The sequence below is a fragment of the Phasianus colchicus genome, chromosome 1 (genome assembly GCF_987193195.1).
Source record: "Phasianus colchicus chromosome 1, bPhaCol1.hap1.1, whole genome shotgun sequence".
Classification (NCBI taxonomy): Eukaryota; Metazoa; Chordata; class Aves; order Galliformes; family Phasianidae; genus Phasianus; species Phasianus colchicus.
This window is the reverse complement of record NC_143436.1, coordinates 130,247,667-130,319,108: the sequence shown is the minus strand read 5'-3', so window position 1 is coordinate 130,319,108 and position 71,442 is coordinate 130,247,667. Positions and strand designations below refer to the sequence as shown.

At 41.3% G+C, this 71,442-nt stretch overlaps 2 protein-coding genes across 4 annotated transcripts; both read left to right on the top strand.

Moving 5' to 3' along the window:
- Positions 1 to 33,139: 33,139 nt before the first annotated feature.
- AKAP17A (A-kinase anchoring protein 17A) lies at positions 33,140 to 43,121 on the top strand. Of its 3 annotated transcripts, XM_090126258.1 has the most exons (6): positions 33,140 to 33,273; positions 33,402 to 33,629; positions 33,873 to 34,615; positions 36,760 to 36,908; positions 37,984 to 38,224; positions 39,305 to 43,120. In XM_090126258.1, exons 3-6 carry the CDS (start codon positions 33,941 to 33,943, stop codon positions 40,211 to 40,213), a joined length of 1,974 nt encoding a protein of 657 aa, XP_089982384.1. In that variant the 5' UTR covers positions 33,140 to 33,273; positions 33,402 to 33,629; positions 33,873 to 33,940; the 3' UTR covers positions 40,214 to 43,120. The 3 variants fall into 3 exon arrangements, with proteins under 3 accessions (XP_089982384.1, XP_031452002.2, XP_089982377.1); XM_031596142.2 differs by having other exon boundaries at positions 33,402 to 34,615; positions 39,305 to 43,121; XM_090126251.1 differs by lacking the exon at positions 33,140 to 33,273 and having other exon boundaries at positions 33,297 to 34,615; positions 39,305 to 43,121.
- Positions 43,122 to 44,594: 1,473 nt separating this feature from the next.
- On the top strand, positions 44,595 to 56,381 carry ASMT (acetylserotonin O-methyltransferase). Its single transcript, XM_031596143.2, has 8 exons — positions 44,595 to 48,902; positions 50,814 to 50,988; positions 52,191 to 52,320; positions 52,933 to 53,001; positions 53,499 to 53,617; positions 54,339 to 54,479; positions 55,411 to 55,533; positions 55,791 to 56,381. The coding sequence occupies exons 1-8, from the start codon at positions 48,831 to 48,833 to the stop codon at positions 56,000 to 56,002; spliced, it is 1,041 nt and encodes a 346-aa protein (XP_031452003.2). The 5' UTR covers positions 44,595 to 48,830; the 3' UTR covers positions 56,003 to 56,381.
- The last annotated feature ends 15,061 nt before the right edge of the window (positions 56,382 to 71,442 follow it).

The window sequence follows — 71,442 nt, the reverse complement described above, 5'->3', positions numbered from 1 at the left end:
TTACACAAAAATAGAGCAAAAAGAAATATTGGCGGGGCTGCACTAAGGCTAAATGTGTTTATTTATTCCCAGAGCAACAAATGTACAGTATTTTGCATCCCCCTGACAGACACAGCCTGGTAGTCAACATTAAGAGAGGGAGACCTGACGACTAGAGCATGTAGCAGGATGCTAGCTGTGATATCAACAAATAAGAGAAAGGCAAACTGACACCACATTCTTCCTGAAGGCCTAGTTCTAGAAACCTGTGACACAGTTGCCTTCACTAAGACCTAGTGGGATGATTCCCCTGGCTGGAGTGTAGTTATTGACAGCTACAAGTGGTTCGGGGAGCTAGATAACAAAACTCCCTGGGAAATTACCCTCAAGGACAAGGGAGGGAGCAGAGTTGGCAGATGTTTAAGTGAACTTTCTTTAGGGAACAAGGGCTCTACATTCCCAGGTGTAGGAAGTCAGGAAAGGAAGGCAAGAGGGCAGCATGACTGCACTGCAACCCGCTGGTCAAACTGGAGAACAAGAAGAAAATGCACAGGCAGTGGAAACAGGGACAGTATAGCAATGCTCCTGGTCTGAAACTGGGCTTGGCAAAGGGTGCAAAGAATAACAAGAAGGGATTCCACAAGTATATAAACTAGAAAAGGAAAATCCAGGAGGATTTACCCTGCCTCAAGTGAATAATACAGGCAATCTGGTAACAATGGACAAGGAGAAGGGGTCTGTACTGGAACAAAAGCTGTTGAATATCTTCATCAGTGACATTGATAGTGGGATTGAGTGCACCCTCAGCAAGTTTGTGAATGACACCAAGCTGCGTGGTGTGGTGTGGTCAACATGCCTGAGGGACAGCATGCCATCCAGACGGACCTAGTCCAGTTCCATTTGTGCCTTGTCTTTCCTGACCCCATCTCTACACAGCATAGCAACTGTCTCCTATGAGGGGCTGTTAAGCTTGGAGAAAAGAAGGCTCCAGGGAGATTTGATAGTGACCTTTCAGTAGGGGGCTTTAAGTAAGAAGGGGACATACTCTTTAGCAGGTTCTGTTATGACAGGACGAGGACAAATGGTTCCAAATTCACAGAATCACAGGATCACAGAATCGTAGGGGTTGGAAGGGACCTCCAGAGATCATCGAGTCCAACCCCCCTGCCAAAGCAGGATCCCTACACCAGGTCACACAAGTAGGCGTCCAGGCGGGTCTTGAATATCTCCAGAGAAGGAGACTCCACAACCTCCCTGGGCAGCCTGTTCCAGTGCTCCGTCACCCTCACCGTAAAGAAGTTCTTGCGCACATTGGTGCGGAACTTCCTATGCTCCAGCTTCTGGCCATTTCCCCTTGTCCTGTCTCCACACACTGCTGAAAAGAGTCTGGCCTCGCCACTCTGCCCCCCACACCTTAGATATTTATAGACCTGGATCAGGTCCCCTCTCAGTCTTCTCTTCTCAAGGCTAAACAGACCCAGGTCACTTAGCCTTTCTTCATAGGGGAGATGCTCCAGGCCCTTCACCATCTTTGTGGCTCTCCGCTGGACTCTTTCCAAGAGATCCCTGACTTTTTTGTACTGAGGAGCCCAGAACTGGACACAGTACTCCAGATGAGGCCTTACCAGGGCAGAGTAGAGGGGGAGGATCACCTCCCTCGACCTGCTGGCCACGCTCCTTTTAATGCACCCCAGAATGCCATTGGCCTTTTTGGCCACTTTTTGGCCACTAATTGAAAAAGGGGAGATACAGACTGCATACAAGAAAGAAGTTTTTTACAATAAGTTGAGGAGTCAGTGGAACAGGTTGTTCAGAGAGGTTGTGAGTGGCCCATTCCTGAAGACATTTAAGGTCAGGTCAGACAAGGCTTTGAGCAACCTGATCTAGCTGTGGATGTCTCTGTTCATTGCAGAGGATTTGAATTAAATGAACTTTTAGGATCCCTTCCAACTCAAACAATTGTAGAATTCAATGATACCATGATTCTACATGTATTAGGAGGCAGAGAGGGTTCAGGTGGGATGGGCATGTGTGGGGCCAGGTCTGTAAGCACAGCAGTGTGGGAGTGTGAACAGTGTGGTGGAGGATGAGCTACCTGGAGGAGGAAGTCCTGTGCACTGGGAGTGAGACAAAGGGAAGGTAAATCTGTACTGAAAGAAGGAGCTGGGAGGGATGGAGGAGTGACAGAAGGTGGCAAGAGTGAGTGAAGCTGACATAAGAAGTCCCAGAACTATATGAGAACAGCAAACAGAACAGAAAGGATGAAAGAGGATCTGAAAAGAAGGAGAACGATGTTTTTGGTAGTTTTACTTCTTTGTTATCCACCACTAGGAGGTCTGGGCAAGCTGCCAGAACTCGGACACTTTGTCTATACTAGTTAGGCAAGATTGCCATAGCATGAAGTGTTCCGTTGCGAGGTAAGTTCTTCAAGGAGATGGAGGGATGGTAGGTGACCCCAGTCAAGAGAAAGGAGGCATCTCCTCCATCCTTGTGTCTCCACGCTCCCTAGCACCCACCCACCTCCAGAGTTCATAACTGAGACGTGATGACCTGCAGTGAGAAAGGCAGAATACATTATTTCTGCCTTCATCTTCCCAGTGACTTTTTTTGCCCATGCTATTGAGCTGGCTGTGCTATTGTACCCTTACGCATTTGATGGAACTCCAGATCTCAGCTATGACTGGCCACCATTTTACTGCTATTGTGCCACTGTATATGGAGCTATCCAGAAAGAAGAAACTAACTCTCCATGAGATAAGTGGACAGTCTTGACCAATTATTTCTAAAGCTGGATTCAGCATCCAGATGTACTAGGTACATGATGGGATGGAATGATGGGAGATAGAACCTGTTTAACACTTTGTTTGGGAGAGGCCATATGAGCTGCCTCCATATCCAACTGTAAGACTTTCACAGGGTCAAAACGTTTCAACTTCTTGTTATTCATTCTCCAAGCTGAAGGTTCATGTAATTCTGCCCAAGGGAAAATAAAAGGTGAAAAACCCTCAAAGATAAAATGACTCATTTCAGTGCTTTCAAACTGACTTTTTTTTTTTTAGCAAAAAAAATGTCTGTCATAGGAAGTGAGTACTGCCCAATTTAGTAGCAAGAGTAATAGTATATAATATAAGTCTTTGCTTGAAAAGACTGTTGCATTTCTTCATGGTGCTTTTTAGGCACTGTATTGCAATGTAGTTTAGGGCCAGGATCTCTCCCACTACATCTGTTCTACCACATCTAGTGATATTACTTGCTTCTTACACTGAGATGAGTGTTCTGGCTACACCCAGAAGTGAACTTTGAGACCCATAACCTTTACTCCAGGCACACTAGTGCATGTCCCTTGGTCTCAATGCAAAGATGGAGACATTCTCTAAATGAGACTCTTGCTATACATTTTTTCTTGCAGCTTGAGCAAGATTTCCTTTGCTTTGTGGAAGGCGAATGGGGAGGAGTGAGATTACTGCAAGCGAGAGATGTGAAGAAAACTGCAGTAGAGAGGGACAGTGATAACAGATGGCAAAGGGGAGTGAATAGTCTATGATGTGCAAGGGAGAGGACAAAGCAGAAGACCAAGTAAAAGAAGAAAGAGCTGTTTGGTAGGAATAGACAGGAGGCACAGCTTGTAAATCAGGAATGACAGAAAAACAGAGCTGGGGACCAAGGCTCATCAGAAGCACTGTGGAATGCATGAAATAACAAGTTCAGCTGTATAATATGCCTTTCCTGCTATATATGGTGTAAAACTTTAATGAATCTGCAGCCTGGTGACTGTTCGTGGGAGGCAAATGATGCTTCGACTGAGTAGCAACAGGTACTCCAGTTCCTTGCAGCTGAAATTGATCCATCAGACCTCTGCTGCCAGTTCTGTGTCTGCCATCTCACAGCACCCGTATGAGTCTAGCACCAAGTGCTTTGAAAAAAAAATGGGAATAAAAAGATGCATTTGAGCTGAAAATAAAGTTTTCATCAGCTCAAAATAAAATGCTTGATTTGCTGAAAATTCTTGAAATGTTTATCTCTGGCTCTTTAGCTTACAGAAGGATTTTAAGCCCTTTGACAGCCCTTTCCACAACTGGATGGGTTTGGCATTCTTAAGATTTAAGCTTCTCCCTGCTCTGCTGATGGCCTCACAGCATGCATCTAATGCATGATGAATCCATGGCCTTGATTCACAGAAATCTCACAGTGGCACAACCAGCTACAGCACAGTCAGCACACGAAATCTTGCATAAGGATCCCTCTGACTTCACAGAGATCACATTTTCGGCTCATGTTTTTCTGCTCTGTCTCCTTGCCATGGACAACTCTATGACTTCTCTATGACTTGAAGAGCGTCTGGTACAACCAAATCACATTGTGGTGTTGGAGGTACCACAGTACGCTCTGTGAGAATATAAGATGAAATCATAGAGAAATTTATTCTGGTGAAAGGTTTCCCTTGCAACAGTATGATCAGCGGAGTTGCACAGGAATGCCTCCACTGCAGACAGCTATGAAGTGTAACAGTACTGACTGTGAAGAAAACCACCTGCGTAGCACAAATTACAGCCTTAGCTTTAATTTACTCATCTTCAGGAAAACTAATAAGTACTTTTGAAATCATTTAGAAAACTGCTGACTAATTGCTGGCCTGACTAACCCCCCACTAGGCAGATTTCAGTTTGATAATCCTGACAGTAACACTAAAGCAACTTCCTCTTCCTATCTTTGCTATTTTAGGGTATGATTCCCATATGTCTCTCCCTTTTCTCTGGCAGAGTAAAGGAGCCACTGAGCACGCTAAATAGAAAAGAGGTGGGGAGGGAACAGAAAAAGCAGGGATAAGAATTCCTTCCTTTTTATTCAATGATTGGAAGTATTTTCCCATCAGCCATATAAAATAATGTAATTTTTTGTCATTTTTCTTTATAAAGATATATTCAAATTCCAGCCTAAGGACTGGACCTCACAGGTTATTTCTGTAGGAAGAGAGCTGAGAAGAGGTAGGATGCTGACTTCAATTCATAGGGTTGCTTTATTATGTTGAGACAGGGGCAAGCAGAATCATTAGTAGCTCAGCTGCTTTGGATTGGAAGATAATGTACTCACTTGTTGCCATTTTCCAGGCACCTGTTCGAACCAGACCTTCAAGTTTAGATAGATGGGATGCTCTCTGATTAAGCAGTCATCTATCCATTTCTCTGAATCCCTCCCAAAGAGTGTGTCAGCTTGAGAGAGAGGTTTCTGTGGTTCTGTAGAAGGCAGCGGTCTGGTGGTCTTTCTACACTCTTACAGCTGAGACCATTGAGTGTTGCCACAAAACTGGGCTTTGTCTTGGTCTTCTACACCACAGTTTCCAGGCAAAGCCACTAAGATCACTTCAGCTGAGGTTTTCCCAGTTGGGTATATTCCTGGATCTCAATTTCAGGGAGCACTACTGGAGATCTCTAAGGACAAACCAACAGCAAGGCTGTAGTAAAAAACTATGTTATTAGACACGTGCAGTTTCTAGAAAAGCTTCTGCTGGTGGTCATCAAGAGAGTTTGGCTGCCCTAACCACAAACAAGTCTTGTTTCTTTCCTCACCTTAAGCAACCCAGGCAGCTGACTGAGAGACTGACAGACTGGAAGGAAAACAATGCTTCCTACCAGCCTGTTTGTTGATTAAGGTGCTAGATATATAAAGGAAGAACAAGTGGGAAGAACTTTCCTCAGGCTGCCCATCTTCTTAATTCCTTGTAACCACAAATTCTTGGACAAAACAGATAGGAAATGGCCATTTCCTGGGAAGGTTCCCATATACACCTTACAGAAGCAACACATTTTATTGTGGTTAAAAAACAGGGTTTTAATGCTTTGAATTTGTTTGTTTTGTTTTTGTTTTTAACAACTGACATGTTTCAGTTGTGTTTTACACGTTTGGAGGTCATTTTTCTTGGTCCTTGCTGCCCAGATATAGGATGTGACAAATGGAATACGCTGAGTAGATAATTTGGAGCACCCAGCATCTCCAGAGCAGAGTGTTCTGAAACAAGAGGTGGCTTATACAGAGTATTAGGATACCTTTTGTTTTTTGTTTCTTTCTGTTTGCTTTTTGCACCACATAGATACTGGGAAAATAGATTCTGCTGTGTCTACATGAGCAGATGCTTTCAAGTCTTTACTGCCACCAAAGCCCTTCCAATGAAATGTTGACTTATAGTCTCAACACTGGGTGTGATTAGTGTGCAAGAAAGAAGCCTGCCTTCTGAGCAAGGGAAAGTCAAAAGAAGAATTGCTGAAGCAGGGATACAGACACACAGGCATTTAAAAAGACTCAGGATTCTCCCTTGGTGGGAGAACCTCTGCTTTTTAATGCAGAAAGTTTGTTTTTCAGACATTAAGTAAGATGTCCTACTTGTTTCTCACTTCTCACTGATCGTAAACGGATAACAGGAAGGAAGCACTCCACCCAGTTTCTTAATTTATCATGCACCGTTGCTTAAAGGTGTTATCACTGTCTCAACAGAAAACCGTTATTTTTTTCTTTTTAAGAAAAAAAGAAAAGGTGAAAAAATAGAACAAATGATCTTACACCTTATTAAATTTTAATTGTATGGCATTTACAGCCAGAAAAGCTTTTGCTTTTTCCAGCCACATATTTGCTAAGAAATCCTTTTAGCAAGATACAGAAAGATTCAGAATGAGAGAGCAAGCAAGGTTACGTGGTGTGTATTTCCAAAAGGCTTGATATTGCAGCACAAATCAGAAATCTGGATTCCAGTTCTACAACATAAGCATCACTCAAAACCTGTAATCTAATAATCATTCCTGCAGACCACTGTATAAAAAAGTGAGGGTTAAATGCTGTTCCTAGTTTAGCCATGGCAGGAGTAGTGTTGTCACAGCTGCCAAGGTTCTGAGGGAGCTGGGCTTGTTCAGCCTGGAGAAAAGAAGACTGCGGGGTGACCTCACTGCAGCCTTTCAGTGCCTAAAGGGAGCCTACAAACAGGAGGGGAATCAACTCTTTGAAAGGGTAGATAACAGCAGGACGAGGGGAAATGGTTTTAAGTTGAGGGAGAGAAGATTTGGGTTGGATATCAGAGGGAAATTCTTTACTATGAGAGTGGTGAGGTGCTGGAACAGGCTGCCCAGAGAGGTTGTGGATGCCCCATTCCTGGAGGTGTTCAAGGCCAGATTGGATGGGGCCCTGGGCAGCCTAGTCTAGTATTAAATGGGGAGGCTGGTGGCCCTGCATGTGGCAGGAGGGCTGGAGATTCATAATCCTTGAGGTCCCTTCCCATCCTGGCCATTCTGTGATTCTGTGATTCTTTCACATGGCTCTTTCCATGTGGCTACAGCTTCATTCATGAAGTTCACATTGCTTTTACTTGCAGGGTTGATCTTGCAAAACTCTCCTACTCAGTGCTTGGAAGGTTCTTGGAGAGAGTTTGAGGAAGAGCTCAGATGGTGCATTGGTTCTCCTCAAGCAGGTCATGGCGGGGGAGAGGAAGGGACAGAGGTCATGGAGCAGCACCTGGTTCTAGAGGGCAGGCCATGCCATGCGTGCTGTGGAGCCACCTCTCCACAGGCCAGAGCCACTGTTGAATGTCTGTGCAGGAGGCCTGGCATTGCAGCACGCTCTGTGGGGAGGGGAAAGAAGTGAGGAAGGAAGCAGGACCGCCAGGAAGCCATTACATTAGTGACGGACAGCTGGGGGAGGAGAACTATGCAGGCCACTTGCCTGGCCAGGTGTCCTCTCAGCTGCAGCTCTCCAGAGGAGCAGCAGCCTCAAGTGAAAGCCTGCTGGCTCACATGCTGCAACCGTGGCAACTCTCAGGTCCCAACGAGCACAGCTGCTGTCACAGCCAGCTCACTCAGCAGCAGGGAGAGACCAGGGCCAAGCTGTGGGCAGCTAGTGGGGCTGCCATGCCAGTGCTAGAGGGAGAGGAGCACCAGGACCCTGCCAGGCTGGTTGTTGGCTGTGCTGAGCTCTGCTGTGTGTTTCAGACATTAGGAGCCATTTTACGTGATGCCCATAAATGGACAACAAAAGCTGTGACACTATAAGAAAATGTACATATAATGTGTCAACACTGCATGTACCAACAATGCAAAAATTAAACGCAAAGAGGAAACTGAGCTTACGTAGACAGACTAAAGCTAATCTGAGTCTTCTTGCCATTCATTTAACTGCAGACTCTGTCAATTCATGAGCACTTTACCCTTGACCTAAGTAACACTGAACACTGATCTCAGTCCAGATATTCCTTTGCTGTATCACTGAATGTTTATTGTATTGTCTTCTGCCATTTCCTTTAATGGTGCAAACAGGAAAGAAGCTTTAGAAGAATTTCTTTAAGTTCAAAAGATGTGGTCCAGCAGGGTGCAGGGCCCCTGCAGTAATGTGCAACTCACATTTTTAACTTGGGCCCGTTCCTATACTACAACGTTCTGATTCCCTGTCTGATCAGCCCCTTTCTTGCTTTTCACATTGTGCTGCATCTAGTGCCAAAAAGTGTCTCCCAAAAAAGTTGCAGTCATGTTATGACTGACAGCAGCATGTGCTTTTTTGTGTTTCTATTTTGTTTTGTTTTGTTTTGTTTTTTCAGTCTGAACTCTAACACAGCAGTATTTTCAAGTCCCAAATAAAACTTTAATACATGTCTATTACAAATTAAATGCATTTTCAATTCTGAAATTCCCTCTCAGGAAGTTCTTGGCATATCTTCATTTCCACTGCATACCTCAGGAGTATATCTGCAGGTCTTCATTTGTGCCCTTTGTTGAAACTCTTTGCAACACAATAATAACAGCAGGATCAAATCCACAGCAGAGACCATTTGATACCAGCAAAAGCTTCAATTTGGCAGTGTATGCCAGCTGGATTACTGTTAGTACTATATTGAGAATACAACACTTCATAAAAATCTTACACAAAATTGATTTGAAACTCTATTGCACTGCTTGGTTTCACCAGTGAAGGAGCATAGTAAGAAGTTTTTAGTAACAAGTGTTTGAATAATTGTGATGCCATTGACAGTGAGGAAAAAGCACAAAGAAGACCTGTAAGTTGCAGCAATGTCACCCTAAAATGCTATCACACCACAGTGTTGTCACCCCATAATGTTGTCACCCACAACTCTGTCTCTAAGGCAAGCAGTGTTTCTCAAGAAACACTAGGGCAACACAACAAAGCCAGGTACTGCTGGGCATTCTTGCACCAAAAAATGATGTTCATCCTTATAAGTGGAAGCCAACATTTGAAGACGTGCCTCAGCAGAGTTGTACTATGCATCTCATAGGATTGTCACAAACAGTGGTGAGCTCTGGCACAATGTTCAAGGCTACTGCCGTCAGCCTGAAATGGAGCACTGCCAGTTTCCACAGAAGACAGCAGCCACAGGGTGAGAGAGTGGGGCCAAGAAGGCAGCCATTTCCTGGACTCAGATGACAATGTGAAAAGGGAGGCTTGTGCTGTGCGGGTTATTTTCTGCAGTGTTTAGTATGTCTTCCAGTTGTAATAGCAAATAGGTATTTCTATATAATGCAATAGCAAAAGGTGCTCTCTCAGTTTTTCAGCATAGCTGTTGCAATGAATAAATATTTCCATTAGCGTATATTTTTACCCCCCCTCAATTATTAGTCCTCTCTCTTACCCCAGGCACATCTTCTCTTGTCAGCCCTGCATTAAGTCCAGTTCTTGCTAACAAGATTCTGTTTACAGAGTGCTTTACATATTTAGATTGCATCGCTGTTTTTAGGCCACCCAGCCTAATGCCCAGCTCTTGTTTCTGGAGGGTGGCTCTGCCTTGCTGCTTTATGTGGCCAGCCTGAAGGTGTGGATGACTACTTGCAAGCAGAAAGGAAGAGTTAGAGGAGCTGAGGGGAGGAAATGCACCTTCCCCAAGACAAAGCAGTGAATGTCCTGCCCTTCCTCCCTGGGCTTCCTCCTTGTGAGTAATGTGGGATTTCCCCTTTTTCTCCCTCATCCTCTGCCTGAAGGACCCACTCAGCACCTCAGAAGGTCTGGTTTCACACCTGCTGCACCTCCTGCTATTGCCAAACCAGCGAGGTGTGAAGCATTGTGAGCGCTATAGGAGGGTTTGGGAGGGTGGAGGTAACAGTGAGTTCTGCTGACTTCTGCAGTAATGTGAAGCACCTGAAGTGAAAAATGCAGATGATCTCAAGCGGTTGATTGTCACTGAAACTCCAACAGTTTGTGTGCTGTTAGATACAAATATTACAGACCTCAAGAGAGCAGCCAGATGCTAAGGGCTGCTCTGAATGTAATGCCTTCTGTTTTATTATGTCAATCCATGATGTCAGAGGCAGATGTTGGTGGTATGGCAGTAGGTTGAACCTTCCCATCAACATTCTGTTATGTTATATTGCCGTGCAACAGATGGTAATTTGTTCTATCAAATAGTGGTATTGTGTTCTTTGTATCAGTTGCAGTTTCCTTAAAGGAGGCATTACTTTCAGAGCAACCTATGTAGCTTGAGTCTTTGCCCCTTCCACTGAAGTCAGTGAAGCAGGACAGTAATGTACAGCCAGGTGTGAGCATATGAATCTGAAGACTTTCTGGGGGATATCTCAATGTATTTGTGTGGCAGTGATAGAGACACTGAGAACACAAATAGCCCTTCCAGTTGAGTGGGACAGCCTGCTGGATCTCTCTGACCTGCTACTTCTCCTACATGACTTGGCCTATCTTTAAAGAGACTGAATCCAGTGGCAGAGATACACCGAGCCTATCTGGCTGACAGGGAGTAAAAATTCAGTCCAAAAACATCAGCAGCAGCATTTTCCTTGGACCTTAATGATCAGTATAGTTCTGAAGAAACTCCTAAGAATCAGATAGCAGCGAAACGAAAAAAGGCAAATTAAACAAGCAAGTAAGCAAACAAATGAACAAAAAATGAACCCCATGCATTGATTTGCAGGAGTTCTTTGTTTCCTATTTAGTCCAGTCCTATGACTTCATAGAAAGAAAAGGCCTCCACTAGGACTTGAAGCAAACTTTTCTGTTTTTCTCCCTGAGCTGATTTTGAAGTATATTTAATCTTAAGGCCTAGGTGTGAAATTTATGGACTTTAATGTTTGAATTTATGGTGGCAGCAAGATGGCAGGTGGATTTTGAAGTGTTTGAGCACATGTCAGCCTCCAGAATATCAAAATACTTTGTGCTTCCCTGGTTCCCACAGCATGACCTGATTTACACCAGACTTCCTGTCCTGCAGATTGTTCCTGATTCACCTCAGTTACGGGGAATGTTATTCACCTTCCTTTTTTGACTCCCACATACATAGATGAGGAGCAATCTCATGTGCAGTGACTTGTTTGTAATTTCTGATCATGGAAATATAGCTGCAAATGTGAGATGCTGAGTCTTTAATGAGTCTGTGGCTGGAAATGATAAGAGATTCTTCCTGTAGGTTTCAGCTTCATGTATTGTGTTTTGTAACAATAGGGAAAAACGAAATGTGTTTTCTAAATCAGTAGTTTTATGACACAGTTAGTTTGCATTCCCTACTGAGGAGAATTAGGGAATACCAAAACATAAAAATGAGAAAGAATTCAAGCAAACAGGATAAAAATTAACAGCAATGCATCAGAAATTGTAGCTCATTGAGTTCATTGAATGCATTTGAATTTAATTCTGTGGTAGGCTGATTTTCTTAGTTGCACATCTAGAAGCCTTGATTTACATACAACACTTTCCTTTTGAGTATAAGGGCATCACTTCCATGAGCCTGAAACGCCAAAATCTTAGTCTCACATGCAAGCGGGATTCTCCTTACCTGCAAATGTTCCCAGATCTCCCAGTTTTGCAATGATCTGTGATGTTCCTTCCCAAAAGCTAAAGCTTGCATCAAAAACATTCTCCTTCTCCTGCTAAAACCAGACAGTTTCTGTCTCACAAAGGGAAGAGAAGCAGCAGGAGAGCCAGGCTGACCAGGCTCTCTTTCCAAGAACCAGTAGAGCTTCTCTGTTGTTGTAAGTTGTGCCAAGCTTGGATACTTCTGCAAAATGTCAGATGAGCAGTGAACAACTTCTCTTAGTTGCAGCTGCAGACAGTGGCTACCTCCACTTATTGTTAGCTAAAATGTCTTTTCATCTTCTTTTACCCTGTCAGGCCAGATAAGGCTGAGTTTAAAGCTCAAGTGATAATCAACTACCACTAGAACAGCTTTGTGGATGAGAATCTCCTTACCTATTTTGAAGTTGCTGAACCTTGTTGGCTAGATTTGTGTTACTGAGAGTCACAGCCATCCCACCTCTCTGTTGTAGGGTACAATGGAATCTTTTTCTAGAAGTGTTAATTTCTCTCTGATTTACAAAATTAGTCCAGACACTGCATTTTAGATGCTTAATACATATGAGCTGAATCCCATCCTCTGTGACTTACTTTGGAAAGGTATAGTCTCACTTACTGGTATTTTGATGCATTAAATGTATTACTATAATTGCTGAGCCTGTATTCTGCATGCAGCTTCCTAAAGCTGTCTTTGGTGTACTTACAATCTGAAACTAAATTATTTCAGAGTGAAGCTGAGATGAAACCTGATAACATCAAGAGGAAAAAGCTTTTTCCATTTCTCATAAAGAGAAATAACTCTTTCATTTCCATAGGTGTACAGATTAGATAAGCTGAAAACTTGAGTGCAAGATAGTAGTACTTGCAGCTGTAACAGCTGATGGCTCTAGCAAATCAAGTGTGGGATATCTTAGCTGCACATATGGATCTTTCATTGTGAATGTGATAGACGTACAATATCAGTAACACTGTAATTATATTATTTAAACTTTTAGCTGAACTTACTACTGCCAATCCCAAGCACTTAGAAATCCTAACTGGGAAAAATACCAAAAGAATGTTTGAAAGATAAATTATTTAACTATATATTTTCTGCATATCATTCACTAGGTCTCAAATTTTTTTTTTTTTTTTCCTTCCTGGAATTATAGAGAGAAGAATCTTTTTCTTAGGAGAAGAAAAGGTGAGGGGAAGAAAGTTGAAAATGTAATTAAAAGGAACTAAGTGATCCAATTTAAGTAAGAAGTTTGAGTGAACCTAAACCAGTTCTATTTATCCACACACAAAACTCTATCTAGGTAAAAGACTAATCCAGCATCATCAGCCATTCATAATTTGACCAGGTGTAGGAATCCCAGGCAGCCCCATGGGTATGAGAGGAGTTATGCTTCTGATTCAAATGTAGGTGAATCTTCATCTGAAAGATGTTGCAGCTGCAGCATGGAGTTGTAGGCCACTAGCTAAATGTTACCAGGCCAGCAAGAAAAGCCAAGGGGAAAGCGAACTTTTATTAAACATTAAATGACAATTTAAGAAGTGGTTTTGAATATCGGACTTGTGGATAATTGCACTGAAATGTTTCTCTCTGCATAAAAACTGTGAGGAAGTTTGCTCTTTGACTACCTAACCGTATTCTCTTGAAAAGACAGTTATCTTCATTCCTCAGCCCCTTCCATCTCCAGCCTAAGAACTCTGTAAGGAGGTCAGTTTACTCATCTGTATTGAGCATTTGTTCCTTTTGCATTTGACTAATTCCTGCCAAGATACCTAGTGTGTCTGACTCATCACCTTCTGGACAGAGGTCAGCCACAGGGCTGAGAAGTGACAAGAGGACAGAAAATCTGTCGCTTTTAGAGGCAGGAGACACATAGAGCAGTATAGGGAAAAAAGCAAGAAAGGTGTCTTTGTATATCCCACTTTTGAGGTTTGGGGGCTGTATAGTGTTTTTTCTTGATGTAAATGAGAGAGCTAGGAAATAATTGTTGAGTCTTGATAGCATTGCCCAGATAGCCTTGCATCACAATTCAAAAGACTTTAAAACTTAAATGTAAAATATTAAAGCCCAATCAATCAATGATCCACATTATAAGTATCAAAGTTTATTACTTTCCAATGAAAAACTTCCAATTTACAAGCATTGCAAGGAATTGGTCTTCATGCAAGGCAATGGGATATTATGAATATAGCTATTTTGAAGTAGGATCCTAAAATGACAAGTTAAGAAAGTTATTAAAGATCCAAAGTATGAAAATTCTGCAAGAAATTTCCAGGGAATTATCAAGAATTTTCCTGTGATGAGAGGAACCTGAGAGAGACACAGGTGGACTGTTTTTTTGGAGGATAAGAGGTGACAGTCTCTGCATGTTGGAAGCAAAACATCTGAAACTTTCTCAAAGCTCCTGGGATATGAGTCCTGGAGCACACTGCAGACAACTTGGCTTTATGACAGACAAGACAGATCCTTTGATAGAGATGCCTGAGTCTCGAGGACAAAAGGAGAGCTGCGGCAGGTTGAGCAAGATCACAGCAAGAGAGATGGTGCTGGGTCAATTTTGGATTCTTGAAGCTGAAGAAATGGCACCTGTTGAAAGCCTCAGTTGTTCATTTTCAAGGAACCAGAACTCATTCCAGTATTACTCTTCTCATGGCAGTAATAAAACACCTGAAACATCTCTGAAGAAGGGGACATCTTTTGCTCTAACTCAGACCAAGTGTCACAAATCTTTTCAATGGCATGGCTTTATGCTGATTTTACACTGAACTTTTACTTGATAAATACAATGCAAGACAAAAAGTAGATTTTCTATTTCCTTTTGCTAGGTGTTCCTCACTAGTAAGGACCATGAATAGTTTCTCAGCTGTTTCACAAACAGATTTTGTAAAATAGGCTTTGTATCACCTGGACAAGTAGACAGAAAAAAAGGAAGCACCGAATTACAAATTATTCATCGCAGGGATGTGCTTTCCTTTTCAACATTTTGTGCTTCAACAATTCACCTCTAGCTCACACTACTTGCCTATAAATTAAAGCCAGGATCTTGACTTACTACCAAATCAGTCTAACATCCACCAGATTAAAATTTCAAGCCATCTCATTTCTGAAGAGCTTCACTGGCACAGAACCCATTCCAATCTAATTCAAGTAATTACACAAAACAATTTGAACAGTTCAGTGCTCAACCAACTTCTTTAAGGCAGAACTTTTTATTGTAGTGAGCTGTGTAGATAGAAGAGCAGTTTCTACTGCACATAGATACAGAAGAACAGAAGCCAAGCCTACTGGCTTTCATTTTATTGCAAAACTGAGTTCTATTTTCAATCCAGAAATTAAACTTCACCTACACTTACAGCAAAGCTGTGTTTTCTCCTAAGAGGATCTCACCAGAAACAAGACATTCTTAATTTTTACTTTGTTATCTCCAGCTGAAGCTAAACTCATCTCCCTTTGTGGCACAAACAAAAGTAAAAGCCATTTAAATGGAATCAGGAGTATATGAACAGTTTCTCAACACTAAGAGTTTGCACATCCGATGTAATCCAAATCACATCCCTACACTTACCTGTGAATGATCAAGTAGTGACAAATTAAATTAATAATAATAATAATTTTAAAAAGCCACTAACAGTTCTTCACACAGTTCCTATGATGCATATGAAAAGTGAAGAAGCTTTACATTGTTCACATTGCATCTTTTACCTGTATTTAACATCAGATATTTCATTCCTTGGAAAGACACTCTAGTGTTGAAAACAAATGACATGAAGCTCATTTGCATGCTCATGTCAGTACTATCCTTAGCAGTATTTTTATTACACTAAAGTAGCAAGTAGCTCATTGAAACTTAATATTGAATTACAAACATTCCAACTGTTATCAACTACATTTCTGTTATGGTGTAATCGCTGCTTTCAGAGAAACACAATTAAAAATTGGTTGCCCATGTTCCCTCATGAGTGCTGAATGTCCATAGTGCTACAAAAATAATTATGTTTGAGGAGCTATGAAGTAAATGGAAACAAGGATGATATTCTAAACATTCACTATTTTGACCTATTCTACACCATTTCATCCACAGAGTCCTCTCTCTTCTCTATTTATTGAAGTTTATCAGCCACAGTCACAAGTAAGCAATGTGCTTCCTCAAAAATCTGAAGTCAATTCTTTTTTTCTAAGAAATAAAAGAGTGACAGACGGTCTTCTTCCAGAGCTGATTAGACAGAATTCTGAGATTTCTGGGAACTTCATGCACTTTTGTGTTTCAGTTTTGGTCTGAGTCAAAACAAAACTATACACACGGACACGCATATATATAAATATTTATATATATATTAATCTCATACAAGCCAAAGATTCCAAGAAATCAGGATATTTCCTCAGATGAGGCAGGGTATGGATACTGTCCCTGCTCCTAGAGGTTGATGATCCTAACAGTTTGATGTTTGTTGCAGCAAACCCTCAGGGACTGTACTGACCATTCATACCCATTGCCTGCTGCACAGACCCATTGTGCCAAATACCTGAAGCCTCCAGTGCCTGGCATGGGTTCCTCAGGTCGTCAACACTCTGGCTTCTGCCAGACCGTAAAGCTTTTCATATTGCAGACCCTGTGCTCCAGGGTCCTGAGAGCCATTCAGTCCTGCTCCCTCACAGGGTGCTGAAGGACGGGCCTTGGTTGGGATGGCACGGCCTCACAGGCCTCATGGGCACCCTCAGTTCCCAGCTCGCTCCCTGGGGGCAGGCCTACAGCCCCAAGCCCTGGCATATCCTTATGGGAGAGTGAAAGCAAAATGAGTGCTCTCCTGCTCACTTCCCAACTGCTCATTTAATTTGTGTGCATACTTCGTTTTATAAGTTCAATATCCTAAATAAAGGTGAAAGCACGAAACACATAAAAAATCAGATCACAGCTACTATGCATATGTGTGTGAATATGCAAGCATATAATCAAAAGAGAACAACTGAACAGAAAGTCAATATTTTGGACATTTTCCACTAGGTGTTATCTTTTCAGTAGAGAGGCACAGGTATCAGATTGATGTTGATCTCTGTGGCTATGGCATCACACCCAAAAAGTAGAGAGGAAAAGATTTCAGGCCCCACTTTAATTCTCTAGTGGGACTTTCTGCAGAAGTTGTGAATTCTGTTACATAACATGCCATCCTTCTTGAAACAGTCCTATAGAAAGAAAGCATTAGGAAACACTGTACTTTTCCAGTGGCTCTCTATGGTTTACTCTAAGCTGTCAAGTAATTGCCTTGTGAGAAAAACAGTGAAGGGAAGACAGAAACCAGACTGTTTCATACTAACTCTTCTACAGAAAAACAAAACAAAACAAAATGAAAGAAGCACCCTCAAGCACTTCTCTAAAAGCCTTTTTCTGTGGAGGAAGAGCAGAAGAATCCTTCGCCTGATTATAATGGATGGGCTTTACCTGAAATATCTGAAGTGATCTCCATATTGCCAACTCAATCATTCACATGCTTTAAATACAGAAAACCCCAAAAAGGCAGAGTATTTTTTAAATAACATCTTCACCAGCTTTGCATAAATGTACAGTAGCCCCCTCACATTATCTAAAGCCACAGAGGTCTGTTAAGGACAAAACCTTCTGCAGGGGAGTCCATTTTCTCCCCATGCTTCAAATCTGTCCATGGAGCATCGGCACCAGCACAGGTGACCTGCCCCACTGTCCCACCAGCATCCCTCAGCCCTCACTGCTCTGGTTTCACTTCCCCTCTCAGCGGCTCACTGAACACATATGCACGCAGATGAAGAGGAATAGTGCCCCTCCAGCAGCAAACCCCTGAAGCAGAAGTAAAATACACTAAGCAACAATCCATCTTTTTGGTTTTAATCATTATCCTGTCTCCATCCTACTCATTTCTGCTGTTGCAGCTTGTCTGAATTACACACTACCGTGCCTTTGGAAGGGGGTGCTAAATAAAATCTTTGTTTCTGCCTAAGTGACTTCAGAAGAACAACTCTGACTTGGGATTTTAAATGACTTAAGCAATTCTGCAAGTGTTACCTTTCCCCTGTTATGGATATATGTATTAAAATATTTGGCATTATAAAATACAAATAGTAGAAATAAATAACTAAGCAAGAGCTAAATATATAGTTGACTAAATAAAAATACTGAAGGTTTGTTTTCAAAGCTGTGTTATTTCCTTAAACAGTGAAGTTTTACAAACCTTTATTTACTTTTTTTATTTACATGATCAGATGAAAATACTTTCAATAAAATGTCTTGATACAGTACTTAGCTCAACATAGTTTTACCTAATTATACAATTAGTACAGAAAAAAATAGACGCACACAACTTTCATTCCATAGGTCTTTGGGGAATCTATAAATCAAATATGCATCATATGGATTTCAATATTCTGGATTTGGAGAAGAATTTGTCTCACTGTAGACAAAGTAAAAGTAGACCAAAATCTGGATTTAGGTTTATATAACAACGTAAGAAATAAAAGTCACAGTTTCACAAAGCAAATAGGATTTGAGGGGATCTCATTTGCTCATATCCTTCCCCAATGGAAGAATCAGCTAAAGTGTTTATCTAATATCTGCTTAGAAAGAATGATGGGAAGTGTAATTTCCTCAGGTAATTTGTTCAAGTGCCACCATAAAATTAGAAAAAAATAAATAAATTATCTTCTGTGAATCTTCAGCCTGGAGCTTAGGATTCCTTGTCTTAACCATGCTGGACACAGAAAATGACCACTTTCCTTCCTTCTCATCACTGATTAAGCCCTCTTTGCACTTTTCTTCTCAAGCCTGGACAAACTCAATCTTTTCAGACAAAGACTAAACAAACGCAACCACAAATCATATGCTCCCATCACTCAAATGACCTCAGAAGAGAGATTCTTCTGCTCTCAGTGACTTTATACATTCTTAACAAATAAATTACTTTCTTATCTGTTTTTTTAAAACACATTAAATTTCTTCAGTCTCTTCTATTTGAATGCAATTCTGCTGTGCGCTGACAAAAAATACTTATGCTGTACTGTAACGTCTACTTCCCTTTTTCTTACCTTTTAATAACTGACAAAGCTATTTTAGAATATTTGCTAAAAGGATACATATTTTTTTCCTCAATTTGAAATCCTTTTTTGGAAAATACATTCATTACTCATGGAGCACTGTATGGCTGTTTCACTCACCTTTCGTCACAAACACTGCAGTCATCAGAGTTTTTTTTTTTTTTCTGGAACATACATATAGCTTTGCAGTACTGACATTCTAACATATATTCACTTCCTATTTAAAAATTGGAAATTTATAAGCAATTTCTTAAAATATTTAGTAGAAGATGAACACAAATATAAGGGAAGCAATGTGCTTGTGTCCAAATTATCAACCTGACATGTCTCTGCCATTCTCCCATGAGTTTCATTTTACATAGTGGAAAACATAGGCAATCTGTTTCAGTTGTGCTACTTACTCAAGACTCCCAAATGAGAATGTTCTGCTGGGACTCATGCTCTGCAGTTGTCCAAATGGACATTCAGGGCAAGATGGCTCCAATGGAACACATGGCAGTGGTCTCTAAACATTTTTGATCACACACACTTATCAGGAAAAAAAAAACAAAACCAAAAAACAACAAAAGTGAGAGCAAACAAATGTACATTTATAAATAAATGTGTATATATACTACTGTATTAACATATACTACTATATTAACATATTGTTTACATTCTAAAACAAACACACGCCAAAAAAGGAACACAAAGAGTATGAGAAAAAGGTGAAATAAACACTATCTTTAAATATATTTCTTATGTTACTGGTAGTTCAAAAATATTTTCTTCCTCTAGCCCAAAAATTGTCTTTCACACCCCCTAAGATGTGTGCATCCTGTTTTGGAGACAACTGAAATACACATCACATTAGGAGGTTGCAATAAGAAGGGTGCTAGTCTCTTTTCTCTGCTGTCAAGTGCTAGCATGTCGTGAAATAGTCTCATGTTATGCCAGAAGACAATTAGATAAACAATTAGGAAGAATTTCTTCATCGAGCAGGTGGTCAAGCATTGAAACAGGCTGCATAGGGAAGTGGTGGACTTTTCATCCCTAGAGGTATTTAAGAGATGTGTGGATGTGATGTGACACTAAGAGACGTTGTTTGATGGTGGGACTTGGTAGGTCAGGTTGATGACTGGACTTAATGATCTTGAAAGTCTCTTCCAACCTAGATGATTCTCTGATCTCTGATTAGGTAATGCTAACATTGGCTGAAAGATCCTCTAACTGAATTCTTGTGTCCCTGTGTGGTGGTTTCACGTTGATCACATCTAAGCTCCAACATGCTGCTCTCTCATTCCCCCTCCTCAAACGAACAGGGGAAAAAATGTGATAAAAACAATCAATTCCTATGTTAGAAATTCTTTCTAAAAGATAGATATTGTATTTGTTTTCCAGTAAACCATTAGCTATAGCGCTCCATGATAATCATATCATGAAAGAATCTCTCCTAGCTGGTACACACTTCTGAGACTGGAAACAGGATGGCCTCTTCAAGGTCTAGCTGGGATGTTGAAAGAAATTACTACTTCAGCTATTTCTTCACTCCCTAGCAGTCCTATCATTTACTGCGAGCTCCTGGAAGAGCACTTTGTATATTAAGCCATATAAGTTAGCAGCAAAATAAGTTGGGATAGTAAGATACACAGCAGCTTACGTGATATTAGTACTAATGAAAAACTTCATATACATCTGGCTTGGCTTTTGGTCATGCTAATAGGAAATACAACAACCTGAAAGCGTCAGAGTTGAGAAGATTCAGAAGCGAGAAGGAAGCTGGGGCTTTCCAAGAAATAGAAGTCAGAGAGCATTATGACTGAAAACAGTAAATATTCAGAATTATTTATAAAGAATACTTACCTCAGTACTAGTTTTAGGTGTATTGATTCTGACAACAATTTGCAAGGTAAAAACAGTGCTTTGAAGAAGAATTTGCTCTAGTACAAACTTGACTTACCTAAACGTATGAAACATACAAGTAAAAAAAAAAAAAAAAAAAAAAAACAGAAAAAAGGTGCTTTACTTGAATGTACTACTCTTTCATTTAGTCACTGTTTATACTAGTGTCAGTGCACAGCACTATTCAAGACCCTTTTTGAAATGTAGTTTCCCGCTTTCAAGTGATACTAGATTTTTTCTTTATCACTCTGTTCTACTCTTAGGATCTTCAAGGTGAAACTTCAGTTTTGAAGAGATTCACAGAATATCCCGAGTTAGAAGGGACTCATGAGGATCATCGAGTCCAGCTTCTGGCTGCACATAGGACCACCCAAAATTCAGACCCTATGTCTAAGTGCAATGTTTGAATTCTTCTCCAGCTCCAGTAGTTCGGGGCTGCTACCACTGTCCTGAAAAGCCAGTGCCAGAGCTCAACCACCTTCTTTGTGAATACCTTTTTCCAAACATGCATTTTCTTCCTTGATCAATGTCCATAAACATTTCATAATTTTGACATTTATGTATTCTTTGTGTATTGTCTTCAATTTCTTGTATTATAAGTCGGAAAAAAATATTTTCACATGTTGCTGTGAGAGCATAATTTTCTTTGCTTTAGTTCTGGATGCCCCCACCCTGGAGGCATTCAAGGCCAGGCTGGATGGGGCTTTGAGCAATTTGGTACAGTCAGAGGTGTCCTCCCTATAGAATGGATTGGAACTAGACAATCTACAAGGTCTCTTCCAACCCAAACAATTCTATGATTCCATGAAAGCATAAAATTAAAATGTGCAGCAATTTTCCTTCACAGCTAAGTTGCAAAAAAGAGATGGAGAAAAAAAATGGCTCCTGTTGGGCTGTGAAAGGGAGCAGATGAGGTACACGCATTTCTTCCTGTCTCTGCTGTGTGATACCTGCTCTCCATGAGAGGGGCAAAATAGACAGTTGCAGCTGACAACTTCTCAAAAGGAGGACACAACTTCTTACAGAGATTCTGAAAAACTTCACTGACGGAAATTAATGTTCTTAGCCTGGCTGGGGAAGTAGTTACCACAGTCAGCCAGCATCTAGGGGAAGGAGAAGGCATGGGAGAACAAGCTTTGTTTACCACAGATAAAACAGTGGGTTTAGAGTTGACGTTTTGCATGGGGGAGCATTCATAGGAACTACTTCAGGAAGCCTGTATTTGATTGAAAATGAAGTACCTGAATAAGAGATGAAGGTGATGTGGAAATAATTTAAATATATTATTTAAGCAACTGAAGATTTGCTTAAGTACTTCTTACAGGTAGCATTACAACAGCTTTGACCTCGGCATCACTTGGGCTGTAGAACATCCTAGATTTGTGCCTAGAGGTCAGTAAATCTGGCCTGCATGCAGTACTCCAGGTGGGGCCTTATAAGAGCAGAGTAGAGAGGGACAATCACCTCTCTGTCCCTGATGACCCTCTTTTGGTGGAGCCCAGGTTACCATTGGCCTTCCCAGCTGCAAGAGCACTCTGTTGGCTCATGTTCAGTTTCTCATCCACCAGGACCCCCAGGTCCTCCTCTGAAGGACTACTCTCAAGGAGTTCTTCTCCCAGTCGGTATACTTATCTGGGATTACTCCAACCCAAGAGCAAAAACCTTGCACTTTGCTATGTTCAGTGTCATTAGGTTCACACTTTTCGACTTTGTTGAGATCTCTCTGGATGGTATCCCTTCCTTCTAACATGTAAATTGCACCACTCGGCTTGGTGTCATCTGCAAATGTGCTGAGGGTGCCCTTGAGCCTGTCATCAATGCCATTGATGAAGATGTTGAAGAGCACTAGTTCCAAGACAGATCCCTGGGGGACACCACTTGTCATAGGCCTCCACTAAGACAAAGTGCCATTCACCACAATCCACTGTCTGCAGCCTTCCAACCAATTCCTTATCCACGGAATAGTCCACCCCTCAAATCCATATCTTTCCAATTTAGAGATAAGAATGTGGTGTGGGACCACCAGGCCTTGCATAAGTCCGGGTAGATAGCATCGGTCACCTTTCTTTTTTCCACTGATGCCGTCACTCTATCATAGAAGGCCACGAGATTGGTCAGGCATGATCTTCCCTTGATAAAGCCATGCTGGCTCTCTGGACCACCCACTCATCCCTCATGCACCTTAATATGTCTTCTAGGAGGATCTGTTCCATTATTTTCCCAGGCACAGAAGCGAGGTTCACCAGCCTGTAGTTCCCTGAGTCCTACTTTCTCCCTTTCTTGTAAATGGGAGTGATGTTTCCCTGGAGACTTCACTCAACAGCTATGGCTTTTCAAATGTAATGGAGAGTGGCTTGGCAACCACATCAGCCAGCTCCTTTAAGATCCTGGGATGCATGTCATCCAGCCCCATAGACTTGTTTAAATTCAGTTTCATGAGGCCGTCTTGGACTTAGAGTGGGGGGTTTATTCCCCCAGCTCTCACCTAGCGGCTCAAGGATGCAAGCTTCAGGGATGTGAAAAATACAAGAATCCTGGCTGCCTGTGAAGACTGAGGCAAAAACTCATTTAGTACCTCACCCTTCTCTATATCCATCGTAGTCATTTCTCCTTTCTCATTTACCAAAGGAGGTGTGCTCTTCTTGGCCTGCCTCTTCTGGCCAACGTACGTATAGAGTCCCTTCTTGTTGCTTCTAACATCCCTCACCAAGTTCAGTTCCAGATGGCTTCACACTCAAAATTTAAGTATCACTGTGCTTACTTCCTTTAGTCAGAATGGCTTTATGTTGTGGATTGATTTATACATGGCTCTACTTTTAACAACAATTTATGGTTTATTAGCATGATAATTCACAAGATTAGATTGTATGATTCTTACTAGCACTTATCAGTACTTAATCAGTAGTCAATTTAACACAATACCATAATCCATAATATACAGTGAACAACATATATTAAAAAGTTTTAAATACATAAACAGAAGGAAATACGAGAAAATCCAGCCCTTAGCTCAATGTGCAAAGGCTTTCTAAAAAGGTAGCAAGCATGCTGGAATACTAAGCAAGATTGTGAACCAGAGAGAAATCGCAGAAACATAGTGGAGATACTTATTTATTATAACACCCATATTTATCAGTACAGGCTAAAATGGCCAACTGAATCTACAGACACAAATTTCTTAGGTTTTGCAGCGTTGCCCAGACAGTACTTTTTCCTGCAAAGTCTTCTGAACAAAACAATCTGTCTACCATTGTGACTTCTCCTTTTGTAGATCAAAGGATTTTGCAATAGTGACGTTTTCCCTTTCTAAATCATGTCCTATGACTCATAACTAGGTCGTCTTGCAACTCATATTTAGGTACCCTTGCGCTAACCTAAATAATTTTTTTCTTCAAAGGCTGCTTTATGGATTATTTCATAGCAAGTTAGAAGAGAGAAACTAATCAGGCTGTAGCCTACGTAGATAAAAAATACATGGTTAAATTAGATTTCATCGCTTTTAAGTAAAATTACTTGAAAATAATTATTTTACTTTCCTCCCCGCTTCCAGAAAAAATGTTGCTTTATATTTCTAACTGTGTTTTCATTATATCAAAAACTAATTCTGCCCACAGATATGAAATATAAGGCAACCTGTAACTTTCTTCCCCTTCCATCCGTCTTTCCATCACACCTAGAGTATTCCTGCAAACAGAGTGGGAAAATATAGGTTAAATAGAAAAATAGTGAAAAGAAAAAAAAAAGGTATTCAATTCAGAATGGAATAAACTGCTTCAGAAACACCAGACAGGAATAATGTCTTACCTGTAGTGATGTTGTGAGTCCTGCAGACAGAATAATGAAAACTCCACAGACTGATGTGAATATCTACACACTGACAGGGTATGAAAATCCTGCATGGGGATGATGTGTCAGATTTTCCTCTGGTGCAGGTCAAGACAAACTATGCTATATCTGAAGCTGATGTCAATAGCACTAAGTCTTATTTCCACTGACTTCTAGATAGTCTGCCACTTTCAAACAATATCATTTCTTACTCAGGTATTTTTTTCTAGCGCTTGTATCTTTCTTCAGAGACCTATCAGCAATGAGAAAGGCAGTTAGCTGTTAATGACTGATAGGCTTCAATCTATTACTGCTGCAGGACTTGTTGGCTTCATATGCTCTATCATAAGAACCTTGCAAAAATGGTTTCATTTACTTTTCATGGGGATCATTAAAAAATTTATCCATTATACTTTTCATCTACCATAGTGATGCTTATTTTGATTATACACTTCAAAATAAAATGCAAAAATAAAATCTCTGCTTAACATCTGTCAGTGCTACACTGGATGATAAGGTCAGTGAGAACCGATGCTCAGATAGGGCCATATTTGCCACAAGTCACGAGAAAATCTGTTGCAAAACAAGGACCAGAATCAAAGCTACCACTTTAAGCATAGAAATCAGCAATTTAGGAGAACCCAGAGTGAAATTTCTATGTTTTTGGGGCTGGTTACTGAAAGTTATAAGTGAAACTGAAGACATTTGAATATGCAACAGTAGAAAAAGAAGAAATTGAACAGATCATTTTAATTCTTTTACAATCTTGTTACACTGGCACTGAAGAAAACTGCTAAATCCTTTTTTAGCTTATCACTTATTGACCACCTACATGTGGGCAATATATCAAAAACCAAATCACAACAGCTGAAGAGGAAGTAGTCTGTGAATTTACTATCAAAAACAAGTGTTTAGCAGTCACTTCTTCATGCTCTTCTCAACACGGATTCAACACAGCTTCAGCTCACTACTTCCATCCAACTCTGTAGAGCTTAGATAGAAGTTTGCCAGCTTGGGAACAGCAAGATCAGGGCTACTCCACTAGCCAAAAGGAGGCAGCACAAGTAGGACAGCACCGCCACCACTCAGGACACTGTCCTGCAGCACACAGGCGGGGACAGGTGGTGAGAGGGACAGGCTCCTCTGAGCGCCTGGTGACAACAGACAGGGCAAGGCACCAAGCCTGAGGTCAGTGCAGGAAGCCCACTCAGCATGCCAGAACAGAAGACAGGACTGCCTACAACACAGCTGATACTTGGCCTGAGCTTCTGGACCCTTGGGCAAGAAGAATCACTGGAGATGTTGCTCCCAGTGGGACTCTTCAAGCTGTGACACAGACATTAAAACAACCATTTTGATGGCCATAGCTGCATGATATTTCGTTAAAGCCCTCACAGTACCTTTTCATGTAGACAGCATTGCTGATTGCTTCCATGAGAAAATGTGATTGCATAGGCCAAAACTGTGCAAAATCATAGAATTATAGAATTACCAAAGTTGGAAAAGACTTCCAAGATCATCTGTCCAATCATCCACCTATCATCAATAGTTCTTACTAACCATGTCACTCAACACAACATCTAAACATTCTTTGAACGCCTCCAGAGTCAGTGACCCCACCATCTCCCTGGGCAGTCCAGGGAAGCTGCTTTTCCCTAAATTAAATCTTTTTCTTCTCCTACAATCTTTGATTTAATTTATCTTAATTCCTTCAATTTTCTTCAACAGAGACAACTCACAAAGATATTGACTCTTTTACGGATTTTTACTCGCTAATCTTGATTCTCATCCTCCAAAATCAGTGAAAATGTTGTAGCTGTCTTCCCCAAAACCCTGTCCCCTATCAGTGTATATAGTCTCATTTATTACTTAGTTCTTCCCATGATTTTTCTAGGACAGACCTAGAACTAAAAGGTGTGTGAGGATCTTTGCAAGATCTCTTATTCTGGTGGCTAATTAAATTTTTGTGCTCCACACTGCTAGCATTACAGTTACCAGCCTGATCTGGCAGTAGCTACAATCAAAGGAGTTTGAGATAGGAAACTAACAAGCAGCTGTAATGGAATGAATTTCCCGAATTAACCTGTAATTAAAAAAGTGTTGCTTAACTGTGTGGTCAGATCTCTCACCAGGAGCTTGATGAAAGTATTCCAGGTGCAGGCTGCTTGATATGCACTGCAATTTGTCCAAGAACATCTGAGTTCTGAATATCTGCTTATTTGCAGTAAGTTCAACATCCCAGTTCTTTTGGGAGTTTCCAGTCACTGGCTGGAAGTTAGTTGCTAATAATTTTGCCCCATATAAGTGCCTACATAACTTAGTAGTTTATATCTGACTAGCAGGGCTTTTGTTTTTCAAATCAGAGCTTCAAAAGTGTCTATCTATCTACAGATTTATCAGAAGACAGGAGGGAAGGGTGACTTACCACCATGAGTCGCCCTATGGCATGGCTGCTCATAGTTTTCTAGCACAGAGTCAAGAAATGAACTGAGGGTGACCAAGCCACTGTGGACTTTTCCTACACAAACTTATGTGTCTCTGCTGGCTGCAAATGGAGCTAAAGTTTGCAAATATGTATGCTTGTTCGTATGTATAAACTTCTATGTCTTTATATTACAGGGCAGAAACAAACTTCAATAAAACTTTGCCAGATGTCTGGGACACATGATGATTATTTCATTCTATGAAGCTGCTTTAATATGAGTCTTTGTATAAAACCAGTATTTGATCAAGAAAAATTACTATAAGGCACTTGATAAGAGGTACCAAGTCCTTGAAGTTCATTCTGAGATAAACTGACAGTCTATCGGTGTGAAAAAAAAAAAAAAAAAGCAGTGTTATGAGCAAACCAAATGTGATACAGCTCGGTCATCCTCTCTTTTTTTAGCACTTCTTATTTCAAAGTCAGATCCTGGAAAATGAGGAAGGATTACCAGGAGCAAAAAGCAGCAACGACAGTAATGCAGCCCAGCATTTTGCCATTGATTCATCTGACTTTCCTTGACATGTGCACTGGGAAGCAAGGCTGTGATACAGGCACTGCTGGTGAAACAGCAAATTAATACTGTAGCCATCTAGACTCATGCAAGATCAATCAAAATGACTTTGGCCTTTCTGTATTAGGTGATAAACAAGTGTGGAGGGCAGGGTGAATGTATAGAGAGAATGTCATCTGCTTAAGGACACTTTAGAAATTCACAGTTCTACAATTGTGGTAACACCATTTCACCTAAAAAAAAATAGATATATTTGGGCTGCATTAGTACTGAATGTTACGGCATTCTTCCATTTGCCTAAAGAAAATATACTGCTGAGGAAGGTGACTAATATTAACTGTTTCTCATCTTAGGAAATAAAACAACATATCCCATGTGCTTTTCTCTATTACGTGCTTTAGGGCTTAATTTTGCCGTGTGGATAGAGGCTATTTAGAGCCTGAAAAGAACAATGTAATAACACTTCAACAGTTACACAACCTATTAATTCAAGTCTTCTGTGCTGCTGCCTCCACCTTCAAGTATCAGTCATAAACTGATTGCACAATGAATGTCACTGTTTTCCCTTCAGTGTGAGAGTAAACAAAAAGATTTACTGTGTTTAATGACAACAGAAAACAGAAAGCACACTCAACATAACTGAGAGTGTTGTGCATTCTATCTGATTGTACTGATTCTAGAAAGATACATACTAGAAATATTTCTGTTCAGTTTAGGGAGATTTAGATCAGCATGGGAGATATATCATTTTCCAACAGAAACTGTTAAATTTTAAACTAAAAAGAGTTTTTCTTATTCTTTGGCGTTGTTTTGTTTTGGTTTGGTTTTGGGGGTTAGGATTAGGGTTGGGAGGGGGGGAGCAAGGAAGATGGAAGGAAAGGAAATGGAATTATACTGTTCTGTTGTTTCATTTTATGTAAACACTCACGTAACAGATTGCATGCATCACCACAGGTGACCATCAAGGTCAAGAAAACGATGCATTCAGGAAGAGCAGAATTACACAGATAAGACCATGTGTAGCTAACAGAATTATACCTCTTTCAAGAAAAGAAGAGTGACTATATTAAAACAGGAATACAAAACCCACTGTTTGCTGTTTATAACTTTTTTTTTTTTTTTTTTTTTTTTTTTTTACTGAAAACATGTATTACGTATCTGCAAATAACAAGGGCTCCCTCTAGTGAACTTTTATGGGATTCAAAGTGTAGTAACTACTAAAGATAGGTAAGAAAAAAAGGTTATAGGCAGAAAGACAGTGAGATCATCCACTGTATTGAACAGAAAAAAAAGCTTTTGGTTACACTGGATATTTTTTAGGTTATGTAGCACAATGTATGTCTGTGGTGGTTTCACGTGGGTAGGTAGCTCAGCTCCAACATGCTGCTCCCTCACTCTTGCTCCTCAAAACAGCGGGAGAAAATATGAAAAAAGGATGATGAATTGAGATACAGACAAGTTCACGCATAAATTACTGTGGCCTGTAATGCCTGACTGCAGCTTTCACACGTAGTGCACATTATGGCTACTTCTTCCTGCATGCCTGTTTTTCATTCAAGACAAGGCTGGATGTAGCTTTAGGCAGCCTGGTCTAGTGGTTGGTGACCCTGCACATAGCATGGGGATTGAAACTAGATGATCACTGTGGTCTTTTTCAACCCAGGCCATTCTATGATTCTGATTATAAAATGTAATCCTTGTAACATTTCTTTCAGCTTTCTGTATATCAGAAAAAATGTCTTTGAAAGCTATTACGTTCATGGCTGATGTTACAGCAGGAATAACATTAGTGCTGGCATTTTGTAACTTTTCAGAGCATCGATGTACACTTTTTCTTTCAAAATACAGAAGATTTATTTCTGGCATAGTCTCCAGGGGTAGGAACAATTAATTAATTATAATAATTAATTAAGCACCACATTAAAAATCTTTGCCATATGCAGAGTCTGACTGTGCTGCTATTGAAAGTCCCTGGACTGTTACTGGATCTGCTTTGTCCACTCTCAAATGAAAGCCTGAGGTAGGAAATGTTATGGACTGTGGTGGTGATCTCAAATTATGATACATGAACTACTACTAAGTGCTAGATACTAGCAGTGGTTCCTGATTCTGTCTTTGTACTGGAACTTGACTAAACCATGGATTTAATATTTCCATGCAAGATATAGAGCAGGACCAGCAGCTACCAGCATCTGTGATGTGAAATGGCTGCTCTGCACAACAGCTTCGGTCTTGGTGGAACTGTTTGACCACCGGTGAGTGTTTTCATCTGTGCTTCAAAATCCTTATTTCCATGCAGTGGTTAACACCAGTCTGCTGCTGGGGGCAAATGTAGTCTCAGTTTCTCACCAGATGGGAGTTTTATCTAAGGTGAAACCTGATGCCTGTTTCAAAATGCTGGAACAGGAGCAGGAAGGTGCTGTAGTGGTTGAGTCACTGGGAAGCACCAGGGGCTGGCAGCAGGAGCAGCTTGTGGGCTGGGGATCTGCAGCAGGGAACTGAGAGCAGGACTTGAGGACAAGCAAACTTAAGGACCCAGTGCTCAAACTGAAGTTCTCTGAGAACATGGGGGCCTCAGTCTGGGAGATGCTGACAGTCTGGGGGAGCGGAGGTAGGCTTTCTCCTGTACATGTGGTGCTTCATACACAGTTGGAAGCTTCCACATCCTTTGCTTGCACTGAACACAAGTATGAGGAATCCATCAATGGCCTATCAAATATTTTTCTGCATTTGTACAAAGCAAAAAGCAAACAAACATGAAATGAACAACTGCCTCCTGTGTTCACTACTGCAGCACTTTTTTTCACAACACATACAGAGCGCCAATGCGGAATGGAAGTACATTCAAGAGAGAGTATTTGGGCATGTCTTAAATATATAGCATAACTACTGGTAAATATATATGGTAAATTTACTGGTGGATGGTAAACTGTACATGAGCCAGAAATGTGCCTTCAAAGCCCAGAAAGGCAACTGTATCCTTGGCTGCATCAAAAGAAGTATGGTCATATGCTGAGGGAGGTGATCCTCCCCCCCAACTATGTGCTACTAAGGCCTCACCTGGAGTACTGCATCCAGATTTGGAGTCTTCAGTACAGGAGAGACATGGACCTGTTTGAGTGCATCCAGAGGAGGGCCAAGAAAATGGTCCCAGGGATGGAACACCTCCCCTACAAGGACAGACTAAGAGAGCTGAGGCTATTCAGCCCAGAGAAGAGAAGGCTCTGGGGAGACCTGAGTGTGGCCTTTCAGTAACTAAAGGGGGGGGGTGCTATAAGAAAATAGGGGACAAACTCTTTAGCAAGTGCTGTTGTGACAGACTAGGAGGAAATGGTTTCAAACTAAAAGAGGAGAGACTTAGACTGGGTATAAGGAAAAACATTTTTACAATAAGGGTAGCTAAGCTGCAGTAGGTTCAGCCCAGGACTTGAGAAGCCTCAGGCCCTCCTGAAGTAGCAGCAGAAAGCAAGCTCACAGCCCCTAAGGCAGCACTGAATTCCACCTCCTGTGCTTTCTGCTGTTCAGAATACTGCAGATCACTCAGCACAGCCTTCAGCTGACAATATGGAGGCCCTCGGGAGACTGTCCAGACCCATGTATGTGGCCTGGATATCTCACAGCATCCTGAATAACACTAGACACTTGTGTTTATGCAGCCAAATTCTGTACTGTTGGTTTGTGATGTTTTTTCATAAACATGACTTTGAGTTGATTCTCAGGAAAACCACAAGCTGTCAGAAAGGTCAGAAAACAGCAAGTGAGACGCTGTTTTCCTTCATAGGTGCTCACCCTGCTTGGAGACATTCAAGGACAAGCACGAACCCCTTAGTCAGAGCATTATGATCAATGGCACAGAGTCTAGTTGTCGGCCTGTAACTAGTGGTGTTCCCCAGGAGTCAGTCCTGGGTCCAAGCTTGTTCGACAATTGTCAGCAATCTGGATGAATGGATGAGCAAGTATGATGATGATACAAAGCTGGGAGGAGTGAATGACACACTAGAAGGCTGTGCTGCCATTCAACAAAACCTGGACAGGCTGCAGAGTTGGGCAGAGAGGAACCTGATGAGGTTCAACATGAGCAAGTGAACAGTCTTGCACCTATGGAGGAATAACCGCATGCACCAGTACAGGATAGGCGGTGTTCTCTTAGAAAAGAGCTCTGCAAAGAAGTACATGGGTGTCCTGGTGGACAATGGACTGGCCACAAGCTGGCAGTGTGCCCTTGTGGCCCAGAAGGCCAATGGCATCCTGGGGTGCATTAAAAAGAGTGCAACTAGCAGGTCAAGGTAGGTGATCCTTTCCCTTTACTCTACCCTGATGATGCCACACCTGGAGTGCTGTGTTCAGCTGTGGGCTCCTCAGTTCAAGAAAGACAGGGAGCTATTAGAGAGAGTCTAGCAGAGGGCAACAAAGATTATTAGGGGCCTGAAGCATTTCCCTTATGAGAAAAGGCTGAGACACCGGGGGCATTTCACTCTGGAGAAGGTTCTGAGGGTATCTCATCACTGTTTACAGAATCACAGAATGGTCAGGGTTGGAAGGGACCTCAAGGATCATGGATCTCCAACCCCCCTGCCACATGCAGGGCCACCAACCTCCCCATTTAATATTAGACTAGGCTGCCCAGGGCCTCATCCAATCTGGCCTTGAACACCTCCAGGGATGGGGCATCCACAATCTCTCTGGGCAGCCTGTTCCAGCACCTCACCACTCCTGACATCCAACCCAAATCTTCCCTCCCTCAACTTAAAACCATTTCTCCTTGTCCTGCAGTTATCTACACTTTCAAAGAACTGATTTCTCTCTTGTTAGTAGGCTCCCTTTAGGTACTGAAAGGCTGCAATGAGGTCACCCCGCAGCCTTCTTTTCTCCAGGCTGAACAAGCCCAGCTCCCTCAGCCTGTCCTCATAGGGGACGTGCTCCAGTCCTCTGATCATCTTCATGGCCCTCCTCTGGACCCTCTCCAACAGCTCCCTGTCTTTTTTGTACAGGGGGCTCCAGTCCTGGACACAGTACTCCAGATGGGGTCTCAAAAGAGCCGAGCAGAGGGGGACAATCACCTCCCTGTCCCTGCTGGCCACCCCTCTTCTGATGGAGACTGTTTATAAAAATCTGAAGTGCAGGAGTCAAGTCAATGGAGGCAGAGTCTTTTTGGTGGTGTGCATTAGAACATGGGGACAAGGGACAGAAACTGGAACAGAGGTGGTTTCATACAAGCACAAGAACGTTACTGTGAGGGTGATGGAGCACTGGAACAGGCTGCCCAGAGAGGCTGTGGAGTCTCCTTCTGTGGAGATATTCAAGACCTGTCCAGATGCTTTCCTCGCTGGGTGTTGGACTGGATGATCTCTAGAGGTCCCTTCTACAATTCTATGACTCGGTGGCTGGACAGGGCTCTAAGCACCCTGATCTAGCTGTAGGTGTCCCCGTGCACTGCAGGGTAGTTGGACGATTTGATCTTTAAAGGTCCCTTCCAACTCAAACGCTTCTATAACTCCACGGTCTGAGAGAGAACGCAGCTATAGCGAGCACAGCGCTTCACGACACCCAGCGCCACCACCCACCGTCTTCCACCGCCACCCGCTGCGCATGCGCCACCGCCCGCTCTGTCCCACTCCGCCGCCGCGGAGGCCGCCATCGCTCCCGGCCAGGAAGCGGAAGTTGCGGCGGCTGCGCGCGGCGGCGGCGGCGCACGCGGGGTCGGCGGCCGTTTCCTGCGGGGCCCACCCGGCACCCGGCTTGGCCCGGCGACTACGGGTGAGGCGGGGAGGGGGCGGGGAGCCGCGCACCCGCCGGCGTCGGGGACGTCGTAGTGGTGAGGCTGCCGAGGGCCGGTGGCAGGGCTGCGGGCCTTTATGTAAAGGGGTGTTTTTGTGTCGTTGCAGGCAGCTCGCGAGGAGCCTTCCTGCTGGCGAACGGGGCACCCATCGCAGCGCTCCCCGCTGGGGTGCGTTTGTTGTTCGGAGCGGGCTGACGTCGCTCCCGTTCCTTCCTCCCTGCAGCAGGGGTAGCCGAGCCGCTTTCCGAGCCGCCGCCGCACGCCGGCTTCGTGTGTGCCCCGCGATTGCCGTCGGCTCCTTTTCTTCTGAGGCCTTGCTGAGTTTTAATTATTTGTAGGTTCTGGTGGTTGTAAAGTAATTTAAGATGTTTGTACCGCTCGGTTTTAACTCGGTAATTGACTCTTGTGTTAGGAGACGTTGGTTGGGAATGGTTAAATGTCCAAAGAATTGGATTGTTTACGGATAAGGGCTGTTTTATTTGACTACTGTGGGCCTGCAACTTTAAACTTGCATCTTTATTTTATTTATTTTTTCTCATCCTGTGCTTTTTCTGTGTTATGGCTGCTGCAACGATAGTTCATGATACATCAGAAGCTGTAGAGCTCTGTGCTCCCTGTGGGTTATACCTTAAACCCATTACAAAAATGACCATCAGTGTGGCACTTCCTCAGCTGAAACAACCTGGAAAGTCCATTTCGAACTGGGAAGTGATGGAAAGACTGAAAGGGATGGTGCAAACCCATCAGTTTTCCACTCTGCGGATTTCCAAAAGCACGATGGATTTCATCCGGTTCGAAGGAGAGGTTGAAAACAAAAGTTTAGTCAAGTCTTTCCTTGCGTGCCTTGATGGCAAAACGATCAAGCTGAGTGGCTTCTCTGACATTTTAAAAGTCCGTGCCGCAGAATACAAGATTGACTTTCCTACCAGGCATGACTGGGATTCGTTTTTCCGTGATGCAAAAGATATGAATGAAACTTTGCCAGGGGAGAGGCCGGATACCATTCATCTAGAAGGCTTACCTTGTAAGTGGTTTGCAGCAAAGGACTCTGGCTCAGAAAAGCCAAGTGAAGAAGTCCTTACAAAAGTTTTCCAGAAATTCGGAGAAATACGTAATGTGGACATACCCATGCTGGACCCTTACAGAGAAGAAATGACTGGCAGAAATTTTCACACGTTCAGCTTCGGAGGCCATTTAAATTTTGAAGCTTATGTTCAGTATCGGGAGTATGCAGGTTTCATTAAAGCCATGAATGCCCTGCGAGGGATGAAGCTGATGTTTAAAGGTGATGATGGCAAGGCTGTGGCTTGCAATATAAAGGTGAGAAGCTGTTGTCACAGATAAATGTTAATTCCATAGTGCCTAAAGCCTACAGTTGTTTACTGTGGTGGTGAAAGCAGCTGGCATTACTATACTGTTTGGGGAACCAGTCCTAATGCAGTTCTAAAAGGGAAGTGATAGAATAAACATGCTATTAGACTGTAAACAAAGGAGGATGAGGCTTTGCTCTCTTCTTTTCCCTAAACAAAACCTTTACTGATACAAAAAAAGCTAAGCAACTACCAAATATTGTGAACATTACTTGTTAGATGGGTTTTATAAAGTAATATACATTTACAAATCTTGTGATTTAATTTAAAAAATAATTTGTGGCAACTTCAGACTTGTGAAGGCTGACTTTAAAGTACGTTTTCTTTTGTATACACTAACAATTAGAAATTCTGGGAAGAGTGACAGCCTTTATATTCCTTTATATTTAATACCGGTGTTGATAAGGAGGTCTATCTGTCAAGTGTCAGAATTGTGAAGTAATGCTGCGTGGCCTCTATGGGCTGTGGAATACAGAGTTAATTGTGATTAGCGTACTTCATGAACAGAAAGGCCATTCAAACATTGAAACAATATGTTAGCCTATTCCACAAATTCTCTGTGAATCCAGTGTATTGAATTCATAGTATTTACATACCGAGTGCTCCAGATCTTTTTCTCTGTGACCTCATTGTCTTAGAAGTAAAGTTATTGATGAGAGGTTATCTGGAGCATGTCAGTCTTCACATTACATCTGTGCAAGTATGGCCTAAGGAAAGGTTGTGATATGTTTGGAGACTTGTCTGTATTTATATATTGGCTGAATTGCTTATTTATTTCAGTATGTTTGATTTTCATTCATCAAATGAACAAGCAGATTTCAGGAAAAATCTCAATTACTCATTTATGTAATTTGGGAGCATGCAAATATTAATTTATTAAGTTTTAATTTAGGCAGTTATTATCTTGTTATCAAAGTTGGTCAGCCAAAGCATAGACCCCGTTGTACCTTTACCCTCCTATTCTCAAGGGGATGTGAAATTCAAAGTGTCACTTACATGCAGTGGATTGAGGTTCCCAAATTTAGTTTCTCTGTGCAATAGTATGCGTGCCTTCCTGGCAGCTGTCCTGGGATTGATAGCAGAAAGAGAAGGCTGTGTCTGTGCTGTCAAGACAGATCACTTTCATACAAGGTCAGAAGACTGTCCAGCTCTGTTTCTACAGGACTTTTATTGAAACGTTGTTTTTATGTTGTTTGAACAAACTAAACTGCACGGTATGTATGCCTTCTTCTGTGCTCCATGGTTCGTGTCTTCCACAATACAGCGGCCTGTGTTACAGATCCCTGCTTGCACGTGGGTGGTATTGCAGAGTTATAAAATCACACAGTGGTTTGGGCTGGAAGCGATCTTGAGGATCATCTATTTCTAAATGCTCTGCTGTGGACAGAGGTGCTGCTCTCTAGACCAGGTTGTGGTATTTCACACAGGACTTGAGGACACCACGAGTACGATGTGTGTTCTTGGGTGCAGCTGGACATGGCCAAGCTGTGTCCATCCATCCTAGAAGATGAGCATTTCCCCAGGTCTCACTGTTCAGTTGTATGCAGAATCACTATGTTGTGTTTCCTGTGTTAAATCTGTAGCTATAAACAGCAGCCTAATATATCTCAATTTGGGAATCTTTGGGCTAGGGTAGGTGAGCAGGCACTTGCTTAAACCAGATGCTAAATGTTTTAGGACTATTTATTTTCTCCAGAAGAACTTAAAGATCACAGGGTTGCACAGAAAGGGAAGCCCATTTCTGCCTAGAGCTGTGACATACATGAGTTGAAATCTGAATTTGCTATTCTGGAAAACATTGGACAGCCAGGGCCTGAACCTCATGCAGTTTACAGCTGGCTGTCAAAACACAGAAAAGTGCAAATTGGTATCCTGTTGTTCTAGCATGTAGGCAGTGACATTAAGAGACATTTCCCAGTCATCATCTTGTGGTTCTCTGGTGCTCGTGTTTTGAAAAACACTTTGTTTCTGACTGTACTTGCACTGTCTTTTGTGTACATTTGTTCTGAGTCAGAATTTGGTTGTTGGGGCTTTTTTTCTTTCTTTTTTTTTTCTTTGTTTACTTACATCTGTTTTAACTTATATTCTGTAAAGGTTTCTTTTGACTCAACAAAACACCTCAGTGATGCATCAATTAAAAAGCGTCAGCTTGAAAGACAGAAGCTTCAAGAGCTTGAAAAGCAGAGAGAAGAACAAAAACGCCGGGAGAAGGAAGCTGAGGAAAAACAAAGAGAGGAAGAAAGGTAGTTACTGCTTATGGCTCTTAGTTATATCCTTAACAGTAAAGTACAGATAAACTGCAGTTACTCATTCCTGATTGCATCAATAGAAAACAACTAAGTACTTACAAAGTTTACTTACTCCTGCAGCTGAAGCAAAGCACTTAAAACTGAGTGAGAATATTGTAGTCCTTTCAAGGTAGTAAGGTTCAGGGATCCTGGGACCTGGAGATGAAGAATAGTTTGAACTTTTTTTCTGTAAGTATTTAATTCTCAGGTCTTGAAACACATTTCTTCTACTAGTAAGTAAAAAATATTGTGAAGTTTGTTTGCTCGTAGCATGGTTATTTTTTCTAGAAAAGAATGAGATGAAAAAGTATCACTGTATAATAAGCTAAGGAAATGGATGTAAATCCAGATGTCACATGACAGTTATTCAGAATATAAATGTTAATGCAGATTTTTTTATGCCCATTTGTTTTGATGGGTATCATTTCTCACTGCTTAATTTTTAGATATTTAACAGTTTCTAGAAGTGTGATGTAAACCATCTTATTGAAGCAGAACTGTTAATTTACTCAGTAAGTTATTTAGATTGTCACATATACTTATGTTCGGTTCAACATACTAAACCTGCGAAATAATCAGTTTCTTTAAAATAATGCCATTATAAGTCTGACCTCAGAAACCTTTAGCATAAGCTACTGTTTTTCCTTAGTGTCTGCAATGAAAAGTACCAACCCACGCACACGTTAATTGGTTTGGAAATTTTCATCTCACTGTGATGATTGATGCCCAGCTGCCCAGTAATGTATCATTATTGTCTCCGATAGAATTGTTTTGTTTTTTTTTTAATCTTTTATAACCATGTTTTATGTTTGAATATCAGCATATTTTTAAAAATTGACAAGCTGATGATTGCTTTTATCAGCACATGTAAGGGCTAAAAAAAGCACTGTTTTTTATTTCAGTTATTCAGTAATCAACAAACGTATATTAAGAAACAAATTAATTCAGAGTACAAAATATATTTTTATATACAGCCAGAGTCTAAAATTGCACCTGCCCTAGACAAGATAAAAATCTAATCTTGTTTTAGGAAGCAGAGAGAACTTGAAGAATATGAGAGAGAGAGAAAAAGAGAAGAAAAATTGCGCAAGAGAGAACAGAAGCAGAAAGATCGTGAAGTTCGACGAAACAAAAAGCAGCTTGAGAAACTTCAAGCTGAAGAACAGAAGAAACTTCAAGAGAAGATAAAGTTAGAAGAAAGGAAGCTCCTCTTGGCACAGAGAAATCTTCAGTCCATTAGGCTAATTGCAGAACTGCTAAGCAGGGCAAAGGTAACTATTATTTATTGCAAAAGATAATGAGAAACCCAGCAGAACAACTGACGTAGGTGGGAGTGGGGGCTGCTGCTCCTCAAGGAGTGGTACTAAACCTGCTGTTTAGTTCAAAAATTCAAAAAATTGCAGTGAACCCTTTTTGAAATGTGCGCTTAAAGGTAAATGGAAAAGTGAACTTGAATCTGTAGTCCTTCCAAGACTAATTGGCAGTCCTCTCAAGGCTAGGAAAAGAATGTAAGTGTGATAATGTTAATTGAACAGATGCTAAAATATAAGACTCCTCATTTCTAATTTGAGTTTTGGTACTTTTTCCATTGTAGCCTTCAGCATTTCCACTAACTATTTCTGGTTTCAGAGAAAGGGGTTTCATTATTTGATGCTTAAAAAACACGTAGAATGATTTATCTTCAGGAAAAAGTACTGTTGATTAAAGTTTTGAATGTTAGATTCTGTCTCTAACGGTGATGGTTTTATTTTTTCAATAGCATTTGATTAAGGTTTGGATAAAGTTTTGTTAAGATATTATGTAATACACTTAATTTTTTTTTTTTTTTGCAGCAGTGAAAAGCAGTGGCAAAGCACACTTATGTTCTTTGATGCTGGTCTATCTCAGTAGTTTATGAATCACAGGTCACAAAACTGTAGGAGAAATTAAGTTTTAAATTTGTCTGAAACCTTCAAGTGTTGACCTTGAGAATTATCAAATATTTCAAATTGCACATGTTGTTCTTGCTTGTGTGTTACATTTCTCATGCTAAAGATGCATAAAGATGAACCTTTTCTTTGCATTGTGAAACTGCTGAAACTGAATCCACAAAATTCTTGTCAATGTTATACAGATATTTCACCTTACAACAACTTCATGTTACAGCATTCCTTATTTATTTATTTATTTATTTATCTATCTCTTCTGTAGCAGAGGAAGCAACCCTTTTATTTTAGGACCTTCAACGTCTGTTCATAAGACATTTTATTTTCTTACCAGTTAGCTGCTTATGTGTTATGGTATGACTTGGAAGCATGAACGGATCTATAAATATGTTCTTTACTGTTACTTTCCCTTTGATTGTCTTTCAGACAGTAAAGCTTTTGGAACAAGAACAAAATGAAGAAAAGATCCGTCTTCAGCAACTAGAGGAGCAACGAAAGCTCCAGGAGGCTGAGCTCAGACGTGTGGAAGAAGAAAAAGAAAGAGCACTGGGGTTGCAAAGAAAAGAAAAAGAACTGAGGGAGAAACTACTGAACAATCTTCTTAGCAAGAAAATGGATGCAGTTCATCAAAGCAAAGAAGAAACGGAAGCATCTCAGTCTGGCACTGTGAAAACTGCTAGTGATGTTCCACACACTGTGTCATCCAGCTGCATCACTTCTACCTCAGGACAGGCTGTTACAGACAAACTGGCATCAGACTCCCAAAGAGAACTACCATCCCCTGAGAATGTAAATGCTCAATGCAAGTATTTAAATGGCAATATTCATGACAGAGTTGATGTCAAAGAAGGTCAGAAACTTCATACCACAGACTCAGAGAGGTGTTCAGAGAAAAGAAGTTCAGGTGTACTGCCATGTGTTTCTGCCAATAACCAGAAACAGAATACCTGCAGGAAGGACTCGCGCTATGAGCAAAGCAAACATAGCACAGAGCCAAGGAGAAGAAAGAGCCGTTCATGTAGCAGCATAAACACTGATGAGAGTAAGGGTAAGCGAGAGAGAAGCAGGCACAGAAGAGATGCGAGTTACCAGGATGAAAGAAGGAGGAGGGAAAGGAGGTATTATAGACACTCTAGCAGAAGTTACAGCCCTCGACGAAGTCATAGTCCTCGTCGAAGAAGTGTAAGCCCCAGACGTTCACGTTATAGAAGAACTCACAGTAGTGAACGTAAACGAGACAGAAGAGAAAAAAGTCGTAGTCGCAGAAGCTCAAGCAGAAAACGAAGGTACCAGAGGAGATCACTGAGTAAGCAAAGGAGTACTTGGAGTGGGTAGTGGAGGCCCCGACTGTTTGAAAAGGCTGTGGTTGGACACATGGGCCGGAAAGTCGTAAATGAGACCTCATTGGTGTGACTGCTATAAAAAAACACTTTTGATTCAACCAATGCATAACTTGCATCTAGTCCCTAAAATAGATGCCTGATTTTTTTTTTTTTTTTGAAGTTCTGTTGTGCTTTGTTGTTTCTTTCTAGGATTCTACCACAATGTAGTTGTACTGCTCGTATTTGAATTCCTACCGTGCTAAAAGCCAACCTGCTTCCTTGATATTCAGTTTTTTAAGTTATTATTCCAGCTGATTTACTTTTTCCTCTCTTATGTATGTGCCAGTTACAGGAACTCCAGTTGTGACAAGCTTTGACCTACAGATTTATCTAAAATGCTTTCTGGTGTACTTAATGAAATCACGTTTAACAAAGTAGAACTTTTGCTGATTGAGACAGATAACAAGACTTTCATATGATTCTTAAAACTGACTATTAAGATATGCAGGTAATCTTTTAAACTGCTGAGATTCCTTCATACATCTGTATAGTGCCAGGCTTTGTTGCCCAAATTATTCTGGTATGTAATGCCCTTTGTGTAGTAATACTTTCCATGTAAGAAAGGCACACTGGTGTAGGAAGTAAAAATCAGTGGTAAAAAGGTTGAAAAGTTGTTTTGTTGCCTTGTTGACATACCTGGCTTTTAATTACTTCGGGTGGTATAGAGCCACTTGAAGCGTTTTTTCAGGTACGTACAGAGCTAGCCATTGTCTTTTGAAGAAGGGGCCTTCTTGCTAAATTATTTTTATTTGTGGTGTTGGAAACTAAGGCTGCAGTGTCTCTTGTTAAATGCATTTAAGAATACATTTGCTTCTAAAATGGAGCTCAGAAATATGAAAAGCTATAACATTACAGTGAAAGAGTTTATTTTGCCTTTTTATGGTAAAATTAAAGAGAAAACTGTTTCCAGTGAACTGAAGTTGCTGTTTTTATGTGTCAGTACGTTAATATCTGCAGAATTGTTGTATGAGAATCATTTTGTTTAAAACAAACAAGCAAACATTTGAATAATGAGGCTTAGCTGCTTGTCTTGCCAGTCCTGTGATGTACAGCTGCATCCACAGTTAATTCAACAGGATGTGTGCTCTTGGAGTGCAGTTTTCCCTACGCTGATGTGGGGAGTGCCTCTTTGTTTTTCTCCTTGAATCCACAGACTGATTTATCTAGTCATCTCAAAACCACCAGTCTCCTGAGTTCTGAGCAGCTGCTTTTGTTGATGAGTTAATTTTCTACAGTCTTTGCTGAAGTGTTAGAAATCTGTCCACTTGAAGATAAACTTATATTTTGTAACAGTTTGGCTGAAACCCACTATAATGTTGACTGCAAGTTTTGATGGAATGCCTGTTTGTAAATTTCTGTGATTCTCTTTAGCCTGCTATCAAATAACTGACATGCTATCCATGGTAACATCATAGTTGAGGGAAGGGAACCTGCAGTTCTGTAAGAGGTTAATCTAAGGCTGTCAGTACCAATGTCTTTGAGCTCAGGTTTAGGGTTCTTACTAATTTAGTATTTCCACAATATATCCTGTGGATTTCCGCTGAGATTTATGTCAGGGTCTTGGTGATTAATATATGTAATTAGGGAAATGCTAGTTTGTAGTGCTACTTTCAGGAGGTCTTCAGGCTGTTAATGCACTGTGTTATTGCCAAATGTGAAAGCAGTTAAGGCAGTGGCAGACATCAAAAAGTGTTCACATTAGGAAAATCCAAGAGATATTGTTTCTTGATACAAAAAAAAAGCAGTGCTGGATAGGTGATTTGGCTTTTTTTCACTCTAAAGAAGACACTAAGAGCAGGCTTGATATTCCAGCCTGAAGTAATTAAATTCTGTAAGTTCCCCTGATGTCCAGTGCATTGTTTGAGGTCAGAGAAAATAATTAGGGGCTGACAGAGGCAAGGGGAAGAATGTTCATCTGTCAGGCTTTGATTGTTTAGCCTGACGCACCATATTGAGCACTGTCTTCATACAACATCCAAAAAGTACAGTAACATAAAGTACTCAGTTGATTAAAACCCAAAAGTGCTTTGAAGCTACTTGAAAATGCTTACTTCTTGAAATGTCAAGAGGGAATAAGAAGGTAGTCTTTCAGCCAGCCAGCTCGACCCAATCACAGCCTCTTAAAACTGCTGCTTAAAGTTGCCCAATAAACTCTCAGTGCAGAATTTCACCTAGTTCTAACACTTTACGGTATTGTTTCAGATGCATGTTTTGCTTCAGAGCTCTCCAAAGTCTTTTCAGTGCAGAATTCACTGAAATGAATATTGCATCCTATTTCTTGTAACCTGGATCTGGTTGGGCTAGCGTTAACTTCATTCATAGCAGTGAGAGCAGGTTGGTGGCGCTTGGTTGTTGTTACTCAGTTACATAGTGAGATGGACTCCAGGACAAAAAAAAAAAATTAAATAATGCCATCCTAGGGTACCTGGGACTGCAAAATAATTTTTTATCAGCTGAGTGACTGGCGTGGTACAGTGGTAGTTCTTTATAGACCAACTTCTTTGTCTACGCAATCTGTTCTATCTGTTGGTAATCCAGGACTCAGCATGTTCTAGTCCATTTCACTGTATGTGAGCTTGATAGTGATGCCTATAGCTGAATGCTTTCATACTGCAAGTAGCCAACAGCATCCACAAGGCAGTCAGTTTAAAACCTGTTCAGATATTTTTCTCTTCTGTGATAAATGTGGACGTACTGTGGAACTGTAGTGGGCACCACCATGTTTCTGTTATTGGTTCCCAAATTCAGCATTGATGATGTCTTTGAACTGCAAAGAAACTTGAGACTGTAATCTTTTGATACGAACGCAGCTATAATTATGTTCTGTTCTGCCCAATACCATTTATTAAAATTTTTTTCTTATGGCTGAGGTATGTGCTTTAATACTTCAAAAACCTCGGTGGTTTGATAACATGAAGAACATTATTTTTGATGGTAATGACTTGTTCTGTGTTGATTGTATGTCATTATCTCTACCAACTGTATTCTAGAGGTCTGTGTGTTTCAAATGAAAGAATCTGGAATACTGGCAGGTTTTATAGTGGTTTCTAGAAGATTAAATATTACAATCACTGATATTTTACCCTCTTCTGGAAGAATATTTTGATGCTGATTTCTTAAAGCTTATCTGACTGCTTGTATTTGTAGGACTGACTTTGAGGAGCAGATAAAATTAGTTGGTCTTCACCTTCTTTAACGTTCATTAAGAGTTAGCAACTAATAATTATCAGACATCCCAAAATGCTTCTGAAGTACTGAATTTATATTGATGTGGTGAATATTGGACAGATACTGACTAACACGTAAGGCTACTGTGTTAACTTTACTCTCAGGCATTTAGCTGCTAGAAATTCAACTGCGAGAATCTCTGCAAAGGTACCTATCTGCGTGTTTTAACTCCTGAAACTGGACTATGAGAATTATGTACCAGTGGTTACCTGACTCTTACTCCTTGATTGACTTGCTGTGAGATATACATTATTTTTGTTGCATTGCATCAAAGTTATATATGTGTTATTCCATTTGTTAGTGTTCTTATTTATTTCCCTTGCGAAGTGACTAGAAATAGAGATTTATATCAGCATTTTTATCAGAAACATGGCTGGAAGAGTAGCTTATTCAACAGAAATTACTTCCTACACACAGGAATGCTCCAAGCCCTTCAGTCTCTTATAGTGAGGCTTTTCATCTGCTTACTGCTTGCTGTGGTAATTTTGAGAACGGGCAAGTCTTATGTCCAGAAGTAATTGGGATGAATAAGAAGTGGTTACTAAAGCCATGACTATATCCTTGTTTTTTCTCATTGAGTCTGCCTTTGTAGAATAAGCTATTCAGTGACATAAAATAAAGGGATATGAGTGATTAGGTTGTGCTAATGAAACACTTCAAATGTTATGTGAAAGTAGTGTCTTGAAAACTGTTAAGAGTACATGGTAATTTCAACATTGGTTTCCAACATAGCAAACACGGGATTGTGTAGTTGATGACTGATCAGTGCAGTCTGGACATCACACCAAGTGTCAGCTTTAGGGCAGTTTTGAACACGTTATATAACAGACTTGTAGCTGCTCATGTTTAAGAGCGGGGGTACAGGTATTAGTTAAGGCAGCAATTAAACTGAGTAGTTTGGTATGTGCCTTAATTTATAAATGGGTAAGGAAAATCAACCGCTGTTATCTTGTATTGTTATACAGGCTAAATCTTTTTTTAATTATGATTAAAAGAAAATATATGCATTGCCTATGTCTGACATGCTGCCTTTGAAGTTTTGGTTATAATCTGGATGCAACAGTCATTTCATTAAGCTTATGTTGTATTATATTGATGTGGTCCTTCTCCAGCCTGACGAGCACGTTACTTACATGCATCACATTTGCAGCATCACAATAAATGTACAGAGCTGTCTCTAGAGTGTGTATAAGGCCGCAAACTAGTTGCAGTTCTTCCTTCAGTATGGGGTATGCGGAAACTGTCCCATTGCTGTCTTATGTTCTTACGTGTAAGTATCATTTTACTGGTATCAAAAGGAAGTGTACCAGTATTTTTCTGTTGTACCTAATCTGAAGACTGAAGGCCTGTAATGCATGGCTGTTTTTTTTATTTTTTTCTAATCATAATACAGAAAGCACACTGTACCAATTTTCCTCTTATACGCTGTATGCCCCGACAGCATCTCCTGCTACCTTACAACAAATCTGTAGATTAGATTAGATTTGCCATGGGAGTAGGTGCAACTTCTGAAAGTATAAAGCTGTTTGGAATGTTCTTCAGTTGATAACTAATCTAGTCACATGTGCAGTGTGACACCTGTGAAGTGAGTACCACCTGGTCTGGGTAGGATGCTCAGAGTGCAGTTGTAGGACAAAGCAAAGGGTTGATGGTGTGGGGGTACTCTGGGCGGTCTTCAGCCCCGAAGTCTCAACCTGCCCAGCAGCAAGTATCTGAGCAATATTTATCATCTTGCAGGGATAGATCTTCCCTGCAATTCTGTGCATGACTATGGACATATGCCTGAGTAGTCACCTAGGAAGTACTACTAGGCATATCTGCTACTTCAACCAGGAAAGGGAAGGACTGTCAGTATCTTTCCCTTTTGCTGTCTGCCCTGAATGTTGATCACAAAGAGCATAAAGCATTTGAGATGTGTCAGCAGATGTGATAAGAGGGGTGCTTACCCATGCCAAGCCATGGGGAGACTTGCCATTGAAGCTCAGTTTGGAAGTAACAGATTGCTTATGACTTCAAATACATTCTCAGTTTCTGCTGAGAAAGGAGAAAGAGACTGAGCTGGGTATACAGGATTTCCTGCCCACTACAAATGTCTGGCAGTACTGTATGTGATGTGAACAGGAAAAACTAAAACTAGCAGGTTTCAAAACTGATAGCCAGACCTAAGAACAAGAAGTAAAACAGAAGAAAGTGAACGTTTCATTGAAGCTGGATGTTCTGACAAAGAAAAAGTATGATACTGTCTTGGCTTGTTAGCCAAGCACCAGCTATTATCTTAATGAACTTCCAGGCCAACAGGCACCTGATAATAAACTCACTCTTTTCAGAGGCTGAATGTTAGTGAGAACAGTTGTTTCCACAGTAGTGTTACAGAAGCTTGTTGGTGTTGTCGTGTCCCTGAGACTTATTGCTCATAAAGAAAGTTGCATGCATGAAAATACTGTCAGCTGTCATTTCTCACCAGCAGGCACATCAGTTTCACTTGAAATATGCTTTATTCATTAAGAATTTCTTTTAAGCATTATACAAAAATGGTGCTTTGTTTTTGTCATATTTGTCTGTAATGCAAAGATAAATTTATCAACAGAGCTGAAACCTGAAGATAAAGTATCAGCTTTAGCCTGAGTGTGATCTAAGTGCTATGACAAAAACCTTGATGGGGTTTTCAGAGGCAGAAAGCCACTGCAAGTTCATCTTCATGAATGCATTTTTAGCTTAAGAGGAGCTTAAGCTTTAAGCCCCAGTAACAGTTTACTTGGAAACAGCAACACACTGCATGTGGCTCTAGATCAATCTGATGTGAGTTATCCGTAACCCTCCTCCCCTATATCTCGCTGCTGGTAGTAATCCCATTAGATGATTGCATCTGGTGTCCTCGACAGATGGATTTAGTCAATTGAAAAAGAACTCCAGGTGGTTTAATCGACTGTGCGGTTGTTTTATAACCAGAGCCTCTTCTACCTACAACTTTGCCTTAAGTGGAGTGGATCTATGGCTCATTACTAGGCTCTATCTGTTATGCACATAACCATCTTGTTATTTAGTAAAAATTACAAGAATTGAGATGTTTTAAGTGTTTTCCTGTAGAACTGTCTTTAGAATGGGTCTGAGGAACTGGGGAGAATGGTTTTAGATTTGGTGAAGAGAATGAATTTTGCAGAATCACAATTACAATATGCATTACCTAAATGATAGCTGTGATTAGTCAATATCTTTCGGGGTGTGGGGATAGCTGGGGAAGATGCTCTTTTTTGTTTTTAATGTAGCTGTGTTATTGGAATCTGTTGTCTAGTTTTCCTTCAGAGAAGCCACCTCCTGTTGTATCCATCAGCTTACATTTAACAGTTGCTGGCAGAGAGGTATGGTTCAATCTGCAGCATTCACAACACAAAACCAGCAGAATCTAACCTGTACAGACACATCAGGCAAGGCCATAGCACTGTACTTGAGGCTGTGCTGTGCAAGATGGTGAGCTCCGACTGTTTGTACAGTTTGGGTGTGCCATAGCTTTATTATGTTTGGCTGAAGGGTGTTGGTAATGCAGTACACCTTGTGTTGATAGAATATAGGAAACATAGATGGTTTCTGAGGTGTGTACAGAAGGGTAGAAGACTGATGACCTACTTCAAGAGTTAGTTACAGTTAGCTATTCATATTTCACTGTTTTATTACTGGCTAAAATAAATACAGTATTTTCTGGCTATAATGAAAGGAACATAATAGAAAATATGGATTGTCAAAAGGATTACATAATGGAAACTCAGTTATTAAAGTTTTGCTGCATCCTCAGAGTGGTTAAAAGGAAAGCATAGGAAACTCTGAACTGGCCTGTTTCTTCTAAAATTGAGGTAGGATCAAAGGAAAAGCACTGAACTGGCCTTCTGCAGTAGCAGATAAATACAATCCTAATTCCTAGGAAAAGGAGAACATCAAAATTCTGTGTTGGGACAGTGCTGTAAGTACACCTTTTTAAAGATGCACTAAGATAAAGTACACAAAGTGTTAAGCTGCATTGTATTGCTCAGGTTTTGACTGTTAACCTTACTGCTGAAGCATGGAAAAAAACTACAACTGGAAAAGCAATATTTTGTAACATGTTGCCATGGCCATATCACCCAAGTCAAGGTCTGATTTAATTTTACTGACTGAAGGGTCATTAAATGTCTAATATAAAAACTGTGATTCTTTCCTTTCTGGAAAGGGCCTGCTTTTGCAAAATGCCGAGGGCATGATGACCAGCATTTACAAGCTGGTGTAAGTGGGGCTGATGATGAAGATGACATCTATTCCACATTTGTCATTTGGAAGTCATCTCATTGTCACCTGCAAAATAAAGGAAAACATGAGTAAGTTTAGGGGTCTTTTTTGTAGGCTTTGCTTGCGTGACAACTGTCAGAACAAATTGGTCACTGTGACAAAGCAGGACAGCAGACAGGCTCTTGTAGCCTCTCCTTGGTCTTGCTGTTTCTGTGCCTATGGATAGGGTGTGCTTCATGGCAGTCTGTGGACCTGTGCCCATCACAGCACTTCTCAGGTCCCCTACTACCTGCTTTGCAGTAGTTATGCCATTCCTTAACTTGTATGGCGAAGCCTTGATGCCCTAGGCATGCTATTCTAATCTGAACAAGTCCCTGTTTCGGTGAGATCAAGGTAAGGACTGTGTGTGTTCTCCTAGCTCATGATGATTGATGGATGAGTGAAACTGGGAAGGTGAGAGATGCTGGGCTTGGCCAGGAGGATGTCCAGACACTCTGAACTGAGTGGATGCTTCTCCACTCATAACCCATGCGAATGTCCCAGTTTCACTTCTGAAGAAGCATGTCACCAAGTTGTCTTCTGTCCTGTGGTCCCATTTCGTTGGGCTTCCTGCACTAGGGATGTCTCTCAGCATCAAGACATCAGTGTGATGGGATAGAGCTGCTTTTGAAGAAGCCTAGGATAAGAATCAGGTTTGGTTTATGAACTGGTGCATTATACTGAGTTCAGGTTCTTTGTATTTGCTCTGTAGTGAGATCTTCAGAGCTCGTTTTTTCCTCAGATAACTTCAACTTTCAGTTGTTTCAGTTGGACCATCATGTTAATTGACCACTGAACCAATGGTTCTGCTTTAATCTGCACTACTTCTTAGCCTGGTTCTTGATGGTGAAAGATGCAAAGGAATAGTTGAGGCTGCCTGAAAAAAAAACTGTTGAAGGTAAATAACTTAGCTAATGTGTTTGTTAACCAAAGTGTTTCTCAGAAGCAATGAGATTAAGTGGATCAGCTGGTGTGCTGTGCCTAGTGGAAAGAAGCTTATTTAAATTAAGAGGAGCAGAGAATCAGTGCCTCAGTACTAAAGGAAGATGGACTCCACAGAAGACCTTGACTATCCTCAAATCATCTTTCAATACAGCAATGGATTTTTAGTCTCAAAGGTAAGAACCATAAATCAGTCTTGGATAGAAATCTTAAAAGCAAAGTGAAAGAAATACTCAAGGATCTCACTTTAGTTCCTTATTCGAAATCTCTGGAAAGAAAATTGTCTCATAGGAAACTATCCTATCTCCTCATCTACCTGTGAAGGAAATTTGAGAAGACAAAAGTTTGAGAACTTTGGCTCTTCAGGTTAGAGTTGATGTTTTTTGAGATCCCACTGACCTTTGGGAGATTGGATGAGCAGATCTTGTCTCTGCTGTAGGCTTTGAAAGAACGGTGCTTTATAGCTGAGAGCTTGTTGTCTGCCCCAAATGAGCAAGGCTCCTTACATCATGGGATTTCTTCTCATTTTTTTTGTGTTTGGAGTTTGAGAGTCAGAAGACTGCCTTGCATTTCTGCCTTTTCCCTTTTCATACCCAACAAATGGCAAGATTTTTCAGATTCTGAGAGTTTCCTTCCTTCTCACATGATTTTTTGATTTATATTTTGCAGAAGGCAATTTTTGGTAACTTCCATTTTTTGTCACTTTTTGACTTTAAAAGAATGGTCTTCTTTAAGGCTATTTTTTCCAGACAGCATCTGATTAAGGCACAAGGTTAGAATGAATAGCCGTAACTTCCTTAACACTTGCTGATGTTGTATGCCTTTGTGTGTGCACATAGAAAAATCCTGTCTTCCAATGCAGTGGAGGTTTTTTCTTCATTTACAACTCTAGTTATTTTTCCTACTGTCTTCTGCTGCATCTCTAGCCAACATGGTAACAAAAGGAATACACTTTAGAGGTCTGCAAATGCTGCTGCATTCAAAGGCTCCAGAAGTGCAGAACACTTAGTGAAGAGAGGTAAAAATAGATGATGAGAGACCTTTCTGCTTGGTGAGAAATAAGATTGCCCAGCACTTTCAAAATTAAAAGCAATACGATGTTTTCGAGGAACAGTCTCAACTTTGGTTAAGCCATGCTGTTCTTACTCAGGGTAAGAGTAGCTTCCCTTGGACGTTATCAAATCACTGTAGATATCAGTAGTCCAATGAGCTGATGACGTTATGCAGGTTTTGGAGGCTTCTAGGTGGCCAATGAAATAGGTTATCTGTTACTTACAAATTTGACTGTTTACAGCTAGAGAAGGATATTTTTCTTGTTATGTGTAGTTGTGTATGTCTGTCTGTCTGAAGGCTTCTCCCTGAAGCTTATACACACACTTTCATTCTTTTTGAAAAGACAGTGCACTTCTGTTGGCCTGAATAAGGCTGCCATCTCGGTTGAGACAAAACTTTCTTCCCTGGAGACTCTGCTGTAGCCATGGACTTCGGTACCTGAAAATAAATCAGTCATCTGTGTGGGCGCTGCTCAAAGAAGGTCCACAGAGTGAGATATCTGCCCCTTCCCAACAGCATATGTTAAATAATTAGTTGAAAGGAAAGGAAAAAAAAAAAGAAAAAAAAAATGAATGACCCCCTCCTCTGAATAAAACCAAACTAACAAAACAAAGCCAACAAACTCACAGTCTTACCTTTGCTTAAGTTCTCCAGGCCAAAATAAAATAAAAAAAAAAATTTTAAAAAAACAACAAAAAAACAAACAAGTGAGACATGTAAACATGTTCTGAAACAAAGGTACAATCAAGAATATTCACAACCAAAGAATGGCCCTTAAGCATAAACTTTGTGAGCCTGAAAAATTGTTTGGTTTGGCTAGTAAATATAAAAATAAAACTGAAAAAGGTTGCACTATAAGGAATCTATGGGATTATCAGTGCTTAGAGAATATTCAGCTGGACTTGTGTATATGAAATAATATTTCTTTCAGGTAAAAAAAATATTTTATTATGTGTATATTTTCTCCAACAAAGCAACTTTGGAAATGCAGTTAACTTTGGTGCTTTCACCTGACCCCTTCCTCTCACTTCCAGGTTATGTTCACTGCCTGTGAGTTAGGAGTGTTTGATCTTCTGCTGGAGTCAGGACAACCTCTATCTTTAGATGTCATTGCTGCACGCTTGGGTACAAGCATCATGGGGATGGAAAGACTTCTGGATGCCTGTGTGGGATTGAAGCTTTTGGCAGTAGAGCTGAGACGAGACGGAGGTAAAAAAGGAAGATGAAGGGGAATCACAGAATAGTTGAGATTGACAGGGACCTCTGAGTTCATCTGGCCCGACTCCTCTCCAGCAGGGCCACCCAGAGCAGGGTGCGCAGATCAATGTCTAGGCAGCTATTGGAGATCTCCAAGGAGGAGATTCTACAGCCTCTGGGCAGCCTGTGCTTTTCTACCTGCACAACACAGAAGTGCTGTCTGGTGTTCAGAACTTCCTGTATTCTTGTTTGTTCCCACTGCCTCTTGTCCTGGCCCTGGGCACCACAAAAGACAGCCTGGCTCCATCTTCTTTGCACCCTTTAAAGGGTAGAAAGAAGAAATGAAATCTCGTACAGTTCTCATGATTTTGAAACTGAGGTCAAGTGTGAGGAAAGGTGATACCTAGTCTTAGGCTGGTTACCATAGCTTAAAGAAGAGATCATCTAAAAGAGAAGCAGCAAATGTCGGCGTGATCGGAGACATACAGCAACTCTCTCCTGGGGTTTTCTTTATCTCTAAACTTCTTTGTGCAAGAGCTTTAAATGACCTTGTACAAGATAACTATCACTACAGAGCTTGTCTCCAGAGAAGTCTGATGTGTGGGCATGATTTTAAGCTTTAAAACAAAATGTGAAGGCAACTTAAAAGCACATTTGTTTTCCTTGGAAGTTTTACTATTGTGTGAAGGAGCTCGTTAGGTTTCTGGTCTGAACTGAGAAGTGACATGAATTCCATCTTGCCCTGGAATCTTTGAGTCCATGTAATCAGAAAAGGCTGTGCCCATCAGACAGCTAGCGATGATGAACTTTGAAATGTTTGAGTCCTGCTGTGGTTGTATTTTCTTGCCCTGTTTCAGGATTACAGCAGGTACCCCATGAGTTCAGGGAACTTCTTCTGACAGCAGAGGCATGTAGGTAAATAATGAAACTTACAAAATGTTCCTCTTGCTGTTCCTGAGATGTTTGATTCTGAAGGAAATATAGGTAGGTAGTGTTTACCCATGCTGAATAGGATGGTGCAGGTTTCACCAGCCTTCACCAACCCCAGAATACTGTGCTACACGTTACCTTTGGAAGAACTGAGTGAAGAAGCAATATGTTTCTGTATTGGGGTGTACAGATACGTTCTGATAACGTATATATATCATGCTGTACAATAGGCTTGGCAAGATGATATCATACATGTTAGTAAATGTATTTATTTCACCTCTTAGCCTTCTACAGAAACACAGAAATTTCCAATATCTACCTTACGAAGTCAAGTCCCAAGTCTCAGTATCATATTATGATGTATTACTCCAATACCGTCTACTTGTGCTGGCACTACCTGGCTGATGCTGTGAGGTGAGGAAGAGGATGTGGGTGTTGCAGGCTACTTTGCTACATTTGTGTGTCTCTTCTCAGTGTCCCTAGGAGGGGCACAGAAGATGTTGGATGGTTCTGAAGGAAAAAAAAAAAAAATCTACTGCATGTTTGTCCATTTCTCCTATCTCCTCCCTAAAGTAGATCTAGAAAGGACCTCTGTGTGTTTTGGTATTTGGGAAAACACTTGTTCATTGTGGTTGCTTTTATTTTTGGAGACATCAAAATAAATGATGAGTAGCGATGGCTATGGATACTTCTATTGCAAAGGCACAGTAGAGTAGCTCACTATAGGGCATGGAGTCTCGCTTATGCTAGTCTGCAACAAATGAACAAAGTGGTTATGCATGAAGGTGGCGATTGGTGATCGTCACGCCAGTTTTGCACCTCTGCCTCAGATGTAGCTCCATGAAGGACAAGACTTTCTTGTTGAAATATTTCACCATCTTTTGGGAGTGGCAGGCAGGGATGTCATTACATCCATGGCACAGAGACATATAGACTGTCTACTAACCTCAGGTCCTGTGTGTGTTTGGAGTAAAAAAGGAATCCATGCTAATATGCTTTTTTTTTTTTTTTTGGTTGCTATTTTAGAGAAGGAAGAAATCAATATGAAAGAGCTTTTGGCATTTCATCTGAAGACCTCTTTGGAGCCATGTACAGGTATTAGTATATTAATATAAATATATTTCTTGTGGTAGGCAAAATTTGTTTTTGTCTGACTGAATTTTGTTTTTATGACTGAATTTTAATACTGTGATGTGAGAATTCAGTTCATTAGAAAAATCATGCAGAGTTTTCCCTTCTCAGCAATATCCATTACTGGAACACTTAGATATTTTGAATAGGAATGTATAATTTCCTGTTATGAAAAACAAATCTCAGGTCTCCCTTAAGTCCAAGAACTAGCAGTAATACACTCATTGACTTTGCTATATTTAATTCCCAATTCAAGTGCACCAGTGCATACCTATTCCTTTTTGCTGTGATAAGTCTCAAGCTAGGTTTATGTGCAAAGAGAAGATATTGGTTGCAAACAAAATGAGATATCAATGCGTAAGCTAAATTTCTTAGTAAGAATTGTATGATAAAGAGTCACTAAGAGTACCATGAGTTACATTTCTGAGTTACGTTTCTGTATGCTGTGTCTGTATTACTAGATCAGAAGAAGAAATGCTGAAGTTCTTGGCTGGCCAGAACTCAATCTGGAGTATATGTGGCAGAGATGTACTTACTGCATTTGACCTTTCTCCTTTCACACAGATTTATGACCTGGGAGGTGAGCATCAGTAGATCTTTTTCAAAAAGCCTCTGAATTATTTTGCCAAGCTTGAGGGGGGGAAATAAAAATAATAATAATACAGAAGAGCATCTCCTATTTTATATGATGGGCAAAGCAATGGAAAGAAGGGTATTATCTCAATCTTGTCAGCAACAAAAGGAGCGTTTTCTCATTCTGAATGAGTTTTTAAAAAGTTTAGATTGGTATGAGTATTTGGAAGCTAAATTTTTTGTCTGTGGATTCTTATATGTGCACATAGTGACTCATCTCATTGTTTACATGTCAGATTTGCTATTTTCTATTTCCTTGCTTGATATGTTCTTCCACTGCCTGATTCTTTCCCCTACAGTCAGTGCCATCATATTGAGACTGCCTGCACTCTCTTCCCCCATTGCTGCTGAGCACTGCTGAGATTTATGGAACCTGCTAGGCTCCTTACTGCTCCATCCCTCATTTAGCAGCTCTGTTTTTCACTTCCCACCTTTTATGACCCACCTCAGGCTGAGGTGCTGTGTAAGGGCTGTAAGAGCTGGATCTGACCCTGCAGGCTGGAGCAGTCACTCCCGTCCTTCCTCTTCTTTTTCTATGTCACTTGAGAACGAATGTACACCATCAGGTTCCATAGAGCTGGATGCATCACTGCTGACATTGCTTTACTGTAGGTGTGCAGAACAAGGTGGTTTTGTTTCAGCGCTGATCTACTTTTCTCTCCGCAAAGGTGGTGGAGGAGCTTTGGCCCAAGAATGTGTTTTCTTGTATCCAAATTGCACAGTCACAATTTATGACCTGCCCAAAGTTGTACAAGTGGCCAAAGAGCGATTGGTTCCCCCGGAGGAGCGACGGATTGCCTTCCATGAAGGTAGGTGCAGACATCTCTGTGGGAAGGTGCTAGCAGTGGTGGGGCAATGTAGGCCTGCGGGGTTGTGGTGGGCAGGGATTGCCTATGGCTGGTTGCTCACTGGGGTGACCAAAAGTGCCCTTGTACAACATTGCCTTGAGTTAGTCACTTATCTAGACAACGTGAAAGTATTGACCTGCCCAAAGTTGGTGTGCAGAGCAGCTTAAATATCTTTGAGCACTCCCAAAAACAAATGTCAGGGTTGTATTGTCAAGCTTCTTAACAACTGCCATGCTGTGTTGCAAGCTTACTAACATTCCCTTGTCTCCTAGCAGATGCATGAAATGCCAGACCTGCTCTGAGCAAGGGGTTTTCCCTCCCTGGTTGTGATTGCTAGACTTCTGTCATATTTCAGGCTTTGAATGTAGATGAGCTAACCCATGTTCCTCTTATCCAGTCCTCAGATAGTCTTTGCACTATCTGTGATGAAAATGTGCTTAGGGACATCTTGTATTTAATGTCTTCAGAAATCTTTATTGGAAGGACTTAGTATTGCTTAAAGTTCTGAGAAAGGAAAGAAGCTTCTGAGGAAGGGAAGAAATATGTTAAAGCAAAGATGAAGAAACTGGGGAAAGGCTACATGTATAGTGATGTGAAGAACTAGGAGTGCTGATGAGAAAGTAAGATGTGAATAGAAAAATGTGAATGCAGTACACCAGATGCTGAATAAAAGGCACGATCCTGTAACTAGTGTTAGAAGGTGCAAATGTGTGTTTTCTCCTGATGGATTTATGGTGTAGTTCCATTTTACTGGGTTAGTCTGTTGAAGCCTGATGTGGGTCATGGACCTGGCAAGCCCAGAGTTCTTAGATCTGAAAAGAACAAAAGATACTTGCTGAACCTCCTCTTTTTTTTCAGGAGTTTTGTGTGGAACATGTGTTTTTCTTTACAGGAGATTTTTTTAAAGATTCAATCCCTGAAGCTGACCTCTACATTTTATCAAAGATACTGCATGATTGGGATGATGAGAAATGCGGGCAGCTGCTGGCAGAAGTTTATAAGGCCTGCAAACCTGGTAGGTGTGAGCTTTGGGGAAAAGAAAGGAAGACTCCCACCCATTAGTTATATGGATCACACAGCTTCAGCAGCAGGGTAGCCAAGAAGTGGCATGCTCCAATGCCTTTGCTCCCTTCTTGTCCTCTGTGATGGAGAAACAGGACATAACTGAGAAGCTGCTGCTTCTGCAAAGAAAAGGATAGGATCTGGTCTAACAACCCAGCTGAAAAATATCCCATCTTCACAGAGTTTTCATAACACTCTTTGTTCAACCAGGTGGTGGAGTGCTGCTGGTTGAATCACTCCTGAGTGGAGACAGAAGCGGACCTGTGGAAACCCAGCTGTATTCACTGAACATGTTGGTGCAGACAGAAGGAAAGGAGCGAACAGCAGCTGAGTACAGCGAGCTCCTTGGGGCAGCTGGCTTTAAGGACGTCCGAGTCAGGAGAACTGGAAAACTCTATGATGCTGTTCTGGGGAGGAAATGATAGTGTCTTTATTCTGTAATACTAAGTACACATGGAGAAATGTGATATTCTTTTCCTAGAAGGCTATTATAGATGTAGCTTTTATTGAAGGCAGTCAACTTTTCTGTTAGCTGATACAATGTCAGGAGAATCATTAATAATACACTTTTGGTGAGGATAGGTGGTGAATTCAGCAGCCTGACTAGGGCTTGCCTTTTGATCTGAATAGCAGAGAGAGAAATCAACACCTGTTCCACAATAAATTACCCACGAAAGAAATGTGCAGTGTTGCTGCTAACCACTTTACATATATTTCTTCTTCTTTTTTATTTTTATTTTAAGCTTAACAGAGTACCTGACAAAAGCAAAGCTCAATTTTCATTTGTGGATTCCTGCAAAATAAAACTGACCAGTGTACTGAGGTCTGTTATATGCTTTTTTTATTCCTTGGAACCAAAGTAGTATAAGACAATTATATATATCCTTGTGGTTTACCTTGTCTGAGTTTCAAGAGAAAATCTCTGAGCTTTGGTGATTTTTAGCATGTAGAATGATATATTTTTACATTTCTTCTAGATTTGTGTTGAATTTGACAGTGAGAATTTTGTAGTCTAGCTTGATGATTAGCTGAAACCTGGTGATGTTACTGAGGGAGTGGTAAGGTACTGAAGCAGGTTGCCTGTAGAGGTTGTGTTTGCTCTGGTCCTAGAGGTATTCAAGGCTAGACTGGATGCTTCTCTATTTCTGTAATTTTTTTTATTTATTTTCTTACTTCCTGAACAATAACCACATCATCAGATTCCCTGAATGTTATTGCCATTATTTTTAACATCTTACTCACCCATTTCTTTCAGCGTGGTTTTCAACAGTCCATTGTATTGTTTGATTTTGTGAGTAGCCCTGGGCAATCTGATCTAGTACTTGAGATAGCAGCTGGCAGCTCTGCCTGTGGCAGGGGTGGGTGGGAGTGGTACAGGAGCTTTATGATTCTTGGGTTCCTTCCAACCCAAGCCATTCTACGCAGCTGGGAGAGAGAGTGGTGTAGCCTTAGCGTTTAGCTGCATACTTGGTAAGTCTTCAAGAATTAGCAAGAGACATTCAGTAAAAGCATTTGGTCAAGCACTATCTGCAATAATCCACCCAATTTTTGGAAGCAGAAATACAGATTGCTGGAGTAAAAATCATTTGGAATAGGCAGGTCATTCTGTTGATGCAACGTGAGCACTTGCTTGTTGCATATTTAACTGGAGACTTCTTAGTTGCCCCCTGCAGAGCCCTCACTCCCTTGGTTGTAGGTAGAGTGTGGAGAGGTTTCCCTCAGTGGAGAAAAGCTGGCCTGGTACGTACAAAACCAAATCACAAGGTTATAATGGGGTCCTTCTCATTTTTAGGAAAACAAAACAAAAACAACAGGGCACAGTTCATGAACTCCTATGTCAGAAGTGTATTTATCCCAAATAGGATCTTGCCCTGTAGATACATGCAGGTTTCTGGAGGAGGTGGAATTGAGAGGCTGTGTGGAGAGTTCCCTCACAAGCTGCATTCCCCACCTGAGAGATCTGCAGCAGGAAGGTGACTTTGCCAGGAGCTGCCGCCTGTGAGTAATTTGTTCTGAGTGCTCGCTGGCTAGACAGAGCGAGGTGCTGTGCCCTGCAGCAAGCAGGCACACATGCAAAGTAATCAAACGAGGCTGACTGAGCAGCCAGTGGGGCTGTGGGGCTGACTCAGGTCTTTGCTGATATCCCCATCCCCACCTGAAAAGTAAAACAGTTCAGAGAGATGTTTTTGCTTATTGGACCACTTTGGTAAGGGTGGCAGTTTCGTGCTACAAAGTAGTCTGAAGGATATGGTGGTATCTGTGAATTAATTGCCTTTGTAAGTGAATGAATTAAGTGGCTAAGAATGAACCATCTACAGTTTTTACCAAGGAGAAGTTAATGTACTCTTGAACGAGGAGCACAGCAAAAATGGCCAATGATGTATGCTGAGTCAGAAAGTCCTGCGTATGCTTTCCTTCGTATGTTTTTTCCCCAGTAAAGTTGCCTGTTCACATGCTCCTTGTTGCTCACGTGGCCGCACTGTTACCAGCATCATAGGTAGATAAGACAATCATGGTTGATGTGCTGCTGCATATAAAGTGGTGCATCCTACTTTGGTGAATTAGAATTCCTTATGGCTGATGTCAATGGTAATTCTGCCTTTCACCCGAGGGGGGGAAAAAAAAGAAGCAAGGACAGGCTGTTTCCCAAAACAAATTCTGTAGACAGAGTACTTCTGTAATGAGTTTATTCAGAAGTTCTACATATCAGGAAATTACTGCTTAGAAGCTTGGAGGCAACATAAATAGGCAAGATGCACACCTGATTCTAAAGTGTTTTTTAGCTCTATCAAGGTTTAAGCATGCTGGGTCTTTGCAGAACAGAGCTGACTTATTATTACCTTGAATGCACATGAGAATGAGTATTGATAATGACAATAGCAGTATCCTGAAGTTGTTAAATGAAAATCTATATTCATCTTTAGACATGTGGAGCTTTAAAACTACAAAGTAATGCAATTACAGGACTCGCTGTTTCCTTTGTGCTATTTCTACTCAGTTTTGATTTTCCTACTCCATTTCTGACCCCCTGTCCTTTCCACTGTGATTTGTTCACCTTCCTCTTCTTTCCAAGTCTCTCTTCTCTTCTGTGTGCTTTTATCCTTTGTTCATCTACTCTCTCCTTCCAGATTCAAGAATAGAGAGTTTCCTTATTCACATTGAACAAATCAGTGCAGAGAAGGGCCCAGCTTAAGACCTGCCTTGACCAAAGCTATGGCTGATCTCATTAGAGCCTCTTCCCTTCCTTTTATTTTTTTTCTCCTTTTAGTGACAGACTGTGAAGACAACCTTCTCTCCACATGAGGAACACATGCTCAGAAGGATCAAGTTGCTTTCTTTGCTCATGAGGAGGTTGCTTTGTGAGGAGCAGCCACTCTAGGCAGGGGTCCTGCTCACCTTGATGGCAGATACCGAAGAGAACTTCTCTTTGCAGGGATTTTTATGTATAGCAACTACTGTGCTGTATGCAGGCAAATGAAAACCCTGTTCTCTATTGCTTCCATGCTCCAGTAGGCATTTCTAACAGCACCTTGTCATATTTAGGTCTTGCAGCTGTTTTTTGCTTGTTGTTGGGTATTGTAATGTTGACAAAGATCATACAGGAACAAAGTGATAAGGTGGAGTTTTCCAAGCAGCAGCCTTTTGTGCTTTGGTTGATGCATACATAACACAAGCAGTTTCCAAATTCAAGGCTCTTTCATAGTACTACATCAGGAGATTTTCTGTTTGATGTGGATGGCTCTTATCAACACGGTTCTTTCCTCCTCTCATGGGGTTTCTAGCCATGTAGGCTGAGATGAATTTTCTAGCTCCCAATATGACTTGGGAGTAAAGAATGAAACCTGGCCAAAACTGGGGTGAATCAGCAAGAGCAGAACAAGGAGGGTCTTGAATGCATCAGGCAGGAAATGCAATTCCCAGGCTGAGATGGCTATGGCCAGTAGGGGTGGGCAAATGTTCCTGTCCTATGGTCACTCTGGTGGGACAGAAATGCCCCACAGGGTCTCCCTCCTCCTGAGTAGGGCTGCTGCTCTGCTGGTTGGTGTTTAGACATGAGATGACAGTGAAAGGATAATCATACGATCAAAATTAAGAGATATGTGTATAGCAATGTTAAACGTAACATTTTTGTTGTTTTAATTTCTTTTTGTCTGCTGAAGTAGTCTTTCCTTTTTCTGTGGCAATAATTCAACTTGTAAGGTTTCACTAAGAGCAAATGAGGTGGTTTCCTGACTGCATCAGGGAGGTGTTACTTCATCCATAACAGTGGTGCCTAGTGGTTCATTGTATGGAGCTTACATAGCAAGCTTTTGTAGCAGAGGAGCTGCAGGGGTGGCTTCTGTGAGCAGAGCCCAGCACTGCCCCATGTCAAAGCAGAGCAGCTGCAAACGGACCTACTGCTGCCAGAGCTGCACTGTGTGCGATGTCGGGTGTGCTCTGAGAGAGTGGATTTAAGGAAGGGAACACAACTGTGCTACAGCAGCTGGGGGAGAGGGAGGAGAAGTGGGAGAGAAGCAGCCCTGCGGGCACAGAGGCCAATGAGAATGGAAACTAGTGAGCCATCTCCCTGCCCTTATCTCAATACATGGTCTTTGTATATCATATTTTCTCCTCGTTTGAGAAGGACAAAAAAGAGAGCAGTGTGGTGGAGCTCAGCTGCCCATCGGTGTTAAATTACTGCACTTCTGTTAACTTTGCAAGGTTCTGCTTCTGATCTACACTGGTTGGTATCAGTATGTCTTGAGAAACTGCAGTGTGAAAAAAGCTTGATAGATGTCTCTTGCTGCCTATTATCCCACACCTAAATTCCACATCACAACAAAGGCCCTGAAAGCATCAAGTTGACTGAAGACAGATGCCCCTGGTTTGTAAAGATAGGTAGCCAAGGGTCTTTGGGAAGCATGGCAGGGTCTGTCCACCAGGCGTCCTGGGCTTCTCATGCTGCTAGAAGCACGTGTGTGTTTTTCTCTACAGATAATGTACGTTTACGCACTCTAATTTCACCCTTCAAGAAACACCTTATTGTAAATCATCCACGTTTGGAACAATCTCTCAGAGATTATCAATGATGTGGTAAAAGCTTCCATACAGCAATATGAAATGGTACAAGTTTTAGGAGAGCACCAAGGTGAATTATTGCTATGTGTTAAAGGCCTTATCCTCATGATTGTCAAACTTTATCCAAAAGGGAAGATGCTGACTGGAACATTATCTCTTTCATGTCACATGCTGATATGCAGATTTTATTATTTCCAAGAAAAAGAGGCTGATCCATTAAGGATGAAATATTCTCTGTGATAACCTGTAAATGGGAAGATGGTGTGCCATAAAGCATACCTTAACAGCATTGTGGCTGAGAAAACCATAGCATTCGTTCTCTAGTGGGTGTTTTAAAATAACAATTGATAAAATAATGCTCTTGAGAAGACAGGAAATACCAGCTGGTGGGAACAGCTGGTTCCCCAGCTATAAGCATATATAATAAGTAAAACACTATGTAAGCCAGTTTGTTAGAGAAGTTCGTTTGTTATTATAGAGCAAATTGATTAGTTTTAAAAATGTGTGATCGGTGTTTCTGTTCTAGAAAAAATTCTGCAGCTACCTGTGCCTCTGAAGAATGACTCTGATGCAAAAGTTACATTCATTGTCGTGAAAAATGGATGTATTTAATGTAATGTATCTCATGATTTAATGATACGGTCACACTGAAGTGAAAACCACGCTTTACAAAAGGTTTGGTGTTCTGCACACCTCTGTGTTGCATTCCCCTCCCCTGACCTGGCATTTGAAAAGCTGGAGCCTCCATTTGTCCTGACTACAGGCTTGGCAGCCCTGAAGATACAGCACAGGGATAAGGGAAGAACAACCTGAAAATTCAGGAAATCCTCAGAGCGAATAACTCCTCCAGAAATATTAAGCTTATCCATGAATCTGCATTCATGCCAAATTCAGTAACTTAGAAAGCCTCTTTTATTCCAGGTAGCAACACCAAGCCCTCAAACATGAGGTGTGTGGATGTCTTCCATCTGGTAGAAAACAGGGATTTTATGAGAAGTTTTAGTGATTTCTTTTCTTGTAGAACTGTCTTTGGAATAGGTCTGAGGAAATGAAATAGTTGCAGAGGGTTCAGTGTGAACGGGCCTAGATCTGGGCAAATGAATGAGCTTTGCAGGATTGTGTTTTGTGTCTATGCAGACCGAAGATCCTAAATAGAAACTATCATCATGCATTATACTTGGAATGGGGACACTATGAGAAGATGTCTATTATTAATGTAGTTGTGTTCTTGAAACCCATTGCCCAGCATTTTCCTTTAGAGAAGACACATCTTGTTAAGTGCAAGCTGCATGAATACCAGGGTATGTTGTTGAGGATGAGGAGCTCAAAGCATTTCTATACCTTGGGGTTTGTTGTAGTTTCCTTATGTTCAGATCTAGTACTCTGGTAATGCAGGAGACCTCACGATGTGATGACGGGAAAGTGTATGCTGTTTCTGAATTGTATATATTGGGATATTTTGAGTGTTAAGTATATGTATGTACCTGGAATGTAAGGATACTTGGATTTTAGATAGCTGGTTAAAGACTATTCAGCCTGAAAGACAAAGGCAAGAAACGAAAATATAAGAAATCACAGTGAGGTACACAAATGCCAGCAAACAGGCTTTGAGTAGGACAATGCCAAATAATGGCACTCAAGCACTCTAGGGCTCCACTGGAGGATGTCCTGAAGAGGTTAATCCAGATCTTTGTATCTGAGAAACAAAATAAACAGGGGTTTGATGAGAGAGAGCAAACACCACGGAATTGTTTGGTGTTCCGCATATCCAGCCTGTTCATTTTGTTCCTTGCAGTATTTTGAAAATAACACAACATTCTTTAGTTGACTTGGGGGAATTAATGCGGAAAACTTAACGTGAGGCTCAAGGGTAACACTGTATTTAGGGAAAGGTCCAAAGGCATGACAAGGAATGAATCAAGGGGACAGGGGAAGAACATGCCTAGGAACATGAAGATGAAGGGGAGTAAAATGGCTGGTTTTGTGTTGGTGCAGACAGAAGGAAAGGAGTGAACACCAGCAGAGTACAGTGAGCTCCTTGGGACAGATGGCTTCAGAGAGGTTTGAGTTGGGAGAACTGGAAAACTCTGATTCAGTTCTGGAGAGGAAAATATGGCAAGCCGCTGACTTAGCTTTTATTTAAGGTAGTGAACGTTTCTGTAGGCTGGGACATTGTTAGGAGAATCACTGATTTCTGAGCATGTTTGGATTGTGCATCTGAGTATGGGAAAAACAAATTAATACCTGTTCCAGAAGGAATTGCCCAGAAAAGAAATGTAGCATGGAGAGCTTATTCTTACTGCTCTGTACACTTTTTTTGCTTCAGGTCTTTGTTCCATTCTCTCCAATTTTAACACAGTACCTGACAAAGACAAATCTTAATTTCTGCTGTTTCCTTTCCTGTGGTATAAAACTGATAACTGTACTGAGCTCTGTTGAACTCATGTTCCCCGGGGACTGATGTAGTGAATTCTAACTCCTTGTTATTGGTCACTTTTGAACATGTAATTCTGTCCGAAGGGGAACAGACAATGGTACCTGAATTGGGAAGTAAAAAAAAAGTCCTAGCAAACGAAGTATTTCTTCTTTCTTTGCTATTGTTTGTAAGGCACATTGGAGCAGCAATCCCAAAGACCTGGACACTTGCAGGGGCAACAATGCGATTTGTTATTAGAGGAAAAAATACACTCCTTCCAAATCCTCCTTAGGAGTTAAGCACTGAATTTCTGGATGTGAGTATCCCACAAGTGCCAGAATTCAGAAGGAAACCTGTTTACAAAGACAGTTTCTCTCTATCCAGAAGCTGCACAGAAGCACATATTGGCCTTCGGTTATGTGCCATTTCAACTGTAGCAAATGTGCCTCTTGCAAAAAGAGAGAATTTGTTGGATGAGGAAGTGAACTTGGAGGAACACAAGACACACCTGGCTTTTGTTGTGATAGGAGCAGTGGTTTTGGCATTAAGTGATCGATTCAAGATAAGGCAGTATCCAAGGGGCCAGGTCTGTGGAGAAGCCAAGGTACAAGGAAGGTCTGGGGGAAGATGTTAAGAAAAATAGAGTCGTCTTCCCCTCAGAAGGCAGATTAACTTGGGAAAAAGAGAACTTCACAGTCAAGCCTGATGGCTGTCAGGAATACAGCGATGCTTCTAAACGAGTGACAGTTCTTAGACCCCAGGGAATAGCAGCTGTGAGGCAGCGTGAAGTTGTGGAGCATCTAATTACCCATCAGGGATCTCCCTGCTACTTGCTGTCCATTATTTAAGACAGTCCGCTCTGGTGTGGATGCAGCTCTCTCACTTGCCACTAGATGTTGCTGTTGCTGTGTCCATCTGCTGCAGTAGCATCAGCCATTATCAAGGGGAAACAAACAAACAAAAAACAAACCAAAACAAAAGACTGGAAAATTTTATATGGTCATTTGTGGTACCAACTAAGGTGCCATGTAAATTATGAAGTTTAGATATACGAGGTCAACATAAAAATGAATAAGGCATCTACGTTCAGCTCTCAGTAAATGCAAACCTGTCTTTATCATGTGGTGCTCAGTCTGGAAGCAGAGGTGGAAGAAGTAAACCTCTGACCTTAATGTTCCATGTATTTTATGCCTTGAATACACCATTCCTTTTACAGCCCATACAGGACAGCTTCTGCTTTCCCCCTGATGACCTTTAATACTGTTTGCAAGCTCCCTAAACTGCCTGCTGCTCTGTGTTCCCCATGGGGCCTGGTCACCAGCTTGCTATCCCATGCCTGCAGCCACCCTTCAGGTAGCTCTCAATTTTGTACATTTCTCAAGGTCTACTTGGCCAGTTATGCCCCTAGCCAGGGCCCCATTATCTGCCATAAATGCCTGGCCTAGATGATGCATTTCTGGATCCTGCATTTCAGCAAAAGGATCAAAGCAGGGTGCAGTGGAGGGTTTCACTACTGAACAATTTATAGCTGTAAACAGGGAAGACAGGCAAAGAGATTTGCTTGGTTTCCCCATGAAGTCTACGGTGAAGCCAGGAGAAGAATCCATCCTCACCAAGACCGTGCCGGCACTTACCCACTAGAGGGACTCAAAGCACAGAGTAATGAGGGCTAGGAGCAAGCCAGGACTGCATACTTCACATCTTCATGTAATTTAGGATACCCCCATGCCATGTGTGGCGTTCCTCACTCTGCTTTATATGAAGGATGGACTTCGGAGTACCTACAAGTTGGTCTCAAAATGGCACGGGGAAGGAATGGTGCGCTGATTACCTTCCTTTTCTCCAAGTTTCTCATTGCTGAGTAGGGCCAGCCGTTCCAGTCATAAAATCATAGAATCCTTAGATTTGGAAGAGACCCTTAAAGCCCATCATCTTCTCCAACTCCCTTGCATGATCAGGGACATCCACAGCTAGATCAGGTTGCTCAGAGCCTGATCCAGCCTGGCCTTGAAAGTCTCCAGGGGCAGGGCATCAGCCACATCTCTGGGCAGTCCTTCCATCTCAGAAAGCAGTATTTTCCGTGGATATGTAGCATACCTGTCAGGTGTTTCTATTCTGCACCCTACTAATTTTTATCCTTCTACCCATTTATCCATCCACTTATCTACTACTGACATTTTCTTCCCTGGCAGCCTCTATTGGTATTATGCCATTGTCATAGTTTAGCTATAATACTTAAGCCCTTAACTAGGGTACAAATTTTCCTTGGATCCAATCATGCCGGAGTTTCTCTGCTCTCGTGTTAATTCATGTAATGTAGACAGTGATCCATGTGATATAACTGGAATATTTTAGAAGTATTTCTTCAATTTTGTATACTCGAATTTGCCAGCGAGCAGCAGACAGTGCACACTGTTTCTACATCTCTGAATTCATGTTCTGCGCACATCCACTTTTCTTTTGTTGTAGACTTCGTTACTCGAATCTGAGGTCACATTCCTGCATTTAACAGCGGCAGTATGTGAACAGATGCAAACCAGATTTTTTTTTTTTTTTTACTTTTTGACAATTTCTGAAGGCTTTTAGAGGATTAAAAGTATCAGTGGAGGTGGGGACCACGCATCAACTGTGTTTTTACCTGCCTGAAAGGGATGTCAATTAGTGTTGGTTTAACCCCATTAGGCAGCCAAGCACTGCATAGCTGCTTATTCACTCATCTCCACAATTGAATGGGTGATAGAATCTGAAGAGCAAAAGTCAGAAAATTCATAGGTTGAGAGAAAGACAGCTTAGTAAGTGGAAAAAAAAAAAAAAGAAGAAGAAGAATTAAAAACAAGTAAGTAATTCAAATGCAGTCACTCACTGTCTCCCAGAAGCAAATTAATTCCTGGCCAATCTCCAAGCAATGGCTGCCTTCTACAAACCACCCACCCATCTGTTTTACAGTTGAATATGACACTGCATGCTGTGGAATACCCTCCTAGCCAATTTGGGTCAGCTGTTCAGCCTAGCTGCTTGGTGAGAGGCCCATTGCCTTAAAGTCTGGGCTCAGGCACTCTAATTTTCTGGGCATCTGCTGTAGAGATCTTCTGGTATTGGCCCTACTCATCCGGAGCTTAAACCTTGGAGGCTGAACTCACACAATAAACCATGAAGGAGACACACAAAGAGATCTACTGAAGCTGGGTGTTTCCTTTGGGGTCTGTGTACCAGGAGGACCAGTAACAGATAGAAGATAATTGATTGTCATGAAGGGAATGAAATATGAAGTTGAGCCTGGACATAATTCAGTTTACTTTCACAGCTTCTTTGTGGAAGTAATACAACCTTTCTGCACAGAAATGGTTGAGTGAAAATGAGACAGGAAGTGCAAGTATAGGTTTGAAGGAGGCCAGTCTACCTGATTGTTTTAAGATTTAGGCTAGGGCTTGTGTTTAGGTTAAGAGAAAGACAGCCTAAAGCTCCAGGTGTAGTGGACTGGAAAGTGTTTATCAACAGGAATGGTTGGTTAGAAGAGAACTTGCCTACGAGAGGTTTTTTTGATCTGGGTTACGACTTTGTGACCCAGCTTAAGCCTTCAGGTAGGGCTCTTAGTGTTCAGATTCAGAAAAAGAGAAAGCCTAGAGCTCCAGCTTAGTGAGAAGCCGGAGTGTAGCTGCAGCAGGAAAAAATAACCTGGAAATAAAAAGCCAAACACTTGTCTGGAAGACCTTCTTGGTCTAGGGATTGGATTTGTGATTTCACTTAAAGTTTAGCCTCCAGTTAGGCCTATTTTAGTGTTAGGGTAAGGATTAGTGTTAAGAGAAAGAAAACTGAGAACTCCAGATAGAGTGGGACTGGAAATAGGATGTCAGATGAAAGAGCAGTCTAGACAATGGCTTCTCTAAGGCTCAGCCCAAACTTAATTTCTTGTCTTCCAGTTGATGTTAAGACATCAAAGTTGGAGTTACTCCTAGAAATGTTAACGAAGCCTTGTATTTCTCATTTCCCTCCATCAGGGCTGATGATAGAAATGCCTTGCTACTCTCCTATCAGCCTTGCAGGCTTAATCTGCAATGTTGTAAACAGACATGTTTACAATGTCAAATGTGACATGTTTCTCCTGAGTGGTTCATCTTGTTTATAAAATTTTGACAAAGGTTTCAGATAATCTTTTTTTTTCTTTCTTTTTTTTTTTTTTAATAATTCCTCATTAAAATTATAAAAATTTCCTTCCATTTTGTGCTGGAATCTATTCTTTACAGAGCTGTCAACCTTAATATCTCAAACATTAGAAACGTCTGCAAATCATGAAACTTATTTTTTTAAATAAATTAGATATTTTTAACTTGCTTATACATTTACAAATCTCTCGGACATGATATTCATGTTTATGAGCTTTTCTGCACAGATACACAAGGTAGAAGCTTCTCTGTTTTATTGGAAGCAAGAATTTATCTTGTTGGTAATTCTCTGACTATCAGGAAAAATCTCCTACCAGAAAAAAAAGAAGAAAAAAAACCAATAGAATAAATATCAAAATGAAAATGAAAAGAGAGAAGTGGTTTACTCATCCTTGTACTCATCTGAACCCCTAAGTTCCTTTTTGTGTAAGGGAAGAAATATAGACACTTTAGGGTACCATTTTTCCAGAATATTTTGCGTATCCTATTAACCTACAGAGACTAGAAAGGGAAGTGAGGGCAACTGGATGAGACAGAGACATCAGATGATTCTATCTGTAGTGCTTTTAATCCAGGAACAGATGCCTTTCTGAAATGAATGTTCAGTTCAGTGAGTTCCTGAGCTCAGTAATTGGCATCAAAGGTTGCTTAAGAAATCTTTGCAAAGGCTATTATCTTTGTGGGGCTAACCTCACTGGGCTCTCATTATGATCAGAGAAGACTGAATGAATCAGGTACAGAAGGAGTCTGTTTACAGCCATGTACAGGAGCCTCTCTCTTCTTATACTGTAGAACGAGCTTTTTGTCCCCTCTGTGATATGTACAAAATCAAAGCTCAAGGCCATAATGGCCTTTCTTATCCTTAAACAAACCAGGGCATGGTTCATGAGCCACTGTGCAGTTTATGTCTGAGTAGGATCTTGCCCTGCAGATACATGCAGGTTTCTGGAGGAGGTGGAATTGAGAGGCTGTGTGGAGAGTTCCCTCACAAGCTGCATTCCCCACCTGAGAGATCTGCAGCAGGAAGGTGACTTTGCCAGGAGCTGCCGCCTGTGAGTAATTTGTTCTGAGTGCTCGCTGGCTAGACAGAGCGAGGTGCTGTGCCCTGCAGCAAGCAGGCACACATGCAAAGTAATCAAACGAGGCTGACTGAGCAGCCAGTGGGGCTGTGGGGCTGACTCAGGTCTTTGCTGATATCCCCATCCCCACCTGAAAAGTAAAACAGTTCAGAGAGATGTTTTTGCTTATTGGACCACTTTGGTAAGGGTGGCAGTTTTGTGCTACAAAGTAGTCTGAAGGATATGGTGGTATCTGTGGATTAATTGCCTTTGTAAGTGAATGAATTAAGTGGCTAAGAATGAACCATCCACAGTTTTTACCAAGGAGAAGTTAATGTACTCTTGAACGAGGAGCACAGGAAAATTAGCCTCTCTTCTCTGTTGAAAAAAATCAAAACAACTCTCACACAGGTTTGCCTGCAAGCTCTTCCAAACACTTACAACTATGGACACATATCAAGCCCATCTCATTATCTTCTAACCTCTAAACTCCTTTTCCAGCTTTGCTAATGTCTGTTGTGATCCTGCTATGTAAAACCCACTGTAATTGTCAGCTCTTCAAAGTATGGAACCCAGCTGTAAAGCCCAGGCATGCCCACAGTGTGCCATAAAGTGAGAGAATGTAATTGGTCTTAGCCAGTGTGGGCAGATGCAATGTGCCCCAAATCTTGCAATTCCCCAGCCCAGGCTCAGCACACTGGCTTAGTACTGCAGTGGCAACTCCCTGAATCTGCTGGGCAGGTGTCAGTGAAAAGGGCACAGTCTGAGTCTCTAGAAGCTTTATGTTGCAAACATGAGCGTTTGCAGAAAAATGAACAAGATGCCTTTGATTTCTAGCATGAACCTTGAGTTGGGCAAGGAATTAAAAGTAGAAAAAGAGCTAAATCCAGAGCATACCAATGGAATATGCATTGCTTATCTGGCTGCTCTGTCCCCTGAGTCAGCAGATAGGCTAGACACGATCAGTATGCTACAGCTGCATGTATAATCTGATGTTTAAGCTTGATGAGTGAGAGGACTCCTGTCTCAGTTGGAGTCAGTGAAAATCCTGCCCTTAACTTGAGCAAGTGCAAGAATGGGCCATTTTTGTTAATCAGAACTAATTCTCTAAACTCAGTACTTGTGTGAGTACTGTAGTAGGGAAAGAGCAATGACAGGGACTTAGAACTACCATGTCTTTGCTAGAAAAGCTTTGTAGGGTGAGCTCAGAGTCTCTTCTGTTCTTCTGAAAGTTGTAGGCATTTTGCTGTGCAGACACTGGCAACTCTACTGGGAAGATACCAGCCTATATATGTAAAAGCAAAAATGAAAACTCAGCCACCTCCCCTTCAAATGTTGCTTTCATTTTTTTCCCCATTAGTTGTAGTACTGAGGGTGTGACAGAGCCTGAAGCCAAACTGTGCTAGCCAAGTCAAGGAAAGGATAACCCCTGACTGCTCTGAATTGAAGGCCTTGTCAGATTTAGCAGAGTTTCTTACCATTTTTCTTGCTAAATGATGAACACTGCCGAAAACCTCCTGTCCACATGAAGAGTGCACGTGTGATCAAAAGAATCAAGTTGCTTCTTTTACTCATGAGGACACTGAGGAGCAGACACCCTTGGCAAGGTTTCTGCTAGCACTAGTGATGATTCTCTGTGAGAAGCCTGCCTTTACAGGGATCATTCTGCGCAACAGTGCCTTGCAGTGCATGGGCAGATTGAAACCCTATTATCTCAATAGGAATTGATGGTGAAAACTTGTCATGTTTGGTGTCTTTCAGCTATGATTTTGCCTGATGTTGGATGTGTGTTTTAAAGCGTGCATTCCAGAAATAGCTAAGTTGACACCTCTCAGTGACCTTTAACAGTCCTTTAAGCAAACTGCAATCAGCAGATCGAGTTTTAGCATAACTTCAATTGAGAAATTTAATCTGAGAGGCTCTTACACATGGTTGGATAATGCAATCTTCAGAGTTTTTGCTAAAAACATCTTTGCTAAGAAGCAATTAACTCTGGTCTTCACTTTTCCACCTGGTGAATTTTTAGCTGTGCTGCTCCTGTAGCTGTTACACTGAAGAGCAGTGACAGCCCTTGAACAAAAATGGTAGGTTGGGTGTAGAGAGATCTGCTGTGTGATAGACAGACTTGAGTGAAATATCCTTTGTTCAGTCTGGCAAAGAGGAGGCTCAGGGGAGACTTCATTGCACTCTACAACTTCCTGAAGGGAGGTTGTGATGAGAAGGGGTTTGGCCTCTTCTCCCAGGCAACAAACAGGACCCGGGGAAATGGCTGCAAGTTGTGCCAGACGACGTTTAGGTTAGACATAAGAGAGACTTTTTCTCTCAGAGAGTGGTCAGACACTGGAATGGCTGCCCAGGGAGGTGGTGGAGTCACCATCCCTGGCAGTGTTCAAGAGGCGTCTGGAAGAGGAGCTATGAGATATGGTTTAGAGGCAGTGGTAATGGGAGGACAGTTGGACTAGATAATCTTGTAGGTCCTTTCCAACCTTCTGATTCTATGATTCTATGATTCATGAGGGTGTCCTGTTTCCGTAAGCATTGATGGAGACCTGGCACAAATTGGAAAAGAAAGTAGGTGATTTTAGCAGTGGCATTGTTGTCCCTCTAGGTCTATCCAGGTGAAGGGAGGGGAGTGTGTTGGCATGACTTGTGCTCATTCATTCTTTGTTGTTTGGTTTTCTTGGAAGTCTGGCTGAGTTTCTTCTAAAACAGTGGGAAATGGGAAAAAAAATTGTGACTTTTTTAGGATTTATTTTCCCTCTACTGATCTTGAAAAGTGGTACTATGACAGAGATCAGTGTGTTTTGGGTCAAAACATTTCCCAAATTTCAAACCTGTGCTGGAGGCAGAAGCTTGTCCTGACGGATACAGATGGCTCCTGTAGACAGAGCAGAGTTCCTCTCTACTTTTCATCACTGATCTCCTCATACCTACTCTGTATTTTTAAATCCTTTAAATCTTTGCTTCTTGAGAGAAGAATCAACTCCTCTAATGTGTATGGAAGGAACATCACACTTGTTTTGAGTGAATGAATAAATGGAAAATCATGCAACAGAACTATTCAGGGAAGCAAGCGACTGGAAGCAGTTACCTTCTGAGTTTTGTGATGTGTTGTTATATCTACTCTGTAAGTCTGTAAGCATGCTGCACAGCACTGATCAATTTTC

What these genes read in the sequence shown, in the direction of transcription:
- ASMT (XM_031596143.2), top strand. Translation starts at nt 48,831, where the DNA reads ATGGACTCCACAGAAGACCTTGACTATCCTCAAATCATCTTTCAATAC. An exon ending in ATGGATTTTTAGTCTCAAAG is followed by an intron (nt 48,903 to 50,813) that starts GTAAGAACCATA and finishes TCTCACTTCCAG; the next exon opens with GTTATGTTCACTGCCTGTGA. An exon ending in AGAGCTGAGACGAGACGGAG is followed by an intron (nt 50,989 to 52,190) that starts GTAAAAAAGGAA and finishes TTCACCTCTTAG; the next exon opens with CCTTCTACAGAAACACAGAA.
- AKAP17A (XM_031596142.2), top strand. Translation starts at nt 33,854, where the DNA reads ATGGCTGCTGCAACGATAGTTCATGATACATCAGAAGCTGTAGAGCTC. An exon ending in CTGTGGCTTGCAATATAAAG is followed by an intron (nt 34,616 to 36,759) that starts GTGAGAAGCTGT and finishes TATTCTGTAAAG; the next exon opens with GTTTCTTTTGACTCAACAAA. An exon ending in AACTGCTAAGCAGGGCAAAG is followed by an intron (nt 38,225 to 39,304) that starts GTAACTATTATT and finishes ATTGTCTTTCAG; the next exon opens with ACAGTAAAGCTTTTGGAACA.